The 72,089-nt window shown below is 36.1% G+C and overlaps 5 protein-coding genes across 6 annotated transcripts; 4 read left to right on the top strand and 1 right to left on the bottom strand.

Annotated features, from left to right (window-relative positions):
- Positions 1-2,447: 2,447 nt before the first annotated feature.
- LOC133299851 (protein MAIN-LIKE 2-like) lies at positions 2,448-4,277 on the top strand. Its single transcript, XM_061499351.1, has one exon. It carries the CDS (start codon positions 2,448-2,450, stop codon positions 4,275-4,277), a length of 1,830 nt encoding a protein of 609 aa, XP_061355335.1.
- A 14,493-nt stretch (positions 4,278-18,770) lies between these two features.
- Positions 18,771-20,870, top strand: LOC133299852 (uncharacterized). The gene has a single exon (XM_061499352.1). The coding sequence runs from the start codon at positions 18,771-18,773 to the stop codon at positions 20,868-20,870; it is 2,100 nt and encodes a 699-aa protein (XP_061355336.1).
- A 5,780-nt stretch (positions 20,871-26,650) lies between these two features.
- On the top strand, positions 26,651-29,307 carry LOC133299853 (probable serine/threonine-protein kinase PBL23; the record flags this gene model as incomplete). Its single annotated transcript, XM_061499353.1, has 5 exons — positions 26,651-26,774; positions 27,320-27,501; positions 27,592-27,781; positions 28,332-28,723; positions 29,011-29,307. Coding segments are annotated over exons 1-5 (1,185 nt in total), but the record flags the coding sequence as incomplete, so codon positions are not given.
- Positions 29,308-31,905: 2,598 nt separating this feature from the next.
- Positions 31,906-45,661, top strand: LOC133299847 (DNA polymerase I B, chloroplastic/mitochondrial-like). 2 transcript variants are annotated; one of them, XM_061499346.1, is made up of 12 exons: positions 31,906-32,282; positions 33,774-34,644; positions 35,238-35,429; positions 37,260-37,939; positions 38,907-39,345; positions 39,683-39,778; positions 40,665-40,757; positions 40,827-41,021; positions 43,413-43,505; positions 43,614-43,826; positions 44,212-44,301; positions 44,967-45,661. In XM_061499346.1, exons 1-12 carry the CDS (start codon positions 32,140-32,142, stop codon positions 45,126-45,128), a joined length of 3,267 nt encoding a protein of 1,088 aa, XP_061355330.1. In that variant the 5' UTR covers positions 31,906-32,139; the 3' UTR covers positions 45,129-45,661. The 2 variants fall into 2 exon arrangements, with proteins under 2 accessions (XP_061355330.1, XP_061355331.1); XM_061499347.1 differs by having other exon boundaries at positions 37,299-37,939.
- Positions 45,662-46,576: 915 nt separating this feature from the next.
- Positions 46,577-51,563, bottom strand: LOC133299857 (microtubule-associated protein TORTIFOLIA1-like). The gene is made up of 6 exons (XM_061499356.1): positions 50,919-51,563; positions 50,090-50,281; positions 49,492-49,591; positions 48,685-49,376; positions 47,723-48,607; positions 46,577-47,078 (listed from the first exon to the last, which is right to left on the bottom strand). Exons 1-6 carry the CDS (start codon positions 51,546-51,548, stop codon positions 46,887-46,889), a joined length of 2,691 nt encoding a protein of 896 aa, XP_061355340.1. The 5' UTR covers positions 51,549-51,563; the 3' UTR covers positions 46,577-46,886.
- Positions 51,564-72,089: the final 20,526 nt, after the last annotated feature.

A 72,089-nucleotide genomic window follows, 5' to 3' on the forward strand; every position in this document is an offset into this window, starting at 1 on the left:
CAATCCAAACCGATCCAAACTTATTTTCTACCAAATTTTTTTTTTGTTAATGTAGTATTCATGCCAATGATCTATGTATGGGTAAGAAGAATTCAGTTTTATGTTTTAAGTTTACTATGTTATGGAATTTCTGGATTACTTTTGTTAATCTAGTATACATGGCTAAGTTTTTTGTAGAAGCTGTGTTTTGGCCAGTGTTCATAGTGGCCACTTTTGCAGCCATTATAATTTATAAGTAGTAAAACAGTGATTTCTGTAAAAGAATTCAATACTTTTTTTATTAGAACATCGATCAATAATTTTTTTTTATTAGTGATTTTGGAAGACTTATTATTACGGTATTGTCAAAATTTTCTGCTACTACCAATACAAAGGATCCATGACAAATAATACTACTCATTTTTCTAAAAATAATTCTTATAAGTTCTGTTTTTTTGGCTTTTCAAAAAATCGAAAACCGATCAAATCCAAACCGAAAAAAATTGGATCGGATTGGATTGGATTTGAAAAAAATTTCAAACCGATCGGATGATGTAATGACCAAACCGAAGGAATTGGATCGGATGGTTTTTTGCTTCAAAACCGATCCAATCCAGACCGCGAACACCCCTAATTTTGAATCCCTGTTTCTGTTCTAGTCACCTTTTCCCTATTTTCAACTTCCGGCCTAGCTTTTCCCAGGAAAAAATATGGGGATTAAATGATTAATTTTATCATTTTAATTGAGAATATTTTCTCATCTTATATATACGATATATGTGGGATCCAAAACAAAGTGAAAAAAATATAAAAATCAAGATTAGTCATATTTTTTAATTATGAGTGTAACATGAGAAATTTCTCTAGTATAAAATGAAAAAATTATTTCTCAAAAAATAGTTGTACTTTTAAAAAATATAATTTTGTGTCATTTTTTATCCTAATCATTAATTTTCATCCATTAACGATTAAAATTTATTGGGTCAAACTTATTAATTAATTAATAATATACAATAAAATTCAATAAATTTTAATCATTCATCGACGGAAATTAACTTTTAAAATTTAAAATGATATAAAATTATATTATTAAAAAAACAAATATTTTTTCCTTAAATAAATCATGTTATACGCCAAATGGAAAAAAATTATATTAAGTTCACATAAAATTCAAACATATAAAATAAAATAAAAATAAGAAAGCTGAAATCAAATGTGCTGCCCAATTTTCTAAAATATTCTTTTCTCCTTAATTTTCAATCTAACATTTTTCCTCAGGTCCCTACAACTGTTCCACCGCCAAAGACACTCCTTTTCATTAGTCTTCTCTTCTTATTTTACGTCAAATGTCATACATGTAATATATTAGAAATATTATTAAAAATGTAAACAAAACTAGGTAAAATAACATAAAATCAAATCAAACAAAACTAAATAATAATGAAAGAAAGAAATAAAGCATATGCAATTTTCACATCGCATCAAAGTTCCTCGTGAATCCACATCCCTGTACGAAGAAGTGACACATAGCAACTCTGCACCAAATGGAGGCACATCCAGAGTATTAATTCAGGCGTCTCACTTCCCAAGGGAGACTCATATATACCATAATAGTTTCATCTCTCTGCTCTCAGAATAGGGGAATAGCTCCTAGTCTACAAAATTTTAAAGTCCATTTATATTAAAGGAATTCTATTTTCTTGTGTGGTATAAGATAGTTATCTTTTACTGTAGACACATGATATGGTGGGGTCCACCACCTATTTAAAAAAAAAAAAAAAAATGATAGCACAATTATTAATATGAGAACAACATAAGATAATTATCTCATGTAAAATGAAACAATAATTTTCCTATATAAAAATTGTTTCTATCTTTATCTTTTTCTTTATTCTTATGCATTTTCCATTAAATATTTGGGACTCTCTCCCAGATTAAAATTGGGTTATATTTATCTTATGTTGTATAAGATAAATAAGTTTTCTACATATATAAAGTGGATTTTATTTTGTATAAGATAAATAAGCTTCCTACATTTATAAAGTGGAGATGAGTCTCATATCTATTTTTTGTCTCTCCTTTTACACGTGGATCTCATTTATAATTTTATTTTTATAGGATAACTATTTTCCTAAATATAACCCATCAAAATTTGTATATAACAAGTTTTTTTCTGAAGGTAAGATCTTTTGACACCGATGTCAAATTTTAAATTTGACACCTTATCTTGTAGCCGTTATATCAAAAAAGATTAACGACTCTGATTTGTAAGCATGTAACTCCATTAATTTTTTTGATCTAACGGCTATAAGATGAGGTGTCAAATTTAAAATTTGACAGCGGTGATCCTACCTTTTTTTCTGTTATGCATCACCAACTTTAAGTTTACAATTTCATGCAGCCACTGTTCATGCTAGCTCTACCCTGAAAACACTTTCGCTTACTTTCATTCACTAAGCACTCCTTCAATGGAGTCATCATTGGACTCCATTATCGAAGTTAAAGAAGAGCTCATGGTTTCACCGTCATATGGGGGAAACCCAACTCGCAGAACTGCCTTTTTTCTCAAACCTTGTATGAGTAGCATCAAAGAGTCAGCATGTGACTTTCTTCTTCCCCTTTCCAAGGCCACTTCAAATCCTGCAAAGCTGCCAATTAAAGTGAGATACAATGGATGGAGAAACCCACAAGAAGAATGGAAAACATGGGTCCAACAATTGCAACCCAAGTATGAATATCTTTGGATAAAAGCTGGGGTAGACAAAGCCATCAAAGCTTCTACATATGAAATCCACAGGAATGATGAGTTGATACTTGAGCTTGCTCAAAGATGGTGTTCAAAGACCAACACATTCATCTTTCCTTGGGGAGAAGCAACCATCACTTTGGAAGATATTAAGGTTTGTTGGGGTTACTCCGTTGTGGGAGCTCCAGTTTCTAGCCCTCTTGAGACCAATGAGCAAAAGGAAACAGAAGCGGAACTAGTTGCTGCAAGAAGAATCTTTAATAGCACTAAAGCCAGAAAGGTGGTTCATAAGCCATGGATGATGCATTTCATGGAGAATGAAACCAAATTGGAGCACGAGGCTTTTTTGGTTCTATGGTTGTCAAGGTTTGTATTCCCTGCAAATTCACCTGACACCATTTTGAAAAGCGTTTTCCCTATTGCCATACATCTAGCTAGAGGGATTGAAATGGCTATTGCTCCTGCTGTTTTAGCAAGCATTTATAGGGACTTGAGTTTGCTCAACAGCAAAATCAACAGTGCTAAGTTCAGAAGTAATCTAGCTCTATCTCTATGGGCTCCTTTTCAGTTGGTTCAAATATGGGCTTTGGAGAGATTTCCATCACTGCAGCCTCATCCACATCCAATTGAGCAAGGCCAACCAAGGATGGCTAGATGGGACAGAGTGAAAATGATGACAAATAAAAACTTGAAATTGACTTTGGATTCTGCTGGAGCTAGAAATGGCTTTATGTGGCGACCATATAAGAATTCACCACCCCTAAAGGTCTACAATGAAAATGACATGTGGGAATGTGATAATCCTTCTTTGGATAGGGAATTGCTGTCCTTTTGTCGATGCTTGAGGGTCTCTGAATTGGAGGGTATGGGGTGTATAGAGCAGTATCTTCCACATCGTGTTGCTATGCAATTTGGAATGGATCAGGACATTCCTGCTATGGTTGCTCGCTGTAAAAAGGATCCTTGGATAAGTTATAGCCAGCCAATAATGGATACAAATTTGTGCATTGCATTATGTGCTTGCGAGCAATATCTTACTTCAAGGTACTATGATTGGTGGAAGCAATTAAAACCTGGCAAGGAAGGAGATACAGTAAAGGGTTGTGATCAATGTGAAGTTAAATGCTTTGATGATGAAGTAGTTGGACATGGCAAGGCTTTGTTTAGTCCTGAATATGGTGTTTTTCCATCATCAAAGTTGGATGGTGAAACAGCTGGATCAAAAAGTAAGGATGTTGTTCTTAAAGGATCAATTAGTACCAAGAAAGATGGTCAAATAGAAGATGCTGTTGGGAGTGTAAGAAGGGTAAAGAATGATGGGAATGAAGCCAAAATCAAGAGTTCATTTTGTTATATAAATAGTGCCAATGGCATGGAAGGGGAAGGTGTCAGTCCTTGTGTAGCAGAGATAGCATCTAATCTTGAAAACCGGATTTTGAAGCTTGAAACAGTGGTTGCTAAGCTTAAAGCAGCGAAATTTGGTGTTAAGACAAAAGAACTGAAAGTTTATTTCCGACGCAAAAAGAGGCTGAATCCAAGTATTGTATTTTAAATCATGTTATCCCTATTAGTTTATATCAATCTATTGTTTATATTTCATATTATGTTATCACTTATCTGAATTAATTTATCTCAATCAGTTTGTTATATTTCAAAATTATTTTATCTCAATCAAATTAGTGATAACTCAAATTATGTGATAGAAAAGCAAGCAATTAGAACTTTTTCTTTTTATTTTTAAACACTACTGTCTACTACGAAGGAGAACATTGCATAGCCCATCAACGATGGCCTATCCCCACCAACCGGTATTAGGTGTTAACGGCTAGAGTTGTCAAGATCGGTGTTCTTTTTTACTAAAATAGAAGAAAAAAATTTCTTTTTTATCCATTTCTTTTTATATTTTTCATTAAGTTCTGAAAATTTTCTATTTTTAATAAAAGAGAATATCGAGTTTAGCAGTTACATTAAAGTTTTTCTCTTTATGTGAGTGCACCGACAAAGGGCTCCTAAATAATTAAGGTTTTCGTGGGCAAAAAGTTCAATAGGTTAGGATCAACCCATAAGTCATCCTAAATTATAATTTTAAAAAAATAAATAAACGTTTAATATTTTTGTAAAATTTGTTTTTTTTTTTAATTTTTTTGTTTTATAAAATAATATTTACTCACAAATATACTAGTGAAATGTAACCACATTTTTAATTATTTTCCCAATAATCCTTGAATAGATTATTTTATATCAAAATTATTAAAGTTTTCGCTTCTTATTATATCATGTAAAAAGGATATTTATTATCCAGTAATATTTTCGGTGGAGATTTTTACTATTCAATAAAATTTTCAATACATGCAAAAAAAATTAACGATTTCATATTTTCAGTAAAAATTAGTTAAATAAGAATTTATATATATTTTATTAGTCCTCTTTAACTTTTTCATTGTAATAACGGTTAGCAATATGAACGTTCAAAAATTAATTTAAATACTTTTTATTTTTCATTTTATAAATTTTGTCAATAAAATAGTGATTATTGGTATGTTATTGAATGGATGGGATTCATATGATATAATCATGTTAAAATTAAATATGAGGGGATCAATTCTCATGGACTTATAATATTAATTATTAATTACTAAGAAAATAACTTTTTTTTAACAATTCAGATGGTTGGATTTAAATTTAGATGACTCAGAGAATGTAAATATATATTTTAATACAAGTTTATCTCTTTTATATTATTTAAATTCTAATATAAGTGCATTTTTAAGTACTGAATTTATATATTTTAATGTTATAGTTAATTTTTTGCAAGATAGAATATAATTATAAATAGAAAAGAAAACTTCTTTCACTTAAAATAATTCAAAATAACAACCAAAATAAATAACTAAATTATTATTGAATAGTTAAAATATATACTTATTATATATTTTTTATAAAATTATATATATAAAGTATATTTTCATTATAATATTATCTTTATAATTATTTAAAAATTTATATAATCATATATATATATATATATATTAAACTAATCAAAATTTTAATAAAGAAACCATCAACATCACATTACCGAAAAAAAAAAAAAAAACCATCAACATATATAGTACATAGGTGACCCATGCTTTATGTATAAAAAAAGGAATAAAAAAATTGACCGGTCAATAAACCCCAACCCAACCTATTAAATCATTGCTTTGGGTGTTAGGGACTTAGGGCTAGAAAATACGCTACCACAAAAGTGGGGTTACTGGGTTAGGGTCATATAGGCTACAGCCCATAATAGTGGCTGAAAAACTTTTGTCTAATTGGAATGCATTTGACCAATTTGAATATGAAAATGCCACTTCCTTCCCTCCTCGCCAAGCTATCACAACTAGAACTATCCCTGACTATTAATTAGGTGGCCTTCAAAAATCTTGCCAGCCAAGTTCATGGACTTACTTCGAACAACCTACGCAGCTTGTTTATTATCAAACCTCAATTAGGGATAAAAGATGCGATCAGGATTGTCGATCAGTTGCATGCATCAATCGAGAGCAAGAATGAATTTGTTGCACGTTTTAGGATTGTTAAGCGTCACTTCAATCCAAAATCTTAAGACGTTAGACGAGGATTTTTTTAATGATTTATATTATATTCTCTAACAAGGATCGTGATATGGCTGTGCTTCTCTTGCTAGGCCCAAACTCTCACGTTGAGCCATCATATTATGGGTAGGTAATGGGTTTTTGATAATGAGTAAAATATTTTTCAGTAAACCCAATATTATTTTGGGACGAAAATCAAGTTATTTTTGTATTTGTAATATGGGGCACGATATACTTACCATCAAAAAAGTTTACAACCTTTACAACCAACCTAATCACCGTTGATTTCTGTCAATCTAACGGTTATAATTTGTTGAGAATAATAATTAATTAATAATGCGATATAATAATTTCTAATATATTATAACTGTTAGATTGACAGAAATCAATGGTGATTAAGTTAGTTGTAAAAGTTGTAAACTTTTTGTGGTAAGTATATCATTCCTCTTGTAATATATTGTAGAATTATATTTTAGGTATTTTTTTATAATTTTTTTAATATTTTAATCCAAAACGATATCATTTTGAGTTCCGAAGATTATTTTATGTGACCGAAAAAAATACCTGATTGCCTCAGTTGCTAGTTCTCTCTAAAAGAGGGGAGGAAATTTCATTCAATATTTCCATTTGACCTTTGGGGACTTGGCCAACAAGAACATTGGTTCGTGCGATCCTTCTTTTCTTAAACATGGCAGAAAACTTTGGGAATCAGATTTTACCATTCCCACAAATTGCATCAAATGATCTATCTAGAAATGAAATATCAACCCATTTAAGGGATTGAAAGCTATATATACAGTGACCTAGAATGAGAGTTTAGTTAGATAGGAAAGTTAAAAAAAAGTTGTTTGATTGGGCAAAATATTACTGAAAAAAATTGAGTGAAATTCCTGAATCTATGTTTGGTTGAAGATAAAATATTTATGGGAAACCAGGCTGAAATTACAAAATAACTCTAATGAGAACTAATGTTGAAGTCATCAAAGGGTAGTTTTGACATCTCCCATGTTCACCTTTTTCACTTAGCTAGCTATCACTCAAATATCACCCTCCAAGTAGGATTTGAGCACCATATTTTTAGTCCAATTTTGCATATAAAGTTCAATTGCTAGGCAAATGGGTTAGCTAGACAAATTTTTAAATAACCTCTACCAAACATGGACAAACTACTTACCCACTTTCAAATGTATAGCAATATTTCAAGATGACATGTACCAAACACACCTTAAAGGTGTAAACGTCAAGCTAACCCATGTTGAGAGGAGGGGTGTGTGTAGAAAGGGGGTCACTTATTAGGATTGTGTGCAACAACTTGTAAGCATTAGCGGAGAAGCATAAAGATCCCTTCTGTTGGAGAGAAGGAGGTTTATATAGAGGGTGGAAGATTCTCCTAGTGTGCAATATAGAGGTGTGCAAAATAATCAAAAAATTGAATCGAACCATGAACCGAACTAAATTGCACTTAAAATAACCGGTTTTGAAAAATCAGTTCATGAATCGAACCGGTTTTTAAAGAACCCGTTCATGAACCGAACCGATTTTTAGAACCAGTTTAAGGCCGAACCGTTTCAGAACCGAACGAACCATTTTTGAACCGAACCAAATTGATTTTTATAATTTTATTTTTTAATTTTTTAATTTTTTTCTTTTCAAAATAGGTAGACCCGAACTGATTCCGAATTGAACCGAACCAGTTTTGGACCGAACTGAACCATTTTCGAACCGAACCATTTAAACCGATTTGGTTCAATTTTTCTAAAAATTTGGTTTGGTTCTATCCATGCACATCCCTAGTACAATGTGTGACTAGGGATGGCAAAAATGAGCCAACCCGTTGCCCGCAAAAAATGAGCCGGGTTGGGTTGTCAAAAATGAGCTGACAACCTGAGCCTACCCGACCCGAGCCAACTTGAAAAAAATCGAGTCAACTCGCGGGTCAAACGTGTCAGCTCGCGGGTTATCTTTTTTTTATTATTAAAAAAGTACAAAAGAAACCTAAAGGCTAAAAACGCATACGCAGCCGTCACCGACAAGAGCTACAACCACACCCACATCAAAGGCCACCATCGTTCTTCCTCTCTCCGCCAGACAAACCCACAACCATCTTTGACTGTACACCCAGCCATCTCACCGCTGGAAACCACACTGTTGAATCGCCACTGCCCACCATCTGCACACCCACTGACCATCCACCGCACCACCACCAAGACCCACAAGCTTCAAAACCCTTGCCCCACCACCTTCTTCGGCCAACAACCATCGCGAGACCACCATCATCACCGATCCAACATATCTTGGAAACCACCACCGGCGAAGGCTCATCCTCATTGTCGAATAGAAAACCACCAGCCCATCACCGACAAGACCCATTCCCTTTAAACCTCAGGCCAACTTTCCTCACCGATTCACTTTCATACCAATAAGTATGTCTAAATTATTTAGAATGTTTTCTTAGATATTCTTCTAACTTTTCAGTATCCTCCCTCCGAAATATGTCCGAAAGAGCACCACATGTTTATGTTGTTTCTTTAGAGATAGCAGGCACATCATTTGGAAAGATCTTTCCATTGATTTTATGGCACTTCTTCAGGCATTCAGCAACCTGAGCATAATGCTCTTTCTCATCTTGGGCCTTGTGTGCTTTCCTTAATTTCGAAATAATAGAGTGTTGTGCAGCAGTTAATGTAACTTGAAGTGTATGAGTGAACAATTTTTCGAGCCAACCTGCGAGCCAACCCTAACCCGGCTCGGGTCGGGTTGGGTTGGGTTTTCTGGCTCATTTTTTTTTCGAGCCAACCCTAACCCAGCTTATTTTTTTCGGGTTATAAACGGGTTGGGTCGGGTCGAGCCAGGTTGGCCCGTTTTACCAACCCTATATGTGACCTCAAAATTGTTATCCTAACGGGTCTTACCCGCATCTGTGAGGACAACCGATGCAATGCATCAAAGTAAGGGGAGACAATATTTAAAGTGTGGTTGAGAGTTGAGAACTATGTTGCACCAATACAGGATACAAGACACAACACAATATAATATTTCAACACATATTAATTCTAAAAATGTTAGATTTTGATACGTGAAGACATATTTTGATATTAAATAATATTTTAAATTTATGTAGTGTATATAATATTTAATATTCAATAATTTAACCAAAAATGAAGTTAAACTTATAATACTCATAAATTTTGCGAAGAAATATAAGATATTATAAGTATTTATATTAAACTCAATAAAATGGTAATCGTAATCCAACGAATCTAATAGTTGTAAGTGAGAATGCAATGCAATGTAACATTTGAACCTTTTTTAAGTCTCTACAACGCGTGTTGGAGTGTCGGTGAGTGTCGGATACAACACATCATATTTTTTAAAATGTCGGTACATTATAGGTTGAGACCATAGGCTTATGGTGGAGAAAAATAAAATGAGCCTCAAATTGGGCCTAAGGCCCTCGTCCAAAATATTTACAATGGTGGCAATTTATGTCCAGGTTGCGTGTTGGGTCAGGGTATGACACAATTATGAATACACTCACCATAAATATGACACGTAAAAAGATTTGTGTCGAAACATTAAACATACAACTTGCTTATTTTACGGGTCAACATAACACAATACAATAATAATAACTCATTAATCTTAAAGTGTGTTGCTTATTATATGAATTGACATAATACGACACAAATAAATCCACCAACCTCAAGGTGTCTCGCTTATTATACATGTTGACATGATATGATATGAATAAATATTTACTGAATATAATTTTCACCAATAGTATATTAATACAACACAATATGAATAATTTGAAAAAAGATTAAAGTAGGTCAAAATTGTAACACCCCGTAGTACTCCGGTTGTTAACATACATGATATTTAACATTCACAGCGGAAGACTTTATTTGAAAAGGAATAAAGCATCTTATAAAAATACGAGTAAACTTTTTCCAAAACATTTCATAAAAACATTTCTAAAAACGTTCACGTCAGATACTGCGAAAGCGTAAATCTGAATATACTTCTACTAATTAATCCCATGAGCCAGTATTAGTGGCCATTGACCATCAAGATATGACATCAAGTGTCATTCCTGACGGAGTCTCACGGACAGCATAACGGCTGTATTTCGGATAACTAGAAACATGATTCCACACATACAGATAACCTAATTAATACAACAATTTAAACAGATAGCTTGCAAGTCCCACACGGACTGCAATCCCCTTAATGGGTCAATACAACTAATAAGACTCCATGCCCAAATTAACTGAATACATGCATCAAGTCTATATTAATTCGAAGTATAAAAGTATCAGTAAATAATCCATGGCTCTAAGAATACTATCATGAGCCTAAATAAATACATACAATAATCTCCATAAAATAATTAAGCATGTTAACAAGTCTACATGCCAACATCAAATCTTAACATAATATAAACTCATCAGCTGCATCATCAACTACTCCAATGCGGGGGCCTTGCCCCTAGAAGCATCACCACTACTTTGGGTACCTGAAATGATGTCCCCAAACGGGGTAAGATAACAACATCTCAGTAAGCTCAAGGTTCATAGAGGATCCTCTAACCCCTGAGCCCACTTCATGCATAACAAGTCAGATATAAAGCATATAATACAGACATACAGCATAAACATAGCATCATCATATCATCCTTGTGTAACCCCAGGGTCAAAGCCATAGACGGTTACACATGTGTGACTTCCAGGGTCAAGCCATAGACAGTCAACACAACCTCAGTATGAAATAGCTCCCAGAGTCAAGTCATAGGCAGCCTACATACCATGATCACTGGCCAGGATCCTCATAACATATATCATCAGTGCATCATCATAACATCAAGATCATATAACATCTATATGAATGTGAATGAATGCACATATACATCATACCATATACTTTCATACAATATAACCATAATGCCCACCATCATGGTGGGGCCACAAGAGAGAGGAGTCAACTAGAACTAGGAGCTTACCTTAGGGAGCTTAGCACAAGCCCACACTCCAATATAATACGTATGCTCCAACAAAATCCTCAAGTGCATGGTTCTCTAGGCACACCTAGAGTAGGAACCATTCACATCATTAATTACATATTAATTAATCAAGTCATATCCACGACTTAATCATTTAATGATTCCACTTTTCATACTCATATGCCAATAATATGCCCATTACAAGCCTAGACCAATTATTACTTATTACATATTTTAGTGCATTATTACAAGCCACTTTAATCTTCAATTACTTACATAGCTTAAATCACATGCAAGGCTCACTTAGATTATTTTCAACTCATCCAAGTCATATTTATGATTATTATAAGTTACTAAGGGTTCCCCTAAGCCCACTTAGCTTAAATATCACTTTTACGGTTTTTCCATAACTGTACATGCTTCTGTTTTCTAGTTACTGGGCGTGACTCACTTGTTATAAAATTCTCATCTTTTATTATGTTAATCTAGACTCAATTACCTTTCCAAAAAGGTATCATATGCCTCATTTGAAGTTTCCTAGCTCCGGTTATCACCATTTGAAGTTGGACAAACAAAGTTGTTTGCCAACTCCGAACAGGGCCCTAAACATCCTTTACCATTTCTGCGATTATGGAAATTCTACTAAATCAATTGCTCTAAAATTTTTATGTAGACAACTAGACACCTTTATCTTTAATTAGACATATTATGAGCCTAATTTGAGTAATAACTGAGGGAGAAAAAATTCATGCAAGTGTCAGCCATGTACAGCGCCCCTGCACATGCCTCCCTGTGCAGTTCTCACCCAAACGAACATACAGAATGGAATATATCTTCAATTGATACCAAATTTTGACACCACGTAGATAACATCTCAATATTCAATTTGATATAAGGCACATCCCTATATGACCTCTGTGGAGGAAGATATGCTCTCCCCAATTTTGCCTAAAAACTGGTTACTTAGCCTTAAATGTGTTTACTTAACAAACCTTAATTACTTTTGATTATAAATCCTAATTCACATTAATTCTTGGATTTTTCTATTATTAAGTCACATTATGAAATATCCTTAGTCCCATTATGTCATGATACTTAAATTTTACTAATTATTTAATTAGTGTACCTAAACCTTACTTTAGTCCAATTTTAGAGTTAAATCCTTGATTACTTTTGTTAATTAATCTCTACCCTTAATTAATCACCTAATTCATCATCTCCTTAATTTTAACACAACTAAACCCTTATGTACTTTATGGGGCAGATTTGATTAGCTATATTAATTAGGATTTTTAGCCATTATTAATCATGATTAGTGAGTTTTACTTAGAGTTAACCCACCTAGTTAATCTTTCTAATCATTTTTCCATATTTAACAACTTAATCACATTTTTTTGTCATCAAACCCTATCCTTACATGATATGGCTGAAATGTTCATGGTCCATTTTTGAGTTCATAGTCATCTTTTTACATTAACATCACTCAAAGGTCCAAATGTGGCACCTTTAGTCATCCAATCCATCATTCCATGGTTCCAAACACACACACACTTAAGAATCATCATCAAACCATGACATTACGAAATTTTAAACAACATTCTCCTCATGAACATATCAAAACCAAGGCACTCAACAAGAAAAAGGGAGGCTTTTTGGTTCATATTTCCCAAGTGGGAGCTTACATCTTCAAGGTTTCTCCTTTAGCTCAAGTCTCCACCTTTTTCCACCAAGAACACACCTTTAGGCAAGCACACACCTTCATGAACATGCTCATGAGTTAGGCTCAAGAACGTAAGAAGAAAAGATGATATTTTTCATAAAAAAAATTTAAGAACACTTACCCAAAAATCAAAGGAAACAAGCAAGCAAGTGTGATTCTTCAAGAGAGCTCAAGGACACAACTCCATAGCCTTTGCTCTCCACAAAACCATGGCTGTTTGGGATGATAAGGGACATGAAATTTTTGATTCACACCATGAAAATGGTATGGTTGTGAAGAGGAGAGTGAGGGGAACAATCTTTGTGAAGGAAGTTTGGTGGTTTAGAGAGATTTAGGTGAAGAAATCTTAGAGAGAAGTGAGAGAGTTTTCAAAATTTGAAACTTAGAGAGAGAAGGAGGTGAAGGGGCTGCTGATCAGAAATGGAAGGGAAGGAGAGGAGGGTGCCCTAATGAGGGGTGCCATGTCACTTAAGTGATATTCGTCCTTTAGTGAGACCCGGTGTAATTTTTAACTGATCCGACGTCAAATTTTTACCCGAAAACTCTCAAGACTCTAACTTTAAGTACTTAACATTAATTTTGTCTAATTATCATGTTCATAACTTAAAAATTTGGTTAGTAGATCACAGATCCACTAACAGTTGTTTAATTGCACTGTAGTCTTTACCGGTGTTCTTAACTGTACCCGGATTTCATAATCTTCTTAACTTTAACATTTTTGGTCTAATTATGACTTGTTAGGCATATATTGGTCTTTATTTCTATTTTCTTATCTTTTTCCTGTTCCGGGATTCTACCGGATGCTGCCACATCAGTACAAAATACCCGGCAGAAGTGACTTTTCAAAAATACCCCAATATGGGTATCAATCTTCACCAGATCATATCCTAACCTCATTCATGATGTTTATATCATTAGATTAGCTCTCTAACTATATTTAACTTGGAGCTATTCTACTAACTGTTATTACGTCAGCAGTCAAATTTAACAGATAAAAATTCATCTGTGCATAATACCTCAATATGGGTATCAAAATTCTTATAATTTTATGCTCATTCCATTTATGACTATAAGGTCCTCATTATAACCCTCAAGGTGTCTCGCTTATTATACATGTTGACATGATATGATATGAATAAATATTTACTGAATATAATTTTCACCAATAGTATATTAATACAACACAATATGAATAATTTGAAAAAAGATTAAAGTAGGTCAAAATCGTGTTCGCAAATTGACACGCAATATGGCACAAATTTTTTCATATCAAATTTTTCGCGCATGAAAACAATATGAATTGGAAATCGGAACGAGCCAAACAAAAACTTTTTGTGTCATATATGTGTCTTGTTGTTGGATAATGTTGAAAATTGCCACTCGTAACCTACTTCTAGTGTAATAGCTTTTTATTGCCCAGGGTTTGGAACGTTGACAACTAAAAGATGTCGTGGCTAATGAGCCTGAAGACTCTCTTTTTTGGAGTTTGTGAGCCCGAGAAACTTGATTATTTAGGTTTTGTACCGTTGGGATTTATAAGTCCACTATGTTCCCTTTGGGGATGATGTCACTATATGGATGATACTCCCAGCAAAGATATAAACCAGGCTAGAAGGTATTATTCCAAGTATGGAGCAAGCTAACAAAGATGAAGACCTTGTTAGTATATGGATGTCCTAGAGACAATCTTTTGATTAGATTAGGACATATGCAGACCTTTTATATTGTCGCAAATAAAAGCACTATTTATTATGTTTCATATTTTGTCTAAATATTACTATTAATATTTATATGAGTAACTGGATAAACCCGTTGGAATAAAATAGGTATCTCTTGAGTATCTGTGATGAGATCACGATCATGAGGATTCAAGGATACTGCATGTTTATTCCTAATTTTATGTTCCTAGTCTAGAGACACTGAGAATGGGGATCAGTGATCTCGGGTAAGACTAACACGACTTATCTACTTGTATTTGGATGCAAGGTAAAGACCTCATGAGCTACATATATGGAGATGTCTTAGCTAAAGTCGTGGGTGGACCTATAAGGGTATAGCTCGCACTGAACAGACCCACAAAGAGACTCTATGAGGAACTCTCACAGAGAGTATCATTAGAGTAGTCTCTTTATATTTGGGTATGTCATTCCTAAGACCAGAAGTTATTACCTAGACTGTGTTCTAGAAGGCATGCTTTGATTGTGCACCTCGTCTGCCTGAAACATGGAGACTCATAGGTATACTGTTGGGCTTGTCCTGAAAGAACACAGGGCTAGGGTGATAAGCTGAAGGAATTCGTCAAATCTCTGTGAGAGATTAGGTTATCTGTAAACCGGAGAAATCGGGATGACATTTACAGGGACTCGGGAATCTATGCATAGTAAAAGAGATCATGAGATGATCTGCCTTTAGAGTCTGTAAATTGAAGATTCTCTATTTCGAATAAAGCTTACCCTAAATCGCAAGGCAAGGGTTGATACGCTTCCTTACCCTAGGTTTTATGGGAAGGTAACCGAGACGAAAGGAAATATATACGGCAACCAAATATGTGTAATAGGATGATCAAGTCATTAATCTAACTAGTTCTAGTTCTAGGGCAACAAAGCATTGCTAGTGCTCTGTGTTGTCATTAGATGGGTTGTGGGCTTATTGGGCCCAAGCCCATTTATGTCAGTGGCTATGTTGGACCTAATGGGTCACACACTAACACCTAATTGTCTAGATGCTCTAGCATTAAAGGTATTGGGCCTAACAATTGTTATTAGCCCAAGAAGCAGTTTGGAACTCCACAGATAGGGTGGAGGGCGCATGGATCAAAGTAATGGGCTTGGATAGTCCAAGACATTACTAATTAATTTAATTAGTTAAATTAATTATCAAATGTTTAAATTTTTAATTTTGAATTTGAAATTTGAATTTTGAAATTTGAATTTTAAATTTGAATTTTGAAATTCGAATTTTGAATTTTGAATTTTGAATTTTGAATTTTGAATTTTGAATTTTGAATTTTGAATTTTGAATTTCAATTTAGAATTTGAATTTGAATTTAAAATTTTAGTGTTTGAATTCAAATGTTTGAAATTCGAATTTGAATTGGCTATGAAAAGTTGTTTCATAACAAAAGGATAAGATGAGATCTTGTTGGAACATATCAGGAGGAGATCTTTTGGACATAATCCAAGGATAATGGGGTGCTGATTTTGGCTAGATTTGATCATCAAAATCAGCTCTAGAAGATACGCTCTGTTGGGAGAATATTTGAGTGAGTTGATTTAAGTTTAAAATGCAACTAACTCAAATGTATCTGGTCACCTTTTAGGCTATATGGGGCGCACCATATAGCTGATTATATGATGATTCATGATCAGATTTCTGACTAGGTTTTGAACTTAGTCTCATGAGAATATTCTGGGATGTTGTTGGCAATTTTTGAAATGCAACAACTCCACTTATTCTCTCCCCAAGGGCGCCACTTTTGATCAGATTTTTGGGAGAAAAATCTGATTTGTTTTTGGAACTTAAAAGGCTCCTCTTGTGTACTTAATGAGGAGTTGGTTCCTCCTTAGGTTTTGGTGAAAAAGCCAAGCCTTTCTCTACTCATCTATGCGCCCCTTGTGAGGTTTTCTCTTAGAACACTTCACTCTTCTAAACACTTTTACCTAGCCTCCTGCATCACACACTGAGCGCATAGCAAGCCTTATTGTGGTGATCAACCGGCGGTCTTACTGGAAGGAATTCCTGTATCTAGACGCGGGTGGTGTGGATCAACGTTAGAGGGTCTGAACCCTTCAGACCTACCTTGATCATCTTGAGTTTTCACGAACAAGGTATGACATACGTCTTAAAGTATGTATCTTGATATGCATGTGTGTTCCGCTTGCGAAAAATTTTGTTTTTCCCTCACGCATGTTTCGGCCTTCAAGGCCAATTCTACTTTCAGTCACTATATGGATGATACTCCCAGCAAAGATATAAACCAGGCTAGAAGGTATTATTCCAAGTATGGAGCAAGCTAACAAAGATGAAGACCTGGTGTGTGTATGGTGTGACTAATACAAATGGGCATAATAACGATACATAAGAGATAAGATCATGGTGTGCCCAAGGAGCTATTTATATGGGAAGGTGATGTGCACCTGGTGTGGGTTGGTGAGGAGGGGGTCAACCCTTCTTGGGATTCGTCACGGGTGGCAACGTTGGGCGTGACCTTTGCCTCTATGCAGAGCCTCACACACACTCCCCCTTGAAGCACATACATGGGAAGCTTCACTAGTGCTTGGTCTCTACCAAGGCCACTATGGACACCCCCTATATCAACATACTTCACCCTCCGTGGGGGACATCTATGTACAACCATAAGTACATTCGTTGGACGTGACAGACGCTGCTATGATAGCAGCACTGCGCCCTCTGCGCCTGACGGTGTCAGCGTGGGATAAAGGGGCAGTTTCCCTTTATGATGTCTGAGGCGGTCGCCTTTGAGGGTCAAGGTCCCAAGATGAAACATTTTGGTGTTTCTCTTAGGGAGAGTCGTTGCGTTGGGGTTTGGGGGGTGTCCTTGACAGCTGTTAGGGTTGACGTGGGTAGGAGGCTAAAGTTGGGCCTGAACCCTTGGGCCGTCAATTGTTGGGCCACCCGAAACAGGTTTTAAGGAATCTTTTCATTTTCTTTGAGCTGCTGGAATTTCACTTCCATCCCTTATTTTATTCTTGCTAATGGAAACTTTATTTTTGACTTTTATAGTGGTCGATAAAGGAGATAAATTAAGAGTGGGGAAGAGACGGTTGCCTTGTTTATGCAATTAATCTATCTCTGTTGTCCTTGTAATAGAGTATATATCTATTAATGTAGTTTCTCATTGCTTGTGTTTGGTTGAAAGGTGTCAAAAATTAAAAACCTCGTTAACTGAATGGGTTACTTATATAAGCATTCTTTCGAATACAGTTTTACACGTGAAAAATCCTTTTATCTATAGCCTTATAAAAACAAAATGAGAAAAATTAAGAAATTTCTAATATCAAAGAAGAATAGAAAAATGAAATCCACAAATATCAGGATATATTCTACAAATATCATCTAAGAAATATTTGGCATGAAAACGTTTAGGCTAAGCTGAGGAGCAAAATGTGTATAAAACGTCAACATTAATGCTGTGATTACAAGAGAGTTTAATAAATGAAATTTAGTTGATTAAATGAACCATATACTATAACTCAATTAAACTTCGATGTCTCATGTTTGCGTTTACCATTGATACTATTGTGGGGATTTTTCGTTCCTCTGATATAGTGGATTTTTGTAACAAAAACGTCAAAGAAAAGGGATACCAAAAAAAAAACAAAAAAAAACGTTTTGTTTGATTTCTGCTACCCATCAGAGACCACATTCACAAAATAACCCTTTAGCATAATACAAAAGGAGGTTTATTTTGTTTGAGATATTGCAAGAAACAAAGGATAATTTCGGTTTTCTATCACATTAACCTTACTGCGCAAGAATGCTCTTTGGCAAAGTTGCATAGAGCACACACCCCGAACGTGATCCGTCCATTTTTGGTATCACGTTACATTTTTAGAGTCTAAGGCAACACAATGCAGTGTGAGGGTCTCAGCAACCATTTTTAGAAAATTAGGTTCTTCCTGATTATCTTCACTCTATCACATTCTGTTTTCTTGTCCATATTTTCTCATTAGAAAATCAAGCACTAGAGCTTTGAGTCATTGTTTCATACAAATGAATGAACCATTTGAGACCATCATGGAGGTGAAGGAAGATTTTATGGTTTCACCTGCTGGTGATAGTGAACCAACTTTTAGAACTGCCCATTTTCTGAAACCCATTGCAAACTTCACTGATGGACAAGTCTGTGAGATTCTTTCATCCTCTGTGACTGTGTTACCCATGTTTGAACACAAGGAGAGGCCTTTAGCAATCCATTTCAATGGGTGGCCCCAATCACCAAAGAAATGGATTGGGTGGGTGGATACCCTTCATCCCAGGTATGAATCAGTGTGGAAGAAAGCTGGCATCTTTGAAGCTATCATGAGCACCAAGTGCTGCATTGTGAAAAATCAAGACTTGGCCATTGGGGTTGCAGAGAAGTGGTGTTCTAAGACAAATACATTTGTGTTTCCATGGGGTGAAGCAACAATCACGTTGGAGGATGTGATGGTTTTGGGAGGCTATCCTGTTCTTGGTGAACCTGTTTTCACCGCACTTGAAAGCCAGGAAATGAGAGAGATAGAAGAAAGATTGGTTCTGGCAAGAATGGAGCCTTGGAGAAGAAAAAAAACTAAGGCTTCCACAGCAGAATGGATGAATCTTTTCATCAATAGTGAGTTTGATATTGAGCATGAAGCATTCCTTGCAACTTGGTTGTCCATGTTTGTTTTTCCTGATAATGGATTGGTAAAAAAGTCTGTGTTCCCTATTGCTGTTCATCTTGCAAGAGGGAATCCCATTGCTTTGGCACCAGCAGTATTGGCTGGCATATATAAGGATCTGGATTTGTTGAAAACAACAATGGTTGGTTTAACAAAAAATCCAGCACTCGGTGATAAATTGCATTTGGAGGTTACTCTTCAGTCACCCATGTACTTTGTTCAAGTTTGGGTGTGGGAGAGGTTCAAGAATTTGCAACCAGAGCCCGAGTTGATCAACAATGGAGACCCTATGTTGGGTAGGTGGCACAAGGTCAAGGCCTTGAAAACTGACAATGTGAGATTGGCACTAGACTCAGCTAAGGAGGATTTTCTTTGGCGCCCATATGTTAGATATGCTGATAAATACAGGTTGTTTTATCCGGAAAATGAAATTTGGGTATCATCTGAGACCAATTTGGATAAAGAGCTAGTCTCTTATGTTACATGCTTGAGAGCTTCGGAGCTTGTTGGAATTGACACTATTATAAAGCAGTACCTCCCACATAGAGTTGCTATGCAATTTGGAATGGATCAAGATGTTCCTGGTTGTGTGCCTAGATTCAATGAGACCAAAGCCGTTGCATGGGAAAATTACTGCAGGCCCATATCTGATGGGAATTTGTATTTTCCATGTAGGCTTTTTGAGGCAGATGTTACCACACGTTATGCATGGTGGTGGAAGCAATCAGTATTGGGTCATCAGGATCCTGTTAAGAATATTGTGCGGCGGAAGAGAAGTGCAAGATCATCAAAACGTAGGCCTCATTCATCAAAAGCAAACAGAAGTGGAAATGATGCTGATGTTCCACCTGGGTTTCCTCCCAAACTTGTTAGCACTGTGATTTTTGGAAAATCTTATGGTGATAGTTCAGAAACTAGGAAGGGTGATAGTGATGCTGGTTTTCTTCCTAAATATTTGAAAACTGTTCCTCCTGGAAATTCTTTTCATGATGGTTTGAAAGGAAAAGTAAATATTGGTGGTGTTGTTCCAACAAGTTTTTCTCCAAAACATAACACTCTGACTCCTTGCATTTCTGTTGAGGACTGTAAGCCTGTCTTGGAAGAAAACAAGTGTGGTAGCATAACTCTCGGTTTGGGTAAGCATTTGTCCAACCAATGTTCTTCAGCCACTGCTGCAGATTATGAAGATGTTAAAAACATATTACCACTGACGAAGCCAGTTGCAAGGGATAACATTACACCTTCAGTGGGGGATTTGAAGGAAAATCTTGAAGATGCAATTGGGAGCAAAGAATCAATGATGTCTATTGACAGGGTAAACCCTTTTGGGACTCAAGGTGAAAGGTGTGGCTGTGTATGTGAAATTAAAGTAATGGAACTTGAACAGAGAATTAGGAGACTCGAGGGAGTGATAACAAAATTAAAGATAGCAAGGTTTGGCCACAGTTAGAAAAATTATTAGCCAATAAAACTAAAACCTTACTACTTGTTAGCAGTATTACTTATTTCTTAAAGAAACATGATATTTTAGTATCTTAATGTATGTACTTTGCTCTGGCTTCACTGCATCACATAAGAATTAGAAACATATTTATCAATTGGTACCTACTTTGTAGAAATGTGGCTGGTTATTTAGATGGATGTTTGCTTGTGAATTATCATTTTTGACATATATGGTACTTCCAACTTCACTTACCATAATATCTAGTCTTCTCTACTCCCAAGATTTATAGTGTGTGTTTGGCAGAATATGCAATTATTATATATGCAGGTTAGATGAAGAGATTCTGTGTAACAGTGAGCCATAATGTGAAACTTTGTAGTATAAACTTTTATGAACTAGCTTTTTGGTCCATGTAAAGAAAAATTAGTCGCACACTCTCTCCACGTGCGTTTTGTATGAGAGGCACACGCTGACTTTTCTTAAGTCACACATGAGGTGATGTGCAATTTGAATGCACACCATTAGAATGCGCATCTTTTCACATTAAATTGATAAATAGTTGCCAAAAAAAAGAATTAAACTTGACGAATAGTTACATAATTCAACTTATATGGGTCAAAAAGCCCTATACTGTTTGAATAATTTCATTTAAGCTGCCAAATGATATGACACATATGGCTTTCCTTTATATTACATGAGAAGCCTGTCACTTTAGCAGTTCTGGCGTAACTTTTCACATATGGTTACTACTAACTACCATTTTCAGTAAAATAGGAATGGATTCTCTATGCCTTTCTTCAACATACAATGTCAGGTGAAAATCTCAGGCATTTATTGATAAATCAATGGTCACAATTTTAATGTTAACATTCCTAAAATGGGGAAAAAAAAAATGATTGTGTGATATTTTTCATATGATATAATCATATTAAAAAAGATGATGAGAGATTCATTCCCGAGTAAAACGATCTATTTAAAATCACAATTATATGATTGCAAGAGGTTTCAAAAAGTTTGAAAATTAATATTTTGTAGTTTTTGAATTTAATTAGGGTTCGTTTTTTTTTAAATTATTTTAAATAACTTTGTCAAATGTTCACCGAAATTATGTCGTTTTGGGACAGAAATCATGGTGTATTTGTAATTTTAATTTATTTCAAGATTATAATAGTTTTTATCATTCTAATTTTTTAATTTTTCAACCCAAAATTATGTTATTTTGGTGAATATCAGACAAAATTATCTAAAGTAACATTAAATACTTTTATTTCCCCTTTATATAATTATTTAATTCAAAACGATATCATTTTGTGCCAACGGAGGAATGTAGAATTTAGATTCTAAGAGAGAGGTAATTATTGGATTTGGAAGTTCGAAATATATGAACTTTTCATTACATGCACTTCTTGTCCGGCCAAGATGCCAAGAACAAGACATATCATGCAACATGAAAAAATATAAAAAAAAAAATAATTACTAATAATATTAATAATGATGATTTTGCATTTTTTGTGCTCCTGCTGGATTTTTTTTTTTGACCGTAACTAATGCCCTTGATGATGAAATTTAACCCTAAATTTTGCTTTTTCGATTTTGCTGTCACATATTTTCATTTTAGTAATTGTAGATTTTAATTTCAACCTCCAAACTTTTCTTAGTTAAAAATGCTTTATTTCGAAATCCCTTCTAAAACGAGTCATACATGAAAAATCCTATTTTTCAAAAAAAATATCCAATCATGTTCTCTAGATGAGAATTTAGAGATAGCAAACCAGGTTGCTCTGCTTAGACCAAAACCCGTCAAAAACAGGGTCAGACGGAGGTTGTCTCATCTTTTTAAAGTGATTTGGAAACCTGTCTCATTTCATAGTGGCTTGAGGGGTCAATCTGTTTAAAAATAAATAAATATATGTTAATATTTAGTTTGACAGCTTTTAGGAATTTATTTTTGTCTCTTTCTATGAATAACATTTGTCATAAATAAAGTATTTTATTCTTTATCTTTTATAGATGAATACATAAAAATTCCGAGTAGCACACAAGCTTAACATGAAAAATAAAATACTATTTGATACTTAAAAAAAATAAAAATTACCTGATTGTTCAACCTACCCCGCCATAGGCTAAATTTGTTTAGACCCACCCTTATATAGGGTAGGCTCAAAAGGATTGGCATGGTGAGATCCCAACCCAACCTATTATTTGTGAGAGATTATCCAACCAATTGAACTGATTTTGCCATCTCTAAATGAGATCCATTATGATATGTATTTTTATTTTTTTTATAACAATTATGATATGTATTTCCTCCACTTAAATATAACGAGTTATAAGAGAAAATATGGTTGCATTGCATATTTGAGAAATCTCACCAACCACACAAAAGTAAAAAATTAATTATTGTATATGGGTAGATAAAATAAAATAGGGATATTTTTAATATATTTTATTTCTAATTTAGTGCATTATCTATTAAAGATATTTTTTATATTTTATATACTAAGAGTATTTTTTATATTTAAAGAATTAAATGATATATGTTGAAATCAAAAGGGTAACCGCAAGAGTACGAGTAAAAAGTGATTTTTTTCAATAAAAAAAAAAAAAGATAACATTTTCCTTCATTCATTGTTTAAGGCATGGAAGGGAAAAAGAAAGGAAACGTGTGTGGTAAAGTAATGGTCATTATCTTCGTTTTAACGATTCGATCAAATCGGTGGCATCCAGCTTCCTATTTACCGCTAATTATTATTTCGAAAAAACATACTCATTTTAAAAAATATAAAGTTATGTGAGAGAATGAGATAAATCATGTAGGAAAGAGAGTGGATAAAAAAAAATGTGTGGATTTCACCTCTCTATGAGAGTTAAATTACATAAATTATATCATTTAAAAGAATAAATATTTTTCCCATATCATAATTGATTAGTCGATTGAATCATAAATGATAAAAGTTAATATCAATATGTCAAATCTGTTCCACACTTCAACATCACATATTTTTTTATAAATTTTACATATTATTCAAGGCAAAGCCATTATATATACTTGTGAGGTAGATGGAAAGGACAAAATGTATATATGTTCAACCATATAACATAGTTGGCATTATTTAATCTTAGTTGGATTCATAAATGAAACACATCCTCTATTAGGTGTAATTATGTGAAAGCAGACATGCATAAAATCATACATCATTGTAACGGATAGATTTTTGGTAACGAGAGCCATAGTTAAACATAAATGATTCACTTTGGCTATTTCTAGTTTCAGTGGCAGAGACAGGATTTAATTTTTAAAGTAATAGGATCGATGTTATTTTAACAAATAATAGTTATTTATTTAAAATTTAGAATATAATATAAAATAAAATCAGTAAAGAAAGTGCAGATTATATATACATATATGAAATTTTCATTTTATTTTTATAAACATTTTCATGTGATCTTTGATAAGATTATTTCATGTGATGTTAATGAAAGCTTATTTTATGTGATGTTAATGAAAATTGATTTCATGTGGTCTTTGTGAATAAAATTTTATATTTTTTATATTTTAATTTGATTTGAGCCTACAAACTTTAGTTTGCAACTTAGTAGGCCTTACAAGTCGTATTCGATTTTTTTAGTTTTTTATAATATCGCAGGTCATGAATCAAGTATTTAATAGGCTAATAGGTCAGTATAGGTTCCAAATATTTTACATGGGCTTAGGCTATCAAAGTCAAAGTTTGGCTTAACTTGGCCCACTTATACCCATAGTTGTGACCTGTGAAGAACATTAACATAGAGGGACAACAAACTTCACAATTAAAAAGAAACATAGAATAATCAGCGACAAATGTCTAAAATCATTTAAAAGACATTGGGTCCACATAAATCATTTAATTAGTGTTTAGATATTTTAAAATTTTTAAAAATACAAAAAAAAAAGTTGTTAATGGATATGTATAAGAAATTTTCATACTCCATATATATACATATATCTTCATTGATTTTTCTCTTTAACAGTTTCAACTAATTAATAACCAAAATTCACATTCTTGTTGTGAAATAAAATACAAATAACACAAATAAACAATTAAATTCCATTACCAAAAGCAATTGTAGCTCTACATTAAAATAATTTTTTTTAAACGGTAAACGTAAAACAACACTACATTTTTTTCAAAAGAAATAATATCAATAACTACAACCACACAAAAAAAGTTGTTAATAAAATAAAGGGGCGTGAATTTCACTCATCTTAGAAACACTCAATAAACAATTATGGTCAGCAAAGACAAATAATTTCACTTTTATAAGATTCAAAAATATAAATCAATTTTTTTCGCCAACGGACAATATAATTACCCATGCATATTCCAAGAACAGATATCCGTGAAATCTTGAAGAGAGGAACGAAACATCGTGCCTTGTCGCAGAATGGCTGAGTTTCGGGTGATGAGTGTGAATAAGAAAAAAAGGTTAGAAGAGAACCTCAATTGAAAAAAGATGAAAGAAGAAGAAGAAATTAAGAAGAAAGAAATATGTTATCTAGTCATACACGGAAAGCAGCTCCATATCTTCATATGTTACCACTGTTACAATTTTAGCTAGGGTCCAATTATAATTACTTATATAATTATATACATGAAGGAAAGTTCTCACATTTGGGAATTAGGTTTTTGACTATTATTTGTGTGCAATAACCCAAAACACAATAGTTCAATGGACCTTCATATTCCATAATTATAGTCCTGTTATTCATTTGGTTTCATGATTGTTACTTTCAATGGTTAAGTATTTGTTCTTTTAGAGGACACAAATTGTTTCCTTTTAGTTTTTAACATTATGTCTTACCGGTAAGACATAGTTATAACATGAAAAATAGTTTTTTTTTCTCTTTTCACGTTAGCTGAAGTGACTGAGGAAATAGAAAAAAAAAAATTCATATTATAACTATGTTTTACAGGTAAGATATAATGTCAAAAACTAAAAAGATACAATATTGTGTCCTTTACAAGGACAAACTATCCTTCCTACTTTTAAATGTGTTTATTTGATTTAATTGGGCCCATATTTTAAAATAGGACAACTAATCATTTTTGTGATTAAGTTTATATGTCTTTCTTTTTTAAAATAATAGAAATAAGAATAAATAACATAATTGATTAGAATAAAACAGAAAAAAAAAATATACAAGATAAAAAATAAAAAAAAGGTAAAAGACAAAAAATAACCATATTATGCATGTTCCTTATTATTTGTTTGCATTTAGATAGTTTGTTCTTACTTTGTATTAAGTATTTGATTTTTTTTTTTTAATTTACAAAAAAAAAAAAATTTATTTGATTTTTTATTTAGGTGGTGATAAATTAAAATTTTATTTTACTTAATTATAATTAATTATATAATAAGTAAAAAAAAAAAAAAAAAAAACAAGCACTGCTGGCTTGGACGTGGCTACGCCACTGTCTGGTTTAGTAAATTTGACCAAGTCTTCGTATCCTTTCCGAAATCATAGGCCTTGAAGAAACACGAAGCAAAAGAAACCATGCGGGGTTGGAAAGATTCTCTGAATCCTGAAGATTAACGTGGTATTTTGCAGGGCCAAGGTTTTGATTAAGAACAACTAAAACAGATTTTAAGGCCCTTTATGGAGTTGTGTATAAGGTTTCTCTAGCATTGGATCATAGGGTATAATATTTGCATGCTGAGAAATGGATTTGGAAACCCAATTCAGGAATTTTGAAAATTTGTTAATGTGGGGTTTTATCTGATCGATCAGATTGTAGGCTTGGAAAATGAGCTGCTTTCAATGTTGTATGTCACAAGAGAAGATCAATAGGAAATCATTGAAGAAGAGCATTAAGGAATACCATGCTGCAAAAACTCTATCCTCATTTGCCAACATCTCTTTTAGAAGTGGTAAACTTATCAACTTCAATGCTAATCTACCTCATCATTTCACAATGCTTTTCTTATTTTCCTTCTTGTTTGGTGTGGGGATTCAGAATTATGTCTCTTTGTTCCTATTTTTTTGGATGTGGGGGTCTGAATTGGAGGTTTCTCACCATTGTATTGTATGATTTGTAGGCCAAAATTCTGCAAATTTGATGTATCATGTCTTCAGCTTAATGTTGTTTTTTATGCAAATCATTTGCTAGTACTATCCATTTCTCTGAATATTTAGGTATAAATTGGTAATATATGTAATGTTAGTACAATCACAATAGGTTTCATTACTTATTTTTAGGTACATAGGTTATTAGGTTTCATAAAATTAAGCCTTATAAGGACTAGTATGAAACGAGAAGGATCCAAATGCTAGAGTTCAGGCCTTTAGAGTCTATATTTTTTACTTCATCAGATATCTCCCTCAATTTGTCAAATTTAGTGGGTTTGAGCCTTTTAAAGTACTTACTTTCTCAAAGATAAATATAAGTGCTGAAAACTTGAACTTTTTCTTGTAGATAGTGGCAAGCGAAGGTTCATAACAGAAGAGATAGCAAAGCTTGGGAAAGGAAATGTTACCTCTAAGATTTTCTCATTTCGTGAACTATGCAATGCAACTCAGAATTTTCACCATGCCAATATGATTGGTGAAGGAGGCTTTGGGAGGGTTTACAAAGGATGCCTTAAAAGCACAAATCAAGTGTTACTTCAACTTCTCTTTTGAATATTATGTTAAGGAAGAAGCCTATTAAGGTTGTAAATAACCTTCGAAGTGCTGTGTTACTTGCAGGTTGTTGCTGTGAAGCAACTAGACAGGAATGGATTTCAAGGAAACAGGGAATTTCTTGTAGAGGTTTTGATTTTGAGTCTTTTGCACCACCCTAACCTTGTCAACTTGGTAGGGTATTGTGCTGAAGGTGATCAGAGGATTTTGGTATATGAATACATGGTCAATGGTTCGTTAGAAGATCATCTACTAGGTAAGTAGATATACTTCTTACACAATGTCCATGTCATGCAATGTATAAAAGCTGAAATCCAGAATGACATCAAATTTAAGTGTCCAATTTGAATCAAAGGAATGATGAAACTAAGAGTAGGGTTCAAAACAAAAGTATGAGTATAATGGACCATCATGGTGGTTCATTTAAATACAATATAAAGCAAACTTCTTCTTGCATGAAGATTTTAAGTAGATTATGTTTTTAGAAATTGTTCTATGGAATTTATTTCTTTCTTAGCATTTTCTGCAGTATAGCAAAACAATTATACATGTAAATTATGAGAAGGTGTTTTCTGTAAGATCAAACCAATGTTCCGGTATCAAGAACCAAAACTGGAAATACCAAGGACCCTATTGAACTTATGCTATGTATGAATTGACCTCCTATGAAAACCTTAGAAATTTGATGCATCCCGGCATAGTGGTATGAAAGTACACTAGAAATTCCACATTTTGAAGTGTCACCTTATCATTATTTACTATTTAGAATCTAAATGTTATCTGACAAACAACAAAATGTTTGACAGAATTAACTCCTGACAGAAAGCCTTTGGACTGGCATACTAGAATGAAAATTGCAGAAGGTGCAGCAAGAGGACTTGAATATTTACATGAAGTAGCAAACCCACCAGTGATATATCGTGATTTCAAGGCATCAAACATACTGTTAGATGAAAACTTCAATCCAAAGCTCTCTGATTTTGGACTTGCAAAGCTTGGTCCAACTGGAGATAAATCACATGTATCCACAAGAGTGATGGGAACTTATGGTTATTGTGCTCCTGAGTATGCATTAACAGGACAGTTGACTACTAAATCAGATGTGTACAGCTTTGGAGTAGTGTTTTTGGAGATTATCACAGGAAGAAGAGTTATTGATTCTTCAAGGCCATCAGAAGAACAAAATTTAGTCCTTTGGGTATGTATATCTCTTGAAACTTTTATTTTTCCAATTGGTTTGTGGATTATCCGATTAGTTCGGTTCGAGTAGTATTGGACCGTATTGGGGTGACTCTCCCAATACAATTTTCTTCATTCTCAGGACTCAAACTTGAAAATTCTGATTAAGGGAGACAAGCTTCTTACTGGTTGAATCAATGTTGTTGGTTATCTTGAAACTTTTATGATGTAACAAAAATCATAGCATTACTCTAGAGTAAAGAATATTGAGGCTTATTGGACATTGATCATGTTCCTTCTTTTCAGGCACAACCACTTCTCAGAGACAGATTGAAATTTACACTAATGGCTGATGCATTGCTAGAAGATAACTACCCCGTAAAGGGTCTATACCAAGCTCTAGCAATAGCAGCAGTGTGTCTTCAAGAGGAAGCTGATACCCGGCCTTTGATCAGTGACGTGGTTACAGCTCTTGACTTTTTAACAAGGAAGAGAATAGAAGTGGATGAACCACAACATACAAAAGAGACTTCTTCTGCTCAGAATGGAGACAGCAGTGGAGAAAATGAATCTGATGTAGTAGATGATGATGATGATGATGAAGATGATAATGATAATGATAATGATGATGATAACAACAACAAAAATTAAGTGAAATGATATTGTAACTTCAAATGACCATTTTTCTCTTATGGTGGAACCTCTAGAAGAACTTCCTCATGTGGTTAAACACTAAGGAAAAAGAAACCATACCCCCATGCATGCCTGTTAAGGCCATTTCAATTTTCAATACCAACTTGTCAATATTAATGTCATGACATTCAATTATATGAGTTACATTGTGTAGGATATTAAGCATGGCAACGATCAGAGCATTTTTTTGGATATTATATGCGTATTAATATTCACATATTTGGGTGCAAATTGGTCATGCTTTCCTTAAATAAATCCAAACTCATTTTGCTGAAATTTTTTGGCTTGGCCTAGATTTCAAGTATTTTTGTAAAGCCTGGAAACCTTGTTTAAAGAGTTTTGAATAGACTAAGAAAATTATATTTTTTTAATTTAAAATTAAGTACCTTTTATAAAATTATTATATTCTATATGAAATAAGTATATTATATTAATATATAATTAAAAAATTATGTATGTATAAATAAAGGACTTTATAATTAGTTATTTGTATTTCTATATTTATTATCTAATAATATTTGTATGATGACTGAGGATTTGGTAAGAATTTTTTTATCCCGGATAAGTTACGAAAAAGTGTTTGGTTGACCAAAATTTTGTTGAAAAAGTTGAATTCATTTTATTAATGCTATGTTTGGTTGATGATAAAATATTGAAGAGAATGTGAATAAAAAATACCAAAATACCCTTTAATTTGTTGAATATGAAAAGTCATTCATATATCAAACGCTTTTGACTCAACATATTATATCAAAGTGGTTCATTTTACTGTGCTCATGTATTAGTGGAGGGTGTTTTTGACTCAACACATTATATTCATTTTACTGTGCTCATGTATTAGTGGAGGGTGTTTTTGACTCAACACATTATATTCAGAATTCAAGATCATAGGCAAAAAAAAAATACCAAAGAATCAATGGGATAATTATTTGCTTTTGTGTAGTTGAAAAGGGAAATACTCGGGAAAAATATTTGCTGAAATTTTTTTCACATTACCCATACCAAACATGGTAATTAAATATTACCCATAAATTATCTAAAAAAAATGGCATATAATCCATGGCAAAAAAGAAAGAAAATTATTTGATCAATGTTATCAAAACTGAATGGTCCGACCATAATCAATTTAACTATGAATCAGATCATCATCCAGTGTTGTTAACCAATTCACCTATATAAAATAAGTACTTTGTTTTTCTCCTTTGACATGAGAGGAAAATTTTTCCTACAGACACAAGTTTCATATGAATCCCACTATTAAGAAATTTAAAAATAAAATCAAAGTACATAAATTGATGTATATGTGCTAGGCGAAATATTTTTTTCCAACAACATGAGAAAGTATTTCTCCATAAAATGATGAATTGGTTCTTAGAATTCTGTAATATTTTTAAAGATAATTCCACATATAAGATTAAATTTGTATCATAATAAAAAAAATACATATAATAGTAGTAACTACTAACTACTAAGTCACAATTATATAGTATATACTATTATAATTCCCATATTATTACATTTATTTTTCAACTCATAACAAATTCAGGAAAATTTTCAATATAAGCGACTGATTGAATTAGAAACAAGACCACTAATTGGTTTGGTCCAATGCATATAATTCGGTCAAAACCGATAAACTGACCATAAACTAAATTCAACTAATACTAACCCAGTATGATGTGAACCTAGAGGGGAGTGAAACTCTTAACTTCTATTTATATATTGATTATACAGGGGGGGAAATTTTTCATATGTTGCAAGAATGACAAGACCAACTCCTAATAACTTTAAAATTGTATGTGGGCTCCATCATTCATTTTTTCTCGCTCCATATTTTTTCCTCTCCGAGTTTGTAATAGGTCAGTGGGAGATTAAATTTCTTTTTTTTTTTAACACAGTTTTTTGTTGTAATTGATGGGTCAATTACTGACATCTTAAACAATTTCTTTTCTGTAACAGTAAAAATCTAATCCCCTTATTATATATCTTTATATAAATTTAATTCAACCATTAACCAAATATGAAATATCTCAACCCAATTGATAACCGGTTAAATATCATTGATAATAATAACCCTTCATTTAATTCAAATGATTCAACCAAATAATGGTAATTCAATTGGTATCAGGAAATTGAACAGATAAAAGTGAGAGTATATATTCAATTTTTTTTTAATATTTTATTTGAGAAAGATTTAAAATCTTAATTCCAAAACTCTTCCCAAATCAGATTTAATCACAAAATCATAAATCAATTGGAATATAAAAAAAAAAAAAAAAAAAGCTCAAATGATTCAGTACTCATTTGTCAAGAGAACATAAGGCCCAAGCCCGAGTTTTGTAATAAGAGAAGGGGACAGACAGTCAGACATTACTCAACAAAGCAGCATTGTCACCCTCACGTTGTAATCCCCTAAATAATTTACTAATAATAATAAATTAAAAAAAATAAAAGACCTTGCCCTTTACAGTGTATAATTCATGTTCCTCTTCATTCTTTGTTTTGTACTTGTATGCATTTTGGTAGGGGCAGGGTTTATGGCATCTTGTACTCATGTTAACCCTCTTTCTCTCGTCATGGCCTTATTCACTCTTCTATTCTTCACTGGCACACCCACTTGTCTTGCAGCTCAAATAAGGCCCTGACCCACCTCAACTATTTACCCTTTTTGCCATTGCCATAGCAACCAAAACGGGTCGTTGCATACCCAAGAGTGGCACAAAGCTGGGGAAACTTGTGGGTATGATTGTTGCTATGGGGGTGTCTTCTCAGAGCACCCCTTTTAGACCAATATATTATTGCCCCTCTTGCTTCTGTTCACGCCCTTTCCGTGTAGCTCTCTCTTCTTGGTCCTTATTGGCTTCTTCTGAACCACCCCACCACAGGTTCGTTCCAAAGTTTTTGTCTTTTCTGCATTGGGTGTTGGTTTCTGCTTGCACTTGTCTTGGAATCGTTTGATAATGATATTGGGGTTTTGGTAGAATGTTTGTGTTGTTTTGGGGTTTTTTTGTTTTTCTATTGTATGTGCTCTATGTTTTTTTTTTTTTTTTTTTTTTTGCTTTTTATAAAGGGAGTAACTACTATTGAGCTCAACTATCTGGTCCTATGCTGGCTTATGGTTTCTCTTTTGCATTTGAACTTTTACTGTAGTCAATAATGCATTTCAAGAGATGAAATTTGAAATATAAGTTTGGTTTGGTTTCTAATTCCTGGAAATTTTTGAAACGTCTAATTTGTACTGGAGTTTCTTAAGTGGGTAGAGAGGGTGAGGGAGGTATTGAGTTAAGGCGTGGAAACAGTTTGATTTGATGATGAAAATGTAATAGGATTTGGCCTGAGGTTTATTTGTGTGTCTGTAGTGTGTTCAGAAGAAATTCTTTATAGCGTTTTGCTCATGGTCTTTTTAGGGGGTTTTCTCCTAAGTTTTGTGCATTGTAACTGAATAATTGTAAATGTTCAGTTTATGGATGGTTCTGTTATTGCGAAGGCTTGAACAATATTTTCACTCTTAACTTAAGGATATATGGATTTAAGCAAAAATAAAAAATAAAAATTCAAGTGTTTATAGAATCTGTTACCGTGTATGCTGTAAATTATGAAAAGGGTGTAACCGTGTAAATTTTACGTGGCTTTATGTTTGCTAGTAGCTTGATATTTATGTTGATAAGTTTTCAAATTTGTTAGTTTCTGAACTTTCAACCAGTGATTAAAAATATTAACAACAAATCGCGTTGAATAGCAAGTTACTAGAAAGCAAAGCATAAGTTCTAAACCATGAAGTGGTATGTAGATGACATTCCTGAGGTTGTATGGTCTTTCTAGTGCTTTCTCTTCTGATCATTTTGTTATATTTTATTTGGAAATCAATATGACATCAAACAAATGGCGGGCTGAAATTTTTTTGGCGTTTGTTGTTGACATTTGTTGTGTAGAGGTCCTTGTTTCCTTTCACGTTTTAAAAGGTTGAGACTGGTAACCGCTTCTTTATAATGTTTACACCTCACATTTGCTGATAAAGTATTACTATTGTAATTTATTCATACTAACAACTACATGTAAAAAATGTAAAGCAGGCAACGAGGGATCGTGTGATTAACTATCGTAAATGTTGACTATAGTGGCACAAATGATATACTGATAGTGGGAAAAAAAGATTTAATGTTTATGACATTTCCAAAAGTCAGAATATGTATTATTTTACCACACACATCTACAGAATGTTTTTCTTTTTTTTTTCCAGTGCATGGTTGCATGGTATTGTTTGCCCAAAGTGGTTAAGTATTGCATCTTCTACATGCTAAAATGAAGAGTTAAATATGCTATTACATTGCATTGATTGGTATCTTCCTATTTTCTTTGCATGACGTGAACTGCAGAAGAAGAATCCAATCCGTCCAGATTGCCAACAATGTCCTCCAAAGTACAACAGTGTCTAGTAATTCTCGACAATTTAGAGAAGGTTCATACTGTCTAAAGAGAACATCTCTGGGGTTGAATAAATGCAATGAAATGGAATGTAACCGTAATTCTCCAGTACATATTTCATTTATGAAATTTTCAACAGCATCAACTAACATGTTGGAGGACATGACAGAGGAAGAAGAGCTGAGTTCTTCGCGCTCCTATGAAAAACAAGTTAGGATGGGGGGTTATGCTACTGTGAATTGCATATTGCCCACTCGCAGAACCCATGCGTATAAAAAATCATCCGGTGGGAATAAAATAGGCTGGGTTGAGAAAACTATTGATTTGTCTAAAAGAAAATGGGAGATACACGCTCTGAACAAGTTTGAGACGGACAAGTGTAGTTCTTATACATCTAATACAATTGCTTCCAATGTTCAGGAACAGGCTGTTTCTAAGAATGGGGAGCACAACCTTGTGCTGCGGGATCTTGGTGAACCTGCCTCACATTCTGTTAAATATTCTGTGACAAGCAACTCAAAGGTGTTGATAGACACTGAAAGGGTGGGCACCAGCACCCAGATAAATGTATCTTCATCAGAGATCAATAAAGTGAAAGTTGATAGAGTTAATGGCAATCACAGTTTGGATACAACTGCAAAGGATGCAACTAATGCAACATATGTTACAAAGACACGTAGTACTGATCAATCAAAATTCCGGAACAGGCTGTGTAGTATCTATGAAGACATATTGGTTGTTAATAATATTTCTCTTGCAGAGGAAGTTGCTAAGATGCTTACAGTAAATTACAGGCATCTTATACATGCATGTGATACCGAGGTACAATTTGTTAAATGGTTGTGCCCTGATTGCAACATTGTACATAACTAGATTCTTTTTCTAATATGTGTATACTTTGAACATGAGTTGAGTCTTTTTTTGGATTACATCCATTATCTCAAGTTTTGGATCGAACCAATTCATTGACCCAAATGGAAGAAAATAGAGTTATTTGGGCCCTGGGGGATTGACAGGACAAACTGCTAGTTTTAGGATACAAGATATTCACCCTAGTCACTATGGATGCATTTGTCTGATTGACACACCGGAAGAAATCAACATTGGACTTATTGGATCCCTAGCGATTCATGCAAGGATTGGTCGTTGGGGGTCTATAAAAAGTCCATTCTATGAAATTTCTGAGAGATCATAAAGAATACGCATGCTTTATTTGTCACCAAGTAGAGATGAATACTATATGGTGGCAGTGGATTTGTTCTTTTTAACTCATACAGATTGAAATAATATATTATTTTCTTAAACCCTTTATTCAATTGCATGTAAATTAAAAGTTGTATCAGTTTGATTCTTGACTACATGATTTTCATAAATTTTGAACATGTAATATATTCCAATTTTATATGTCTTCAAAGGTGGCCAAGATAAATGTCAAACAAGAGACACCTGTAGATCATGGGGAGATAATATGTTTCAGTATTTATTCGGGTCCAGAAGCTGATTTTGGAGGGGGAAAGTCCTGTATCTGGGTAGATGTCCTTGATGGTGGAGGCAAAGAGATTTTAAATAAGTTTGCTGATTTTTTTCAAGATTCGTCCATCAAAAAGGTAAACGTCTATTTCTTCTGATCCTCTCTTTTATGTTTTTAATCCTATAATCATCTTTATATGTAGCACCTGTTAAGTCAATTGCATGATTTAAACTGAATGAATGATATGGTCAGAGATATTCAACAATTCCATGCCTCCACCTAATAGCTAAAGTTATTGGAAATTTTTTCCCTTGACATGATATTATAGTCTTTATGATCAAGTGACCAAGAGTGCAATCCTTGCTGCTCCCATTCTTTTTAAATAAATTAAATTTCAGCACAAAATAAAATAGGCATGTGCATGCTTCAAGCTCAAAAGGATCTTGAATGAACCCATGACTACTTGTTAGGTTGAACTTTTGGGTTGAGTTGGTCCTTGACTGACATCACACTAATCATGATAAGTGACAATCAGCTACTTTCTAGTCTGAAATTATCCTTGGATAATCTAGATCTGTAAAGTTGCATATAATAAAGACAGCCATATTCATTTGCAATGTGTTTTTAGAGGTACAATGAGTAGTTTAATTTGTGTTGTAATGTCATGTTAATAATTGATTGCAATCATAGTTTTAAAATTAATGTTTATCTGGTGGAAAATAGTTGCTACATCGCACATGTTTTATGTGCAGAACAAAGAATGTGAATCTTATTAAAGGAGCAATATTTGATAAATTTGGTTGTTTAGGGCCATTTGACATTCTTATCTCATTTTGTAGTAACATAAACAAGGAAGAACCTAACCTTTTTCACAGTGCCATTTTTTCTTTGCCCGTTTCTAGTCTATTATATCTAAAGGCAGCTTCTAATGCAATATGTATTATGTACCAAACCTGGCATATTCATCGATGTTATGTTGTGAGGTCCATCAGATGTTTAGAAATCACACAAGGGGATTGTAAGATGCTAGGATGATGCACATAGGATCTCACAAAGGGTACTTGCCTGTAAATATATGTGAAGAAAATGCACACACAGAGAGAGATGAACAATATCAGCCCTCTTTTAGGGAGTGAACGAGGCTCTAGGAACTCTATAAAAAGACAAGAATATCATCTTCTGTATTGCATTCTTTACTTGGTGATGTTTACTCCTATGTCTGTGCTCAATTCCTTTCTCACTCACACTTGAACTCAAAACACATTATGGATTAAATATTGACTCGACTTCCAGTCCCATCCTGGCTCCCTTCAGACTTGGTATTATCAGTATTTTCCTCTGCATTCTTTAATTTCTGAACATTGCATACCCTTGTATTCCCCACCCCCACCCCCAAATATTGGAACCCTATAAATATCTCTTAGGTAGTGCTTGATCCTCTCTAAGGACCATTTGGGTAAAGGCCGACTGTTGGGTCTGGTCTAAGCCTTGCAAGTACCCATCCCTTCTCCTGCAACAAACTAAATAATTTGTGAAAGAATTGTTCTTTTTTACTTTTCCGTGGAGAAGGAGACCTGCCTTTTTTTAGTGAAGTATCTGCAGTGATGTCATTCCATCAGGAGTGACAAAATAATGGTCCGGTTATACTTTTTTAGGAAAACAAATTTTTTTGTTAAAATGTCTTAATATTTTAAAATAATTGGATTTTCAAAAATAAAAAGTAACCTTAATGCTTTTGTCATAAGATAAAAGAGTAGCTTCTGAGAAAAAGCTCTAAAAAGAAAGCTACATCATATAAGTGCTTTGTATTTGGTAAAGAAAAGCTAGAAGTGTTTCTAAAAAGCTTATCCAATTGCATGATTCTAGCTTCGTAAACTCATATTGGCTTCATATTATTGGGTATGTGTGACATCTGAATAAAAATAATTTTTGAAATAACCAAGTCACTGGTGCATTTTGTATGTAGGTCTGGCATAACTATAGCTTCGACTGTCATGTTATACAGAACTATGGATTTAAGGTTTCTGGATTTCATGCTGATACAATGCACATGGCACGACTATGGGATTCATCAAGACGATGGGTTGGTGGTTATTCTCTTGAAGGACTTACAGGTGACCAAACGGTCATGTCTAGGGCTAAGCTGGATCTTGAAAAGGATTTGATTGGTAAGGTGTCCATGGCAACTATATTTGGTCAGAAAAAGGTGAAGATAGATGGATCAGAGGGAAAAATGATTTCCATTGCTCCTGTTGATGTGCTGCAAAGAGACGAACGTATACCTTGGATATGTTACTCTGTCTTAGATGCTAGAAGCACTCTGAAGCTTTATGAGAGCCTAAAGAGTCATCTGTCAGATATGCCCTGGACATTTGATGGAGTACGTTTTTTAAACAAAAACATGTATGATTTCTACATGGAATATTGGCAGCCATTTGGCGAGCTTCTAGTCAAAATGGAATCTGAGGGAATGCTAGTTGACCAGTCATATCTTCAAGACATAGAAAAGGTAGCCAAATCAGAGCAAGAGGTAGCTGTTAGTAGATTCCGAAAATGGGCATGTAGGTATTGTCCTGATGCCAAGTACATGAATGTGGGAAGCGATGTACAGTTGCGCATACTGCTCTTTGGGGGCACTGTGAACAGGTGCACATCATTTAAATCTTTTTGAAGCATTTTTTTCTGCATTAATAAATTGAGAATTTAGAAATTGAAGTTGAAATATTTATCATGTAAACTGAGTTTTACTGAAAATGCTTTGTAATAAAAAAATAAGAGATCTCAATTATGCTAATATAATCATAATTTATTAAGCACACTTTATTTTGAAATTTTAAGCTGTTATATTAAATTATTTATTATTTAGTGTTAACTACATATGCATGTGTTATATTGATTTTTGAATTTGAAGGGCCTTGTGGTATTATACCGAGACTCTTATTTGTTTTGTTTTTAAAACTTAGTGTTTTATGTATTAATGAACTATAATTTTAGTTCTAATCCAGGGCATAAGTGCTTTTTAAGTTTCTGTGGTATTCTTTACATGAAACAATTCAACTGTAAGATTACCAACTCTTATGCACTGTGAATTCTAAGTAAACTTTATGCACGTCATTGTCAGGGAACTGTGATGGCAATGTCATTGTGTTATATTCTCTACATCACTATTGAGCATTCCATAAATCAAAAAAAAAAAAAAAAAAGTTCCTTACTTCGAGTTTTTATTGCCTGTCTGTGATAGCTCAAGATGCTTCTAATACTATTTTGCACAATATAATGTCAGCCATCATAATTTCTTAGTTTTTATTTTATTTTATTTTGACATCCTTATTTAGTGACAATCATAATGTGGCTGACCTGGATCTGTTGAACTCATTCAACTGGAGGGATGAAGGAATTGTGTGCTTGAGGGTATATTCTATTTGTATCAATATGAGAATCATGAGTATGATGTATTCATGAATGTTATCCCTTCCTTTATATATTAGTATGTTGTTCTCGCTGAGCTCACAAGCTTCTATTTATGAAACATTATTCTCTGCTGTTTAAGATGAAGTAGCTCAAGCATATAGATGTAAGTAAAGCTTTTCTCCTCCCCCATTATATATTACAGAAAGAACCACAATGAGTCAATTCCAACTGAGCGGATTTTCAAAATTCCCAATGTTGATAAGGTGATTGAAGAAGGCAAGAAGGCCCCCACAAAATTTCGTGATATTAAGTTGAATAGCATTGGTTGTAATTTTAATATTGAGATGTACACACCAAGTGGTTGGCCCTCAGTTAGTGGTGATGCTTTAAAGGCTCTGGCTGGCAAAATTTCTGCTGAATATGACTATAATGAGGCTTGTAGCTTAGATCTTGATGATGAAGATGGAAATCCTTCTCAAAGTGAAGTTGAACCTGTAGAAATAAACAATTCTGCTTACGGAACAGCCTTTACTGCTTTTTCAACAGAGGAAGAAGGGAAAGAAGCTTGCCATGCAATTGCTGCTTTATGTCAAGTCTGTTCAATTGACTCTTTGATCTCTAACTTCATCCTTCCCCTGCAGGTAATTAGTCTTTTTCTTTTTAAATTTTTTGCTTTAGACTTTTTCATAGGTCTGGTTGTGTTTGCTGATTTTAATGTTACCCCTTTAAAGTTTGCTTACCCAGTGTGATTGGCATCAATAGTGTTTATCGTAAGTGCATTAGAAACACAGTCAAGGCTAATTTGTGTTTGGTGTGTGTGAGAAAGAGGATGGAATTGGGAGCACATAATTAATCAACTGGTTGCATAAGCTTAAGGAGGATCTTGGTACATTATAGATTATACATCTGTATTTTAGTTTGTAACACTAAGGTTGCTTATGTCTTTTCTATGTTAGATTAATCTGTTCTCAATGGCAGGGACATAATATATCAGGAAAGGATCGCCGTGTTCATTGTTCCCTAAACATCAACACAGAGACAGGACGCTTGTCAGCCAGAAGGCCAAATCTGCAGGTTCTCTTCTATCTTGCAAGACATATTGATTGCTAGTTTACTTTTAAATGCCATACAACTTTCCATTGTCCTTCATCTGTTCAAGTATATTCACTGATTGTAGTATGATTCCATTTCTTATGCTTGTTTTGTGTAAAATCATTTATGTGCCTTTACTTAATGGTTTAAGCTTTTGAGAGAGTTAGTTCTTGATATGGGATCAAAGTCTCTGTGACCTAGTGATCAAGATTTTGATCATTGTACCCATTCTTCTGAATAAGAGTTGATTTTCAGCACAACATAATCCATCGTCCTTCATCCATTCTTGTATATTCACTGATTGTAGTATGATTCCATTTTTTATGCTTTTGTGTAAAATCATTTATGCGCCTTTATTTTATTGTTTAAGCTTTTGGGAGAATTGGTTCTTGATATGGTATCATTGTTGCAACCATTCTTATGAATAAAAGTTGATTTTCAGTACAATATAGGGTGGGTATGTGTATTGTCTATGTTTCAAGTTCCAAGGATTTTTATGTGAGAGGGCATGTTAGATATAAAACCATTTATGTGCCCTTGCCTAATAGCTTAAGTTTTTGAAAGCTCTCACTTTCTTGTCTGATGTCTAATTGGTCTTGATGCATTCATTATCTCTTAATTTGGTCTTGATGAAAAAATGCAAGGGTAAGATTGCATACAAGAATTTTCCTCACCCCTACCCTTGCAAATCAAGGTTTCATGGGAAGTGATTTTTTATTTGAGCTTACAATCATACTGTCTTATGAATCTTAGTTATTTTTAATTTAAACTCTGACATTCAAATATGAATCTTAGTTACATGGACTATATTAATTTTTGGCTTCAAAAAGCTACAGATTTAATCTAACATATATAATTCATAAATTAGAATCAACCTGCTTTGGAAAAGGATCGGTACAAAATCCGTCAAGCATTCATAGCTGCACCTGGGAATTCTCTTATAGTTGCTGATTATGGACAGGTTAGCATTTTACATTACCTATCTTTGCTAGAAGTTTCATTCTGTTGATGGGGTTATGTATTGTTACAGCTGGAACTTAGGATTCTTGCACATCTAGCTAATTGTAAGAGCATGTTGGAAGCCTTTGAAGCTGGTGGAGACTTTCATTCAAGAACTGCAATGAATATGTACCCATATATTCGCGAAGCAGTTGAGAAAAAGCAAGTGCTTCTTGAGTGGCAACCTCAGCCTGGTCAAGACAAACCCCCAGTTCCTCTCTTGAAGGTAAATTGTCTTCTGATCTACTTATAGTTAGATAAGATGGAAATAACCTTGCTTTGAGATGCACAAGTATGGCTTTCTTGTTAGTATGGTATGTCTTTTAACTAATGGTATGGCAGTTATGAGCAAAATGCTTTTTGGTTTACATTAAACATAGTTCCCTCAATTGTAAATACAATTAAGATATTAAATTAAAGAGGCTATATGTATTCATTTTTTGTGCTAAATAATTTATTTTATAGAAAAGGGAACCAATGAAGTGTTAACATAAAAAGTGACCCTCTAATAACCTGAAATATAAACCTTCAAAGAGAAGCTGGAGAACACATCTATAGTAATTAAGAATGTTTTGGATGAGGAACTATAAGAAGGGAATATATTTTTTTAGAGAAATTAAATTTTTTATCGCAAAATATGTTGTTTGGGTACCTAAGATAGGAATTTTAAAATTTACAAGGGATTATAATTGGGTATTTTGTTGCCCAAAATAAAGAATTTGAAATTTGTTAGAGATAACCTCACCTAACAGCTTAAGCTTTTGGGTTGAATTGGTTCTTTACATGGTATCAGAGCCTCGGTGTCCCGGGTTCGATCCTCGCCGCCCCCATTTTCTTTGTGGAATTTCTTAGCACAGGTAGGCTGGGCCTAATGCATCATCCACCTTTCAAGCCCAATGGACTCTCTTGTGAAGGGACGTGTTAGAGATATATAAATCATTAATGTAGCCTCATCCACCAGCTTAAGCTTTTGGGTTGAATTGATTCTTTACATGGTATCAGAGTCTCGTGTCCCGAGTCCGATCCTCACTGCCCCCCACTTACTCTTGTGAAATTTCTTAACACGTGTAGGTTGGGCCTGATGCATCATACCCTTGAAGCCCGATGGGCTCTCGTGTGAGGGGCTTGTTAGAGATATATAAAACCATTAATGTAACCTCACCTAACAGTTTAAGTTTTTGGGTTGAATTGGTTCTTTACAAAATTCCATCTCATTTGTTAAAGGTTCCTAGATTCCCATTACCTCTCTTCTCTCTCGCGTGGCCATTTGTCTTGCACATGCGCACAGTCCTTGCAACCCTTCCTCTCAAATCCCTTTCCCTCCTCCACCAACAAAACTCAGCCTTTTCCTGAGAAAATTTTCAGCTTTATGAAACAGTGCATTGCTGAGTTTCGTTTCGTACTTTTCCTGTTTTCGCTGGGATTTTTTCTTCTAACAAGAGAAGGGACGAATCCAACGCTGAAGTGCATGATGTTTCAGATATTGGCGCATCGAAGTCCAACAACTTGACACGACACCCTCAAATCCCTCACTAATAACCAACTCAACAACTCCCTCCTCTACTACCAAAGGTCTTCACCCATTTCTTGGACACCCTTTCCATTATTTATATTATCTCACTATTTCCTCCAATGCTTTCTCAGGATATTTATTGAAGCCATCAATGAGTATGAAAGTGAAGATCCTCCTCCGATTTTCTCTCTTGTTTTGTTTTGTCCTCTTGTGAGATTGCAATTTTGGCCTTGTTCCAATTTTTAATATTTATGTTCTGCAAAATTTTGCACTGAAATTTCAATTTCACAAATAGCTATCCAAATAAAGAAGTTTACAAATGAAAATAATTGAATTGATGCAATTAAATTCTCTTGTATTTCAAATTCCTTGAAATTTTAAAATATTCCATTCAAACAAAACCTTAAAGAAATTTAAAATGATTACATTGTGAAGTATGAATAAATATAGCAATGGCTGAGTAAGGTACAAAAATGAATCCCACCCCTTGCCTCCAAAAAAGTGAAGGAAAACAGTTTCCATGTCTTGGCTGCCGCCTGCCACCTTTTGTATTTCAGTTATCAATAAAGTTTATAGAGGAAACATCTTCTCTGCTCGCGCAATAGCAGTAATAATGGTCAGATGAATGGCTAACTAGAATACAGATACTACATTAAAAATTAGAACAAAGACTCAAAATTCAGGAACTTATCACTAGAAATAAAGGACAGCCACTGCATACTCTGTTAAGAGTGAAAGCATCAGACATTGGGCAGGTAGAGGTTTTGCGGTTTATATATGATGGGCTTCCAAACATACATGTATAAAAATTGAATTGAGTTTGTGGGTGTATGATGTATTTAATAATGTTTGGGTATATTGATAAAAGCAAATCTGCCTATATGAGGCATAGTTAAGCTTCTTTTAGCAGCTTAGCATTATACCATACCCTTCCAACTTGAGATTGATGCCTCCCTCAGTTTATTATAATAACAACTTATGAGAAAACAGGCACAGTACATAATAATTTGAAGTCAAGATTTAGGCAAAAATATAACCAGCTGTGATCTGTTAAAACTATGTACTGTTTTCGTATCAATTTTTAACTTTTCTTTTTCATTTCAGGATGCCTTTGGTTCTGAAAGAAGGAAAGCCAAAATGCTTAACTTCTCAATTGCATATGGAAAGACTCCGGTTGGACTTTCCAAGGATTGGAAGGTACCTCAATTCTATTACTTATTATGGGCGGCTTACATAGGTGACAAACAAGTCCATATGATTATTGATTTGATTGCCCAACTAAGGTTACATATATTTTTCTCTCAGGTTTCTGTGAAAGAAGCTAGGAGAACGGTTGAGCTTTGGTACAATGATAGAAAAGAAGTGTTGAAATGGCAAGAGGAGCGTAAAAGAGAAGCTTATGAATCTCAATGTGTTTACACATTGCTAGGGCGAGCACGGCGGTTTCCTTCAATGAACCAAGCTAACAACTACCACAGAGGTCACATTGAGCGAGCTGCTATTAATACTCCAGTGCAGGTCCTTAATTCTTTCAAATACATTAATAGTAGTGTGCCACCCCCCCTTCGTGTCTGTCACTCTACTTTCAAGTTTGAGGGCTGCTTATAGTAAATTTATAATAAACTTATTTCCATTGACACACCTATAGTAAATTTCCATTGATGGTCACTTACGGTAAATTTAACAACTACAGAGGGACTCGGTCTCTTATAGTAACCCCGCAACCCCGTTAAAAAATAACATTCTTGCTTTTTAGTAAATGTAGAGTAACTGATACGTGGGAGTTTTTGGTTAGTAATAGATTTATATTCTTCTACCTACCACTATCAATCTACAAATTTTGTGATCCATTCCCACCTTCAGACCTTTCTTTATTGGTTTTTGGATTTGTGGAATGCAACAGGGTAGTGCAGCAGATGTTGCCATGTGTGCCATGTTACAAATATCCAATAATGAACAGTTGAGGGAGCTTGGATGGAAGTTACTTCTACAGGTTAATCTTTATGTCAAGAATTTTCTCCTTTTTGATTTCTCTGCTCACTTTTTGTCAAGTTTCGTTGTAGTATTTTCATATACTTTAGGCTTGATTTCAATGATATAGCTATTCATATTGGGGAGAATGGGGCAGGTATAAGTAATGCATGAAATGGAGCATGACTGACATATATAGTATTATGGGCTTGCTATACAATGAAGAAAATTTCATTCATCTATTGTCTTCTCTTGATCAATGAAATAAGTAGTCTGCCTAAGCAGCTGGCTGTTGATTGAAAAGTTAGTCAGTTTACACTTGTTTTAAAATAAATACGAGTAATGGAAACTTGATTGTTGTATGTTCTTTTCCTCACTAGTTATTTTCCATTCTTCGTGATGCTCCTCGCATTATATATTGATTTTTGCTTTGACACTTTTTCATCCCATTATATATGAATATGAATATATGATGAGCATTTAGCTTCCTAATTATGGATGGTTTGGATTATTTAAGTGATATAATTTAGAAGATACTGATAACAAAAATTATTTGTGATTTCTATTCACTGTTACTCTCTATTGCTATATTCCAATGTTGATGCTATTTGGAATCTGAATGTTTTGGAACGTCTAGTTGAAAACCTTGCTACATTTTAGCTAAGGTTTTGGGATATGACAAAGCAGGTTCATGATGAAGTCATACTGGAAGGGCCAACAGAGTCGGCTGAGGTTGCAAAGGCCATAGTTGTAGAGTGCATGTCAAAACCCTTTAATGGCAAGAATATTCTTAAAGTCGGCCTCTCCGTGGATGCCAAGTGTGCTCAAAACTGGTACGCCGCGAAATAGATATTTGGTCATAAAGTATGAAAGCCAGTGAATTGGTGTGGTGGGTTAGCACTGCACCATTTGTTTCATACAAAGGCCATGGCTGGATTTGGGGGAGATGTTTTCTCATTCAGATGGTATTGGCTGCATGGTTCCTTTGGTGATTGTAATCAAAAGAGAGGGTGCTACCTGAGTGCTTCTATTCCCATGGAAGAAGTAATGCCTTAGGTATCATCTCCTTGATTTATAGTGTCTTTGACATCCTGGAGTGGTTCCATTGTGATGTTTTGGTCAGCATACCATTTTCTTAACTTAGAAGGAAGAAGCAATGGGCCAAAATCACTGGTGTCAGCATTTGACTGCTTTCCTTAGCTGTTCTTCTCCCTTGTTTTTAATGTATACATATATGTCATGCCTTGCATCAAGTACCAATCTTGGCTTGATGCAACTGTATTCATTTTTTGTATTGTTGTATATAAAATGAAATTTGCTGACTTTTTATCTCATTTGACAAGGTATGTTCACGATGGTATTTCATGTACAACAATGCAGTAATAGCTGTTTAGGTTAAATTTTGCACTAGGATTTTCAAGAATTATGTTATGGTTTTAAAAAATCGTGTTTCATTAGACGGGTACTGCAGCCCATTGATATTAAGGTCATTTTATAATTGACAATGTTAATGCTAATGGGCTATATTATAACTAGTAATGATAATAAAACTGATTATATTAATGGTATTTATTATTTTCTAAGAATTGATCGGATCGTTTGATTTTTAATTTCAATTTTAAAAACCAAACCAATTTAAACTAATACCAATGGTGATATTTGTGAAGTTTATCATTCCACCCCTAAATTCTTAACCATATCTCTTTTCTTTTTACTATCTCGTAATTTTTTTTCCTTTTATTTTGCGTCAGTAAATCTTGTATCATAATAAAATTATATCATTTGTACAAAACATTTCAATAATTGTAAAGGTTATGCGCAAGGTTGTTTCATGTTAAAGGATCTATCAACTAAATATAGAGTCGAACAAAATTACAAAGAGAAAACCATGAGCCTTGTCCTCGGTTTGTGGTAAAATGCCCACCTACCCATAACTTAGCGGATAAAATATATTACATAATCCGTTTTAGGGATTGGTGACATAGACCCATGGATCCATACATCTCGATAGGAAAAAAATCCATAGAAAAAGAATCTACCTACAGTCCTTCAGCCTTCATCATGTCGAGGGTTTGTCACGCCATTCTTGCTAGATTGTGTTTTCCAAATATGGGTTTCCAAATAGGAATAAACATCAGTAACAGAGGTGTGATTGCAAATATCAATGAAACAATGTTTTCATCTCTGATATCCTATCAAGCATGATCATCTTTTACCTTATAAAACTTAATGAGTGCAAATGGTTCAAACGAATGTATCGAATCAAAAACAAAATTACATATACTAATTACATGGAAGATTTGTTCAATCATCTCAATTTATACAATGTTTTTAAGAAGCCTTAGTTGGGCACTATCTAACATCCAAACACCACCACTTTGTAAAGATGATATCCAACGGCCATCAAACATTGCTCTGACCGGTATAGGATCAGCCATTGTAATTTTTATGTGGAGGCCCAAAACCTGAACAGCATATATATTTCAAATCTTACATCCAATACCATCCAAATAGAAAATTAGAAATATCAAGGATATCACCCCCAAACTCAAAAAACTTACACATATGACAGAATCTAAGTACCAGCAAAGTCTGCTCTCATATTACCTATTTGTCATGCTGTTGTAGATCAATTTCCCAGGCTGATGCCAACTGCAATAAAAGTTGATCTGGTGGTACGCCTTCCCAATCCTCAGCTGTATCTGTTGAAGCTTCATGTAAATTCAGCAAGAGCTCTTTCTTCACTTCCATGGGAATGCCAAAGGTATCGGGGCCATTTTCCAATACTATTTCCACCAACTGAACATTGTGAACATGAATTCAATATTTTAAGCCTCAGGTGAAAGACATAAGTCGGGCAAAAAAAGCAAAGCAAAGGCAGCATTGTATATACAAGCAGAGTATACCCCAATTCCTAAACAAATCATTTGTTTTGGTGCCGGTATAGAATTATAAGTCCAAGGAATGAATGTATTCTTGAAGATGAGTTATGTAACCAATAATTTTCTGAACCAGATTAGTCAAATACATCTTGAAGATAAAAGGTAAGATTCTGTCAATAACAAGAGACACGATTCCAAATAACAGGGTTTTAAACTAATCCAGGCTGTTCTCTTTTGTCATGATATTAGAAAGAAGGAAAAAGCTCCTCTAAAATGAGCTTGTCTCTAAAGTGAGCTGGACAAAGTAAATTGTCTAGCGGATAATTACAAAGAAGAAACACAATGTATGCAAGTCCTCCAACTTATCATGAATCAAGGAAACATTAATAGATGCCACAACTTGAGATCTGTACTTAAAATCCTCGGGAGATATGATCATGTAGTACTTCAAACACCAAATCTTGAGACAAACGAATGTCTAGTTTCTAAAATAATTACACACAGGAGAATCTACATAATCTGACTTAAAGAAAAGAAGTTTAAACAGAAGGAAAGCCATACCTGTTGAATCCAAGAAAAACAGATGTCATACAGATTCTGCTCCAGTAAGAATTGGCCAATGGCATGCAACATCTCACATGCGATCTCACTTGAAAGTTGGTCAATTACAGGGCCTGTTCTATCCATTAGTTTTACGAGCAAAAGATCATCTGCAGTGGACAATACTTCGGCAAAGGCTGATTCTACATCACCTACTTGAAGGGCATCCATCGCATTACTCCAAGAAGTCCAGATGGCATCCCTCTCTTGTCCAACATTGTCATCAGCCAGAGCTTCTGCAGTCATTTCGGGGATTGCTACTCTTGTTGCTCGAGATGTTCCATTGTCCTCACCAGCAACCCGAATTGCTTCCAATGTAGCTTCATCCTTAGAAGCTTGCCAGACACTTCTTGCAGAGGGGCCCTCACCAAGCTGGATGGGCAATGCTGCTTTATCCCAAGCTCTCCTGCTGCCCGCTTGATCACTCTCGTGTGCTGATTTTGGTGATCTTCCATCAACAAAACTACCACCAAAAGTCCTCCTTGAGGAAATCTGGCCATTTCTAGAAGTACCATACCCAGGAAAATCCCATCCCTCAGACATGTCCGATCTCCAAGATGGCCCTCTTCCCCTCATTCCTAAAGAATTTCCATCAGATTGGGCAAATCTTTCACCAAATGGTATACGTCCATCACCACCTCTTCCATACTTGGCAATGGAGCAGTCATTAAAACCATTATATTTGCTAGAAGGCCTACTAGATGATCCTTCATACCCTGTAAAGTTACTACCTCTACGACCTGATGATATCGATAAATCTCGTGACATGTCTTCAACAATTCTCTCAAGACCTCGTACTCTGTTCTCTAGAGTCACCATGCTATCATGAGATCCACCCATGAATTCCTGCAAAATTGTTAAAACATCTATCAGTTATGAAGAACTTATACCAGAACCAATTTTTTGGGCAATATCGACCATACCTGCAGCATGTTCATCAGATGAACCTGTTGTCTTTCCAGCTGCATTAACTGCCTCTGGATGGCCAACCAGTTTCCTCTGTTATTGGAGAAGGGTACTTCGGATTGACCATCAGATTTTGAAAAACCTGCAAGATTGGCAGAACCCTCTCTTTGGTCAATTTCAGTGGTATCATCAGTGTCATATGCTTTTGTCCTCAGTTCTTTTGCATTCACTCTCTTTTCAGAGTATCTGTCATGGGAAAAATCATCATAATTCCTTTGTTTGGAATTTCCATCATAGCTTCTCTCTAAGATACGATATTTATTAGTGGCAGATCCATGAAAGTCATCATTAGGTATGTTTCCAACCGAATTTTTTCTTTCTTTTGAATCTTTAGCACTTGTCTCTGATTCTTCCTCATTGTTTGAGCTTGAAGAATTGATGCATCTGCGAGGAACAACTACTTCCACCGGTAAATCATCTGAACCCCTTCTTTCGAGTTTTTGGAAAAATTCTGGGTTTATTTCTTTATCAGATAAGGTAGGTGCTTTCTTTTTTAATATTACAACAGCCTTCTCTGAGACGCCAGCTGCTTTGGCCTTACCAGTTGAATCCAAGTTTGAAGAACTAGTTGATGAATCCTTTGCTGATGTATCAGTCTTCCTCTCAACAGAATTTACTTTTTTCAGGTCATTTGTTTCAGACAAAATAGCTGGTTCAGGATTCTCACCATCTAAAGCATAAAAAAACACAATTATCACTGAGATAAACGAGGACAAAGTGGTTGATGAATAGGATATGACAGACAAATCAAATATTCATACCACAAGACAAGGGCTTGGAATCATCAGGAGATCCATCTCCTTTTCCTGCAATCTTTTTCCACAATTGCAATGCCTCTGTCATGCTATCTCTCACAGGTTTTATCTGTAAACAATAACACATTATTTTTAAAAAAACTAGATGACTTAAAAGCAAAAAATCAGTTCTCTGGTAATGAATTTTCAACAAATTACAGATCTACAATTCTAGGAAAAAGAACCCACAGCCCTGACTTAAAGAGATAGTAGGATACTATTGTCACAGACACCTGCCAGACTAGTCACAAGAAATGTACTATCAACTTTCTGTGGGCACATAATTCTTCTAGTGCTCTTTAAATGAGGTACACTAGAATGGGAGAAACAAAGTCAAAGAAAAAAACTTGTTTTATGGAGCTACCTCCTTTAATGTTTTGAGGACTTAATGTCCTTACTCCTTTTTGAGCTAATTCCCTTTAGAAACAGAAAAATTTATTAAAATTAGAATTTTAAGAAATAGTAAGACCTTGTGGCATTCAAAAAGAGAAAATCAAGAAATAAAAATGGCATGGCAAGAACCAAGTTCAACAAGTTATGATAAGGAAAACCTCATTGCAAATGCTACCTTGTCAAACCGGCAAGCCTCAAGCACTGCCAGTGTGGGTGCTGTTCTATCAGTAATCAAACTGCTTGAATGCAAAGCCAAGGAACTTAATGCCTCAGCTGCTGCTTTACGCGTTGCCCAATCAGTACTAGCAAGGCAGTCATGAATGCTAGGTAGCAAATGTTCCAAGCTTTGTGGTGCAATCGCTCCAACCTGCAATCAATACACAATTACATCTTAGGAATGTTCTTACTAGTTCTTTTCGATAGGTATTTTATTTCATAAAATGGTAATTAGTCACATATAACGACAGTAACTACCAGCGGCCTTCCAAATTGGACAAACACAATAATTGGAGGGTTTTTTTTTTTTGTTCCTAAGGAGAGACTACAAATTCTTTTAAAAACAATTTTGTCCAAAGTGATTGACAAAAATCAAAATAAAATAATATGGATCTCTCTAGTCACTACCACCAAAGGAAAAAAAAAAAAAAAAAAAAAAAAAAAAATCTGATAAAAACTATGCCAAATCTTGCACCGCAATTGCCTGCCAAAACCATTTTCCATCATCATTCTCATTATATAAGGCCATGTTAAATTCAATTTTCCAAATGTCATTATTCTAATATCAACAGGTCTAAGTAAATTTCAGTGTTTTTTATATTTTTAATGAATCAACTAAAATAAATAAATGCTGCATTTTCATCCATCAATCCAAACACAATATTTGGTCTTTATCTGAATTTCCAGATTCAATACAAACTTCACATCAATTCATCAACAACACTTGAGTTCATTTCATTGCATCCAACACACAAATCCAGAACAACATTCAGCAGCAGAATGCAAACCTGGGACAAACCAGCAACAACAGGCAAAATCGCAGCCTTAGCCAAGAAATTGGGATTGTTGAGAAGCTTGCAGATCCTGGGGCAGAGCTTCTGGAACGCCGGCACGGGCTTGTTGGCTGCGCAATCAACCATCTTGGCCATGCAAATTGCAGCACCAGTCTGCACAGCCTTGTTCTGCTCCCCCATTGCCTCAAACAAAGGCTTCACAAACAAAGCCACCACAGAACCAAGACCCCCATTATTACCATCACCACCACCACCGCCACCATTACCACCTTCTCCTCTCAGGTACTGCGCCGCAAGCGCCCCGACCGCGTCGCGGCACGCATCCCGGGCGGAGGAATCGGGGTCCTTGAGTCTGCGGACGACGTGGGCGATGATTTTGGTCAAATGGGCGGAGGCGGAGTCGGGGTGGGCGGCGCAGACCACCGTGAGGAGGCGGAGGGATTCTTTTTTAACGGCGGGTTTGGGGTCGGTGGCGGCGTCGTAGAGGCAGTTGAGGATCATGGGGATAGCGTCCGGTGATAGGGTTTGGATGGTTTTTTCGAGGTCTTCAACGGCGATCTGGTGAGTGTCTCTGTCGGATAGTTTAGAGAGTGAGGTTAGGATCCTCTGTTTGAGCTCCACCATAGCAAGGTGGGAAGAGAGTGAAGAAGATCTTGTTGATGAGGGTTGTGATTGTGGTTGTGATGGTGGTATTTGGTTATGGGGTTTAGGGTGCTTCATTGTGTGTTTGGAGAATGGAGACCCAAAGTTTTTGTGTGAGTTTGTGAATGCAATGGAATGGTGCTTAGTAGAGTTTGCAGTTCTAGAGAGAGAGAGAAGGGTAAGGTCAAGGGTTAAGGTTGCTTGGTGTGGGGGGTGAGTAGTGATTGAGTGTGGAAGTAATGTGAAAGGAAAATGTGAACTGATTCAAGTAGTGGAAAGAAATGCTAGATCTGCGTTCTGCAACTGTGAGGGAAAATAAAAGTAGAAGAAGGAATGCAAGCTTTTGAAAAAAATCTCAACTGAAATGAAAATGATGTGATTTTTCTTTTCTTTTTCTTTATCACACTTTACACGAGAAGTAATAATTTTTTTAATTAAATTTTTTTTTAATTTTTTAAAGAATAAAAATATTGTGTTATTTTAAATTAATGAGTAAATAGTATTTTTGTTCCTCAGCAAATTTTACGATGCCCGCTTTAGTCCCTAGCAAATAAAAAGGCCTATCGTGATCCCTCACAAATTCAAAAAGACCTATATTAGTCCTCAAAAGAACTAAAATGGATCCATTTTGAATTTTTTAGGAACCACGATGACCCTTTTTATTTGCTAGGGACTAAAACGGATATCGTGAAATTTGCTGAGGATCAAAAAGGTATTTACTCTAAATTAAATTATAATACTTTATTTAATATTTAAATTAAAACTTTTTTATCAATAACTTTTAACTCTTTCTGACCATAGAAGTTTCTCTCGTTATAAAATGTTGTCGTTTTATTTTTAAAAAAAAATTACAGAATTTTCCCTTTTAATTATAAGATAGATAAAATAAAGTTAATTAAGATATTTTTTCAACCGGTTTATTAATTATTTGACTAATTCTAATATATAAAAAGTTACCTCTCATTATAATTTTCTCAGTTCCTTTTAATTAAGAGGAACAAGTTTATCAACTTGAATTAATAATTATTAGTTTAGAATGTTTTTTACTAATTTTCAAATGCTTTTGTTTTTTATAAAAGCAATACAACAATAAAAAGAAATTTTTCTTTTTTTTAATTTCTTCACATTTCATTGGAACCCGATTAATTTAATTTGATTACTGTGGGACATATATAAGGTAGTGTTTAGTTCGGGAGAAGTGAATATTTTTCTAGCGAAGTACATGTGGGATTGTGATGAACCCACGTTTGGTAGAAGCATTTTGGTAGTTTTGCCCGTCAATTGACTTCGCTAGCAATCGAGGAAAACAAGTAAAAAATTGGTTAAAACACTGTTTAGGAAGCCGTCTAAGAAGGTGGTATTGCAGTGAAAAGCATATAAGTGAAAAAAAAGGGATGAAAACCATGACAACTTTACCCCTCCTTCTGGGCTTTTTCACCGTTTTGCCCTCATTAATTATTTAATAACTATTTTGCCCCTTATTCAGAAATATCTATCAATCTGTCCATATTTAATCGATTAAGCCAAAAATTTAATCGATTAAATGGTCAAAATAGGCAAAAATCGTTGACTTGAAGATTTAGTCGATTAAATCTCTCATGCATAAGGTTGTTCTTATGATAAAGAGGAAGATTTAATCGATTAAGTTGAAGATTTAATCGATTAAATCTTCATTTGACCATTTAATCGATTAAATATTCAATTTAATCGATAAAGAGGGACAGATTGAGACATAGTTTGCAATAAGGGGCAAAATAATTATTAAATAATTAATGAGGGACAAAAGAGAGAAAAAACCCCTCGTTCTGTCAAAAAAGCGGATAAGTCAAAAAAGGTGGTATTGCTAGCCGCTTGAAGATATGACAATTTAATGGAGACTTCCCTCCACAAGTCCAAGAAAAAGAATCGATAATACATGTTGAAAAATCATAATTTTATAAAAAGGTTAATTTCGTAATTTTTATTATTTTTCCCATCAAAAATTTATTTTCAACCAAACACACATCATGATATTTAACCCAATTTTTCTAGTAATATTTTGCGCTATCAAACAACCTTTTTTAAACTTTCCTACCAAACTAACTTTCAAACGTCTTTCCTTGTAATTACATTTACCCACTTTAAAAAAATTTCTTAGGAATCAAACACTACCTAAGGGGGTGTTTGGTACGCGGAATTTTGAGGGATTCTCGGGAAACTGAATTTTTTTAAATTTTAAATTTTCAGATATTATCGTAAACTGAATGCAAAAATCATATTTTTGAAAATCGAGATTCCCGGACAAATAAAAATTTCTCCCGTACCAAACGTCTCCTGGTAGTTCTCCTTTTCGTTCCAACTAGAAAATTCCGATCAAAGAAAACAAAAATTTTACCATTTTAATCGATGGTTATTGATAAATTTTCTTTCTTTAATTGTTCAGTTTAAATAAATAAAAAAGCTCAATAATACATAAGTAACATAAGTTTTGTTACTCAAAAAATTAAGTTATAAAAAATCATAATTTCTATTTCTTCATTATTTCAATTTTATTACAGGTAAAATAATGTACAAAGTACAAAAATTATTATGATAAATTGTGCATTGTTCTATTCGGAATCAATTTTGTTTATGTTGTAGGAAATAAAATTATCTTCTACACACTTAAAAATATATAAAATCCATAAGAGGTCATATCAAGATCAAGAGGAAAGAGAAAAAAAATATGAATCTCATATATTTATATATAAATATAAAAAATAAAATTATCTCCAATATAAGAAACATCAATCCATTCTATTTACTTATATCACAAATTTTGTAGTCAAACCTAACGGCATAAAAATTCAAAGTATTCTGTATTCAATATAATAAAACACATGCTTATAATCATTGGATGGAGCCATACGTAACATACAATAATAAAAAGGGTTTTATTAATCTCATGTTAACAGAGATAAGTTATCTCGTGTCATAGAGATAAATTTGTGGGCTCCACCACCTAAAAAATAAAAAGAAAAGAAAAGAAAAAGATAGCACAATTATCGAAGAGTGTGTAGAAGAAAGATTTGTCACATGTAATATAAGATTAATTTTTCGCTAATAAAAAAATGTTTTGGGTACCCATCAACACTTGATTCTTGCGCAAATAGAAAGATACACCAATATTTGGCCAGCTATCATTCTTGGCCTAGGTGTTGGTGTAGGGTAGGGATAGATCCGAGAGGTAGAAACTAGAAAGGTACAAAGGAAATTATGTGATTTGTCAAAATAACGAAACTTCTTTTTTTTTTTTTTCGGTTTTTCAAACTAAGTTCACGGAATAGAAAAAAAGTTTTATAATTCTCAAGTGAGGGGAGATATTTTGACTACCAAAAGTATCCACTACCACCTTACTACCTATCAAATCACCATTGGATCAAAGAGAGAGAATGTTAAAAAGTTTTTGAAGAGAGAGAAAATGTTAATCCAATGGTGATTAGATAGGTAGTAAGGTGGTAGTAGAAATGTTTGGTAGTCAAAATATCCTCCCTCTTCTCAAGTTATATATGAGAATTAAAATCTTATGTTATAGAGACAAAATATATGTACGACCCATATGCTAAAAAAAATTATATGTAGGATCCATGTCAACAAAAAAATCAAAAAGTGTATAGGAAGATTTCAATTCTCATGTTAAATGAAAATTATAAAACCCATAAAAAAATGTATGAAAATTTAAAAGAATAATTTTCATCACATATAAGTAACATTTATTTTTAGGTTTGATATTTCTTATATTATTACAGATAAAAATATCTCCTATACACACATAAAAATATATTGGACTCACATAGAGCGGCTTTTTGACCCTTTTGCCCCTCATTAATTAATTAATAACCAATTTGCCCCTCCTCCAGAACTATCCACCATCTTGCCCCATTTAGTCGATCAACTTGCACTTTTAATCGACTAAATGGTCAAAATGCAGAAAACATGAATCACGAGATTTAGTCAACTACATCCTCACCTTGATCAACTACATTTCAAGCACTTTTAATCGACTAAGGACATTATTTCGTCGATTAAAAGTCGCAGAAAACCCTATATCCAGCCCTCTCTCGGTCTCATTTGCAATATTTTACCCCCTCTATCTCTTGTTTGTCAGTTGTGATCCTTCCAATAACGATTCCATTTCATCCCACCATCTCTAAATCATAGTAATTGTGAAATCATTGTCATTCCCCTTATTTTCTCATTTGTTTCCCCCAAATCTGAACCTAAAACCCTAAAATCTGATTCCTACCCTCAAATTCGTGTGAAAGATGAGCTCAAACTCAAACATGTATATTACAATGATCTATTATGATGGAAAGCATTATGAAGGCCCCAACGGTTTTCAATTTGAAGGAAAAAAGAAAATGTTGAAAATCAAACGGGGCACTACGTACAATGAGCTGAAAGGGAGGATTCACCAAAAATTGGGGCTACAAGGCAGCCAGTGCGTTCAACGGATGATCGCCAGGGTAGAGTCTACAGTTGGTAAGGATGCTATATTCTACATTGGTAATGATATATGTGACGATGAAGATGTAGAATGTGTCATAGATGCAATTGTGGACCGAAAATTTCAAAACTTTATTGATATATATGTTGAAATAGACTGTGGTCAATCTTCATCTGCACCTATGCATGAAAGAAGTCAAAGTCAAGAAGACAGAGTTGTTGGTTTATCTGCAACTGCACCTGTCTTAAGTCAGATAACACTGAGGAAAATAGACGAGGATGAGGATGAGCATGAGGAGGATATGGACAATGAAGACGACGGTGAACCCGAGAGTGTTATTCTGCCGGGTGACACCTCAGATACGGACGTAGAGGGGAATTTTGACGCTGACACAAGTTCAGGAAACCTGAGTTCCCAGGTTATGCCACCACTCCGTGTTGACCTTGTTAGCAGTGGTAAGATAGTAAATTAAAGTTTTTAAATGAATATTTCATATTTGTGTTATCATTCGTACTGACGGATAACTCCTGTAATTTGGACGTAGGTTCCGAGATTGAGCCATTTTGGAACGAAAGCCCACATTATTCCTTCATTAATTGGGCTCACCCTAATGATGAGACGGAGATATTGTATGGCGACGATGACTTCCATGGTCACTGGCAATTAGGGGATCCATTATATTTGTACCAGGAGTTTCGAAGTAAATCTGAAATGCAATATGTAGTCAAATTATAATGTATGAAGGCTCATCGTACTGCTGTGGTGGCAAAAAATGATGACCATAGATTTGTGATGAAGTGTCGACACCATAATGATGGTTGTCCCTGGTACGTGCGGGCTATGTTGCCCAAGAATGGAAATACTTGGGTTGTTAGTAAGTGGGGTAAAGAAACACCTGCCTAAACCAAGGCCTTACCCGGGACCATAGACAGCTGGATTCTGATGTAATCTGTGCAGCCATTGTAAGTATGTATTACGCGATGTTTGGTTACATTAGTTATGTTTATGTTTTTTTTACGGTATATTTATTAACTGTGTTGACTTCGATTTTTTTACAGGTATGCTAAAAGAAGATCCATCTCTGAAACCAGTTCTTATTCAGGAGAGGATACATCGTTTGTATGGATATAACATATCTTATAGGAAGGTTTGGAAGGCTAATGTAAATTGGTACAACATTTGTACAGCTGATCCAAAACTTGGTAAAGTCATTTAACTCTCTTATGAGTGATTGTTCTGAGTTGCATTAGACATTTTAGACCTGTTGGGTTGTGATTAGACCCAAATTGAAAAATTTCATGGAACAATACCATGATCCTTCACGTGGTAAACAATGAAAATGACATAAATACCAGATTAAGTAACAACAAAGTTGATAACATTAAATAGTTCAGCACCTAAACATAATACCACATAAACTACAAATGTCAAATAGGAAAACCGAAGTCAATTACATAACAACATACACTACAAACGTAAAATAAAAACATAAACCCTAAATCTAATCCTCCTCCTCCTCGGACGCTGTTTCCTCGTCATCCTCATCTGACACATCAGCCCCCTGCCCTGCAACATCCTCAACCTGTTGTCCTCGTCCAAGCTCTAGACGAGCAAGCCTATCTTCAACACCCTTGAACCTTCCATGTACGTGTCTAAACCTTTCATTCCCTTTCTGGATGTGACTCTTCCTCCATTTTTTGTGTTTCAGCGCCATTTTTCCTATTTTCTTCATCGTGGCGTTTATGCCTTTCATGACATCACGCAATGAAAACCCACCCTCAGGCTCAGCTATATCCTGCAAGTCAGTCTCATCATCATCGTCATCATCATCCTCCACCTCGGGCTCAACCATGTCTGCAAGTGGAGCAACATCAGGAACTTCAACATCAGCCACACCTGTGAACTGCCACACACCCGTTTGTATGTTCTTTGTCATCTTGCACTTCTCTAGTAGACGCTTTCCAAACTTGTAATTATACCATGTGGTCTTCTTCAAGGTAACATTTCCCATGGGAACACCAAAGTGACCCAATATCCTCTGAACAAGACAAGCAAATGGAAGTGCACCCTTGTGTTTGGGCTTAAACATCATCCAACAGATGTAGTGCCTCCAGTTCACCGAAGTACCATGTCGGATAGCCCATGTAACACCCTGTATGTATCCGCTAATGTTATCATAATATCGTATTAAGCTGCGCTTAACTAAAAATGCGGAATTACTTTTTCTTTTCAATTATGATGCCAATATCATTACCAACTTACTTAATAAAACAATTAATAAAACATCGCCTGTATGTAATTGCAATAAAACAGCTAACTGAAATACCTCATAACATAGATAACATAAGTGTGGCTCTATCACGGAACTACAACACGTAGACCGGACCATCTAACAGTTTATACAACTCCAAACTACAAGTACTAACAGAAAGTGTCATGGACAATCCCCATGCTCACTCAAATAAGGCAACATGCCCAACATCAGTCTCAACAACATCATATCATAAATAGCGGAAAACATAAACAGCATCCAAATCCAGTCATGCTAACAAATAAGCAGAAACAACAAAATCAGCTAAGCTCCGGCCTCCCGTTGCCTGAGGCATCAGTACCCATACTACCTGATCCTGAAATAAGCATTCCCCAAACGTGGGGTAAGATCTCTAATCTAGAAATCTCAGTAAGTCAGTGAGTCCTCAAGGATCTTCCACCCCAAGCTCACTTACATGTGCAATATAAGTTCAAAAGCAGTTTATCATTTATCATTTCAAAAACAATGCAATGCAGCAGATAATCATGTCATGTGTGTCAATACTAATCTACTAGCCAGAGACAGTGCATGTATACGTCTATCACCTACACACCGTGCAAGTACCACTTGCATTCACCCCGGTACACCGTCTTGTATGGCGCTACATACTCAGGCTTCCCGTCAAGATGAAACAACACATGCATATTAAAAGCCATTACATGTAAAGTTCATTCAACATATCAAATATCCAAAAGCATGTACACAGCATGCATAAACCATACCCCCATAGGACATGGTGGAACCACACCATGGCTAAACCGAGGACACGAAAGCTTACCTTGCAAGCTAACTCCAAAAGCCAAGAGTCCATAGCTCAAAGTCCAAACACAGCAGATTCACAATCTGTTATGGACCAACAATACATCAACAACATGCACCACAAGCATACAATATTAAGACAACGCCTTTTCATTACGTTTTCAAGTCTTAAAGCTTCTAACAAAGCCACAAGCCCTTAATCCCATGATTCTGGCTTAGTCCATTAAAAACAGAAGTTCAACTTCAACAATCTAGGGTCTACAAACCCCCAATAGCCTACTGTATGCACAACACAGCTACTGTTCTGCGAAATCCCAGAATATCCGAATATTCCTCGGGACCATATCCGGATATGCAATATCCGGATATCTCACTGGACATATGCGGATATGCAATATCCGGATATCCAGAATCCCATATCCGGATATCTAGTATCCAGATATCCCAAAACCCCATATCCGAATACACATATCCGGATATCCTATCCGGATATCCCATATCCGGATATTCCACGGGCCGATATCCAGATATTTCACGACAGAATGCAGTTTCTGCATTTTCGTGAAGATATCCTTCCAAGGTTGGGTTTTTACCGATTTTAAACACCTAAACATGCATTTCTAGGTGTGTTCAACATTACCCCACAACAAGTTATCATCTTTTGACCTTAACATGCATCAAGCTTTCATTTTTAAGCATTAAACTCAAGATCAAACAGAGAAGGAGATGCTCTTGGAGCTCAACACAGCCCCTCAAGTCTGACTCAAGAAAGATGCACGAAAATGGCTTCACAAGGGTTGGTTCTTCTCACCAAAGGTCACCACTTGGACCTCCAAAATGCCATAACTATGGCTTTCAGCAACCACACCACCCAAAACCAGCACTCTCACCCACACACAGAGGATGGAAACTCAGAATGCACCCTCACACTTCCTCACCATGCATGTTCTTAAGTGTATACAAGCTCAAAGAGGGAAGAAATCAAGTAAAGGTGACAACTTGAGTTCAAAAATGGTGAAAGGAGGCAATGGAACAGTAAACCACCCTCAGACCACCAAGTGCCTCACGTAGGAATTCTGGTATGCCTAGGGTTATGTGCTAAAATGCATATATATAGCCACTTAGCCATAAAACACACAGTATTAACTTTAATTGCTACGCTTAGCATTTTAATCCCAAACTTTGGATTATGAAACTATATAATTTTCTAAGATTTATCATATTTTTCTTATAATTTTCTGAGCACTTTTCCGGTACGCACTTTTCCAAGCCAGTAACGGTTTCCAGCACCAGTTCTAATTATCTGGACTTGAAACTCGTTTTACAAGTCCTACATATTATTCTAGTAATTATCATGCACTTACATTAATTTTTCGGGATACTCTTTCGGCACGCATTTATACCGACTAGCAGAACCGGTATCTGCACTTTTCTTCCGAAAAGCGACTTTCAGCATTCTTAATCACTTATTACGATTATTAAGCCTCATAAATAATTATTAGGGTCAATTATGGAATCATTTCCTATTTTCTCGTAATTTATTAATTAAATACCTTAATTAACGATGCGGGTTCTTACATTCACCCCACATTTTTAGGATTTTGACCTCAAAATCAGAAACATACCTGGTCGAAACTCGGGGTACTGCCGGAGAAGCTCGTCCTCTCGCTCCCAAGTACACTCCTCAGGAGTCCTTCCGGTCCACTGCACCTTGACCATCGGAATGATCTTGCTCCTCAGCTGCTTCTCGCCACGATCAAGAATCTTTAGTGGTCCTACGGGAGTCTTTAAGTTCTCCCGAACTTCCACATCATCCGGTTGCACCACGTGCGAAGGATCTGCTATGTACCTCCGAAGTTGAGACACGTGAAACACGTCGTGGATGTTGGCCAGGTTCGGAGGCAAGGCAAGCCGGTAGGCAACAGGTACTACTCTACCAAGAATCTGGTATGGCCCAATAAACCGCGGGCTCAGCTTCCTCACTCCGAGTGCCCGTCCAACACTGGTGACAGGTGAAAGTCTCACAAACACGTGCTCACCCTCACTGAACTCCAGTGGACGATGCTTGACATCGTAGTAGCTCTTCTGACGATTCTGCGCCTGCTTCAGCTTTTCCCTAATCATCTGGATCTGCAGGGTGGTATCTTGGACAAAATCCAAGCCAAACAACTCACGATCCCCAACCTCCGACCAGCAGGTAGGTGTACGACACCTCCTACCGTAGAGCGCCTCGTAGGGTGCCATGCCCAGGCTAGCATGGAAATGTTGTTATACGAAAACTCCACCAATGGATGGTACCTATCACATGCCGAGCCTTGCTCCAACGTGCAAGCCCGCAAAATGTCCTCCAAGGTCTGGATAGTCCGCTCAGTCTGTCCATCAGTCTGAGGGTGATAGGCGGTACTCAATCTCAACTGCGTACCAAAAGCTCCCTGCAGCGCCTCCCAGAACCGAGATGTGAACTTCGGGTCCCTATCACTGATGATACTCACGGGCACCCCGTGAAGCCTCACAATCTCGCGAACATACAATCTGGCCAACTGCTCTATAGTGAAGCTCACCTTCACTGGAAGAAAATGGGCAGACTTCGTCAGTCTGTCCACAATTACCCATATCGAGTCACAGCCAACCTGAGTCTTCGGCAAACCCACAACGAAGTCCATGGAAATGCTCTCCCATTTCCACTCCAGAATCTCAAGAGGTTGAAGTTTACCAGACGGCTTCTGGTGTTCAATCTTCACCTTCTGGCAAACCAAACACTTGGACACAAAGATGGCAACATCTTTCTCATGCCCGGCCACCAGAAGTTCTTCTTCAAGTCTTGATACATCTTAGTAGCACCAGGGTGGATAGAAAACTGACCCTTATGGCCTTCTGCCCTAATCTCTTCTGTCAACGGACCTCGAGGAACCACAATCCTCCGCTGGAACAAAAGCAATCCATCATCATTCCAAGACACACCGTCTTGGTTCTTCACATAATCCAGACACTCTCTCTGAACTTGTGCCTCTTTAGTCTTTTCTAACAGCTCGTTGACGACATCTGATGCTTCCAACCCGAGAAGTACGCTCGCACACGGAGTGGTCACTGCCAAGTGGCGGAACTTCTCAACCACGTCGAAGTTACCAAGTAGCAAACTGGATGAACTACTGGATTTCCGACTCAAAGCATCGGCTACCACATTGGCCTTGCCAGGATGATACCTAAGCTCAAAGTCGTAGTCCTTTATGAACTCCATCCATCTCCTCTGCCTCATGTTCAACTCCTTCTGGTCGAACAGGTACTTCAAACTCTTGTGGTCACTGAACACCACAAACCTCAAACCAAAAAGATAATGCCTTCAAATCTTGAAAGCAAACACAATCGCAGCCAACTCCAAATCATGAGTCTGGTAGTTCTCCTCATGAGGCTTCAACTGCCTCGAAGCAAAAGCAACAGCTCTACCAGACTGCATCAGCACACAGCCCAGACCCTTTCCAGAAGCATCATAGTAAAGCTCAAACTGCTCCTCAGGATCAGGAAGGATCAACACTGGTGAAGAAGTCAATCTCTCCTTCAACTCCTGAAAGCACGCCTCACACTCGTGAGTCCACACAAATGGCGTCTTCTTTCGGGTAAGGCGAGTCAAAGGGAGAACCATCGTGGAAAAACCCTTGATGAACCTCCGATAGTAACCTGCCAAACCTAAGAAGCTCTTCACCTCCGTAGCTGTCTTGGGTCTCTTCCAATCCAACACGGCCTCAATCTTGTTGGGATCCACTGCAACTCCATATGCTGAAATCACATGCCCCAGAAACTTGACTGATTTGAGCCAAAACTCACACTTGGAAGGTTTAACATAAAGCTTTTTCTCCTTTAGCACTTGCAGAACTATCCTCAGATGCTCCATATGCTCCTCCTCAGTCTTGGAGTAGATCAAAATATCATCAATGAAGACAATCACAAACTGATCCAGATATGGCTGGAAAATCCTGTTCATGTAATCCATGAACACTGCCAGCGCATTTGTATGTCCAAACGGAATCACCAAATACTCAAAATGACCGTATCTCGAACGAAACGCGGTCTTCGGGACATCCTCCGGCTTCACCCGAATCTGATGGTATCCGGACCGGAGATCAATCTTGGAATACACACAAGCACCCCTGAGCTGATCCAACAGATCATCAATCCGAGGAAGAGGATACTTGTTCTTGATTGTCACCTTGTTCAACTGCCTCTAGTCGGTGCACAATCGCATTGTCCCGTCCTTCTTCTTCACGAAGATGACCGGTGCTCCCCAAGGAGACACACTCGGTCTAATGAAATCTTTCGCCGAAAGATCCTCAATATGCTTCTTCAGCTCAGCCAACTCCGGTGGCGACATCCGATAAGGAGCTAAAGAAATCGGCCCCACACCGGGCAACAAGTCAATGGAGAACTCTATCTCCCGCTGTGGCGGAAACTCAGGAATCTCCTCAGGAAACACCTCAAGGAATTCCCCCACCACAGGAATGCCAGTGATATCCTCCTGTGTCCCACTCACCAAAGCACCCAACATGACATAACCCAATGCCCCTGCTCGCAGCGCTCTCCTGACCTGCAGCAGTGAAATGTATGGCGAGGAACTAGTTGTGGAATCACACAGAGACATCACCACGCGCTTTGCACAACAATCAATCAATGCACAGTTTCTAGACAACCAATCCATGCCCAGAATAATCTCAAGGTTGGCCATCGGCAACCCTATCAGATCTACCGAGAACTCACGGCCATCCCACTGAAACGCTACATCGCGATGTACGGTGGTAGAATCACAAATCTCTCCGGTGGCGGTAGTCACCCGCAACGGTGGAGAAAGCACAGCACTGGGCAACTCAAGCCCCAAAACAATCGGGGTAGCAACAAACGAATGAGTAGCCCCGGAATCAAAGATAGCATCCACAAAAGAATCACCAATAGACACAGTACCTCTGACAAGGTTCGGAGCGCGGTCCGACAGCTGCCTATCTAGTGTATACACTCTCCCAACAGAAGGTGGCACTGCAGGTGCCGAAGAAGATGCCATCGGAACCATCTGCAAAGGAACTGCCTGAACAGCTGCAGCTCTCGCCGTCGACGACAGACAATCTCTAGAGAAGTGGCCCTCCTTGCCACACTTGAAACACAGCAACTGCCCCGTAGCACAGCGTCCCACATGCTCCTTCCCACATCCCGAACATTTCGGAGTAGTAGGAGGCCTAGCAGAACTCCCCTGATGTGAAGCAGCTCGCTTGAACTGACCAGGCGCCTGCCTAGTCGCTAACTGCTTTCCTTTGCCCTTATCAGCAAATCTCCTGTCCTTCCAAGAAGTAGGAGCAGGAGTGGAACCACCTGCTCCCTTGCTCTCCTCAACCTTGGCCCTCTTGGCCTTGCTTGCTACACAAACATCCTCGATGTCCTTACACTGCTGAACCAGTGTACCAAAGTCCCTCGAAGCAGCACCAGCAAGATGCTCAGCAATCACCTCACTAAGTCCCCTGCGGAACTTAGCTGCCAGAAACAACGGAGTAGGAGGAACCATCCGGAAGTGTGCAAACTTCACTAGCTCATTAAACTTAGCCAGGTACTCATCAACAGACATTGAGCCCTGTACCAAACGATCAAACTCTCCCTGCTTCCTCTCCTGCGCATCATAGGGAAAGTATCGGCCCAGAAAGCACTCCTCAAAGAATGGCCACGTCATGACACGGCCCTGCCTCTCAAAAGCACGAGAGGTGTGCGTCCACCACTCATGGGCATCGCCCTCCAGCATGTAGGTCGAGAACATCAGCTTCTGTGGGTCTGTACACTGCATAACCCGAAAGATCTTGTCCAGCGACTCTAGCCATCTTGCAGCAGCAATAGGATCCAAAGACCCCTCAAACACAGGTGGCTTATGCTTCCTGAAAGCATTCAGCCGGCGATCAATCACATCACGATCCTTAGCAATCCCCACAAGGGGCTCCCCCGTCTCAGCGGCATGAGTTGCACTGCCGATGTGACTATGGCTCACCTCTTGAACACTAGGTGGAGGCGGTGGCGGTGGTGGTGGAGCATGGCCTACAGCAGGACCAGCCCTCATCTCCTCCAACATGACTCGCATCATCGTCATGTTCGCCATCATGTTCGCCTCGAGGACTTCCTAAGTGGTCCTCCGGTTCGCTTCACGAACCTCAGCTGTGGCTATCCGGTTCGCCTCGCGAACAGCTTCCATCATTGCCGCGTTGGCCACTCTAGCGGCCTCCTGATCGGCTAACCTAGCCGCCTGCATCTCAGCCAATGCAGTCAGGATAGGATCGGATTGATCCTCAGAAGTCTCTCGTGTTCTCCCGGACCTTACCATGACTCTGCACAAGTTACACAAATTATGAGTTGATCAGGCCCACACAATGTGATCACATATACATCATCATAATAAAATTCGACGGAGTAAACACAAAGACAGACATAACCAAACAACCTAGCAATTGCAATATATACAGGCTTTTCCCTCGAACCATTGCTCTGATACCATAAATGTAACACCCTGTATGTATCCGGTAATGTTATCATAATATCGTATTAATCTGCGTTTAATTAAAAATGTGGAATTACTTTTTCTTTTCAATTATGATGCCATTATCATTACCAACTTACTTAATAAAACAATTAATAAAACATCGCCTGTATGTAATTGCAATAAAACAGCTAACTGAAATACCTCATAACATAGATAACATAAGTGTGGCTCTAGTCACGGAACTACAACACGTAGACCGGACCATCTAACAGTTTATACAACTCCAAACTACAAGTACTAACAGAAAGTGTCATGGACAATCCCCATGCTCACTCAAATAAGGCAACATGCCCAACATCAGTCTCAACAACATCATATCATAAATAGCGGAAAACATAAACAGCATCCAAATCCAGTCATGCTAACAAATAAGCAGAAACAACAAAATCAGCTAAGCTCCGGCCTCCCGCCGCCTGAGGCATCAGTACCCATACTACCTGATCCTGAAATAAGCATTCCCCAAACGTGGGGTAAGATCTCTAATCTAGAAATCTCAGTAAGTCAGTGAGTCCTCAAGGATCTTCCACCCCAAGCTCACTTACATGTGCAATATAAGTTCAAAAGCAGTTTATCATTTCAAAAACAATGCAATGCAGCAGATAATCATGTCATGTGTGTCAATACTAATCTACTGGCCAGAGACAGTGCAGGTATACGTCTATCACCTACACACCATGCAAGTACCACTTGCATTCACCCCGGTACACCGTCTTGTATGGCGCTACATACTCGAGCTTCCCGTCAAGATGAAACAACACATGCATATTAAAAGCCATTACATGTAAAGTTCATTCAACATATCAAATATCCAAAAGCATGTACACAGCATGCATAAACCATACCCCCAAGGGACATGGTGGAACCACAACATGGCTAAACCGAGGACACAAAAGCTTACCTTGCAAGCTAACTCCAAAAGCCAAGAGTCCACAGCTCAAAGTCCAAACACAGCAGATTCACAATCTGTTATGGACCAACAATACATCAAAAACATGCACCACAAGCATACAATATTAAGACAACGCCTTTTCATTACGTTTTCAAGTCTTAAAGCTTCTAACAAAGCCACAAGCCCTTAATCCCATGATTCTGGCTTAGTTCATTAAAAACAGAAGTTCAACTTCAACAATCTAGGGTCTACAAACCCCCAATAGCCTACTGTATGCACAACACAGCTACTGTTCTGCGAAATCCCAGAATATCCGGATATTCCTCGGGACCATATCCGGATATGCAATATCCGGATATCTCACTGGACATATGCGGATATGCAATATCCGGATATCCAGAATCCCATATCCGGATATCTAGTATCCAGATATCCCAAAACCCCATATCCGAATACACATATCCGGATATCCTATCCGGATATCCCATATCCGGATATGTATATCCCATATCCGGATATTCCACGGGCCGATATCCGGATATTTCACGACAGAATGCAGTTTCTGCATTTTCGTGAAGATATCCTTCCAAGGTTGGGTTTTTACCGATTTTAAACACCTAAACATGCATTTCTAGGTGTGTTCAACATTACCCCACAACAAGTTATCATCTTTTGACCTTAACATGCATCAAGCTTTCATTTTTAAGCTTTAAACTCAAGATCAAAGGTTGGTATACATACCAAAGGCTTAAAACAGAGAAGGAGATGCTCTTGGAGCTCAACACAGCCCCTCAAGTCTGACTCAACAAAGATGCACGAAAATGGCTTCACAAGGGTTGGTTCTTCTCACCAAAGGTCACCACTTGGACCTCCAAAATGCCATAACTATGGCTTTCAACAACCACACCACCCAAAACCAGCACTCTCACCCACACACAGAGGATGGAAACTCAGAATGCACCCTCACACTTCCTCACCATGCATGTTCTTAAGTGTATACAAGCTCAAAGAGGGAAGAAATCAAGTAAAGGTGACAACTTGAGTTCAAAAATGGTGAAAGGAGGCAATGGAACAGTAAACCACCCTCAGACCACCAAGTGCCTCACGTAGGAATTCTGGTATGCCTAGGGTTATGTGCTAAAATGCATATATATAGCCACTTAGCCATAAAACACGCAGTATTAACTTTAATTGCTACGATTAGCATTTTAATCCCAAACTTTGGATTATGAAACTACATAATTTTCTAAGATTTATCATATTTTTCTTATAATTTTCTGAGCACTTTTCCGGTACGCACTTTTCCAAGCCAGTACCGGTTTCCAGCACCAGTTCTCATTATCTGGAATTGAAACTCGTTTTACAAGTCCTACATATTATTCTAGTAATTATCATGCACTTACATTAATTTTCCAGGATACTGTTTCGGCACGCATTTATACTGACTAGCAGAACCGGTATCTGCACTTTTCTTCCGAAAAGCAACTTTCAGCATTCTTAATCACTTATTACGATTATTAAGCCTCATAAATAATTATTAGGGTCAATTATGGAATCATTTCCTTTTTTCTCGTAATTTATTACTTAAATACCTTAATTAACGGTGCGGGTTCTTACAACCCACATGATGGGAATGTCATGTTCCAACACTCTGGAGTGATTGAACGCTCGCGGAAACATAATGTTGGTGATGACATAGTGTAGTATACGACACTCCACAGTAAACAACCCAACTGTATAGTGCATGTGTTGCCCACGGACTCTTCTCTGCTCCTGCACGGCATCACCTCGTGTATATCTTGGAAGTGTGACGCTGTTATCTGCGTCATATTCCACAGTCTGCGCAGAATCAAAGTCATACCCCAGTAACTCCAACCATACCGGAGCCGTCATGATGATCTCCACCCCGCAGACCCTCGACCTCAGCTCACCCTGTACGTAGCTGATGTTATGGTAGAAGGCCCGTACGTGTAGCTCTGAATATGGACACAACAGTTCAGCCGAAACCCTAAGATGTGCTCCCTCCAACCAGCTCACAATGTTAAAACCTTCCGCTTCAAAAAATGTTGTATCAAGTGATTTGGCCAGACATATGGGTCGGTTAGCATGGTCACGGACAAATGCATCATGAACCAAGGGGTCATGCTAGAACAAGTATCTGAATGGGAGGTCGACAGGAGCAGGCTCTTTGTCTTGTGGCCTTGACGAAGACGGCCGATCTTGTCGTACCTTTGTGCGTCTCTTATTTTCCACATTATCCGATCTTCTACGGCCAGCCATGGGAACAACGGTACCTACAATGCAAGTGGAACCAATATCAATGGACAATAACAATATCAAAAATTTTCAAAATTCAATATAAAAATCAAACCCTAACCCTAACCCTAACCTTAACCCCAACCCTACAATAAAACAGCCAACACACCCCTAAACCCTAACATACAAACAAAACCCATAAGCCTAAACCCTAACAAAAAACAGAAGCCCTAGCCCTAACCCTAACCCTAACCTGACACATAAACCCTAGCCCTAACCCTCACATCAAACTCAACACCCTACTCCTAACATAAAGCCACAAAAACTCAAACAACCTTTTACTATAAACAAGAAATTAAAAAAAAACAGTAAACCAAAGCATGGAGAAAAAAAACAAAACAAAACTTAAAACCAAATGCAAGTCAGAAAATGTTACCTACAATGTCAATTTCGCAAGTTGTGAACCAATGATGGTGCAATCGGACCTTCAAGGGGATGGGATTCGGACTTGGTTGAAGAGAAGGGTTCTTGGAGCCTTTTAATCGACTAGGGTTTGAAAATAACCCCCTTTGCAAAATGGGTTTTTTTTTAAAAACCGGATCTGCGACTTTTAATTGACTAAATAAAGTCCTTAGTCGATTAAAAGTGCTCGAAATGTAGTCGATCAAGGTGAGGATGTAGTCGACTAAATCTCGTGATTCATGTTTTCTGCATTTTGACCATTTAGTCGATTAAAAGTGCAAGTTGATCGAGTAAATGGGGGCAGGATGGGGGATAGTTCTGGGGGAGGGACAAATTGGTTATTAATTAATTAATGAGGGGCAAAAGGGTCAAAAATTCCACATAGAGCCATGTAAAGAGAATAGAGAAAAAAAATATGAGCTATACCTATGAAGCACCGATACTCCTTAATTTTTTTTTTCAACGTATCGGACACATATCCTTTGGTAATTGACATCCTGTATCATCGAGAACGTATCGAAAACGCGTATCGGTGCTTCATAGAGCTATACACACTTTTATGTGTATATAAGAGATAAATAATCTATTAAACAATGAGAGATATTAAACCCTATATTTTTATACCTGGATAGTTATATTGTCTACTAATTTAATTTTATACTCTTATTATTTTTTTATCATCATTGGATTGAATTTACATCAATGATTGAATGAGAGAAATAAAAGGTGTAATTAATTAAGAAAAATAATGAAGAGAGAAGAAAAATAAAAAATAAAACATTATATTTAAGACCATTAATTTAAATTTAATCAAACAACAATAAAGACGTAGTAAAGATAAGAAGATTAAAGAGGTAGAAAATATAAGGCTTTTTGATTTTTTTTGCCTTTTATTAAATAAAAAATAATTATTTTACCTTCTTACGAAAACTATACACCAATATACCCCAATTTAATCGATTACATAGTTATTTAATCGAATATTTGGCAGGAAAAAAAATTGATTCACTTAATCGTTTAGACGATGCAATGTTAGAAAAAAACACTTGCTCATTTTCTTACTTTTTCATCTAAGTGCTACAGCACTTTGCATCTCATTTTACTTTATTTTTTTCTTTTTCATACACCTACTGCATTTGCATTTGGGTTGATGATCAAAATTCTTAAAACCTGAATACAGGATTCCTCGTTCAAGGCATCTTCCTCTATTAAACCAGAGTATGGAGGTGGGGTCCAAACCTTCCACCACCATTGGCATGGTTTCTCATGGAAAGTCCAATACTTTGGCTTACCATTTTGCTCTTTCCACTTGACCATCAATCTTCGAACCCAAAATCCATCATTCTCATAACCCCTTTTCTCTTCCATTACTTCAACCGCATTTTCCTCTACCCACTTTTGCATTCAACTTGTTGAATTGTTACTGTTAGGTCTTGGATAGACCGTATTGCTATACCATATGGTATGCGCTCAGAGATAGTGTATATCATATGTATACTAGGCTTATAGCCGAGGTCTCAATCATTGCGCACAAGGCTTATAGACAAGGGGGTGGGTGTGTGCACAGTGTGGGCAGTATTCGTAAATAGGTCAACAGTGTTTACCTGGGATCTTTAGGCTCTTATTTATAGGATTACCTTCCTAGGCTTGGGCCCTCTGAGCTCCCCCAATTGCAGTATGATTCAACTCCCTTTCTGTTGGGATGTGATCCTATCTTGTGCCCTCTGACTGTTATAGAGTTGTTGAGATGCTCATGAATTTATTTCTTAATAGATTCTTAGATGGGTAGTTGGGATATGATATTCATATCCATAAAGGGGCGTTTGGTTGAGGAGAATTTTTTGAATACTAGGGAAATAGAATGGATAGGGAAATGGTAAGAAAGAGAGATAAAGTGAGATAGATAGGAAAATGTAAAAAAAAGTTGTTTGGTGGGAAAAACTTTATTGGAGAAATTAGGTAACTTTTATAAAGTCTATGTTTGGGAGTAGATAAAATATAGATGGAAAAAAGTAACAATTACGAAAATAACCCTACAATTCTTCCTTTGACAGATACGTGATCATTCTCACTACTTCTTTCCTCACCATTTCCTAAATTTCTATATATATCTTGCAGGTGATTAGCACTGTGAGTTTTGTCCCAACCATAAGCATATGGATCTAGCCCCTTGCTTCTCAACTCTTCAACCTGCAAAACAACCACAAAAAATGGTAGTAATTTTTTTTAGTTTATTAGCCCTCTGACTGGTTGTGACTGGTTGATGCGGCGAAGATGGTGGTTGAAGAAGAGCAGGAACAGAGAACAAGCCTTCTAGATGTTTGACGAAATGCGTTAGAGGAGTGAAACAAGTGCTTGAACTAAAGTCCATTATCTCTCTCTCTTCCACACCAACTCTGCAAACAGCGTAAGGTACGACATTCAGGGGTACGCTCGTCATATGTGATTACAAGTGAATCTCATTTAGATAGATAATAGACAATACCATGTGTGAAGTGGGAACAAGATTGTCGGCTATTTTCTCCCATTAGACATGAAAACACAAATTGCTGGCAATCAGCTTTATGTAGGTAAATTGAGAAACCCCCTAAGCCAAACATGGTGATTTTAGAAACCCACTTTTCATTTGTCTATCAAACTCATCAAAATCCCTAAACCAAACACCCCCTAACAGTTACCTTCAGGCCAGATGGGTCTCTCACCACAAGGACTATGATAAAAGAAAACTACACCGCTGTTGGCCTCGCTCGTTCATTCCAAGAATTGTAGGAAGCAAAGGGTTGCTGCGGGTACTTGTCTATATGCGCAGAAACTTGTTGACA

Source organism: Gastrolobium bilobum, unplaced genomic scaffold (assembly GCF_033153095.1).
Source record: "Gastrolobium bilobum isolate Gb01-03AN ecotype WA unplaced genomic scaffold, APGP_CSIRO_Gbil_v1 utg9035, whole genome shotgun sequence".
Classification (NCBI taxonomy): domain Eukaryota; kingdom Viridiplantae; phylum Streptophyta; class Magnoliopsida; order Fabales; family Fabaceae; genus Gastrolobium; species Gastrolobium bilobum.

What these genes read in the sequence shown, in the direction of transcription:
- LOC133299851 (XM_061499351.1), top strand. Translation starts at nt 2,448, where the DNA reads ATGGAGTCATCATTGGACTCCATTATCGAAGTTAAAGAAGAGCTCATG.
- LOC133299852 (XM_061499352.1), top strand. Translation starts at nt 18,771, where the DNA reads ATGAATGAACCATTTGAGACCATCATGGAGGTGAAGGAAGATTTTATG.
- LOC133299847 (XM_061499346.1), top strand. Translation starts at nt 32,140, where the DNA reads ATGATTGTTGCTATGGGGGTGTCTTCTCAGAGCACCCCTTTTAGACCA. An exon ending in CCAGAAGGCCAAATCTGCAG is followed by an intron (nt 39,779 to 40,664) that starts GTTCTCTTCTAT and finishes TTCATAAATTAG; the next exon opens with AATCAACCTGCTTTGGAAAA. An exon ending in CTATTAATACTCCAGTGCAG is followed by an intron (nt 43,827 to 44,211) that starts GTCCTTAATTCT and finishes GGAATGCAACAG; the next exon opens with GGTAGTGCAGCAGATGTTGC.
- LOC133299857 (XM_061499356.1), bottom strand. Translation starts at nt 51,548, where the DNA reads ATGGTGGAGCTCAAACAGAGGATCCTAACCTCACTCTCTAAACTATCC. An exon ending in ATCTGATGAACATGCTGCAG is followed by an intron (nt 48,608 to 48,684) that starts GTATGGTCGATA and finishes ACAATTTTGCAG; the next exon opens with GAATTCATGGGTGGATCTCA. An exon ending in GTTTTTCTTGGATTCAACAG is followed by an intron (nt 47,079 to 47,722) that starts GTATGGCTTTCC and finishes CACAATGTTCAG; the next exon opens with TTGGTGGAAATAGTATTGGA.